This window comes from Apus apus, chromosome 27, assembly GCF_020740795.1.
Source record: "Apus apus isolate bApuApu2 chromosome 27, bApuApu2.pri.cur, whole genome shotgun sequence".
NCBI lineage: Eukaryota > Metazoa > Chordata > Aves > Apodiformes > Apodidae > Apus > Apus apus.
The window spans coordinates 825,115-894,848 of NC_067308.1; the positions used below are offsets into that span (position 1 = coordinate 825,115).

At 46.5% G+C, this 69,734-nt stretch overlaps 8 protein-coding genes across 8 annotated transcripts; 4 read left to right on the plus strand and 4 right to left on the minus strand.

Moving 5' to 3' along the window:
- The first annotated feature begins 16,545 nt into the window (after nt 1-16,545).
- On the plus strand, nt 16,546-16,989 carry LOC127394849 (scale keratin-like). The gene has a single exon (XM_051641135.1). The coding sequence runs from the start codon at nt 16,546-16,548 to the stop codon at nt 16,987-16,989; it is 444 nt and encodes a 147-aa protein (XP_051497095.1).
- A 2,048-nt stretch (nt 16,990-19,037) lies between these two features.
- Nucleotides 19,038-19,394, minus strand: LOC127394917 (feather keratin Cos1-1/Cos1-3/Cos2-1-like). The gene has a single exon (XM_051641225.1). It carries the CDS (start codon nt 19,392-19,394, stop codon nt 19,038-19,040), a length of 357 nt encoding a protein of 118 aa, XP_051497185.1.
- A 4,876-nt stretch (nt 19,395-24,270) lies between these two features.
- LOC127394918 (feather beta keratin-like) lies at nt 24,271-24,627 on the plus strand. Its single transcript, XM_051641226.1, has one exon. The coding sequence runs from the start codon at nt 24,271-24,273 to the stop codon at nt 24,625-24,627; it is 357 nt and encodes a 118-aa protein (XP_051497186.1).
- Nucleotides 24,628-43,763: 19,136 nt separating this feature from the next.
- Nucleotides 43,764-44,114, plus strand: LOC127394865 (scale keratin-like). The gene has a single exon (XM_051641152.1). It carries the CDS (start codon nt 43,764-43,766, stop codon nt 44,112-44,114), a length of 351 nt encoding a protein of 116 aa, XP_051497112.1.
- A 5,180-nt stretch (nt 44,115-49,294) lies between these two features.
- On the minus strand, nt 49,295-49,714 carry LOC127394895 (scale keratin-like). Its single transcript, XM_051641206.1, has one exon. The coding sequence runs from the start codon at nt 49,709-49,711 to the stop codon at nt 49,295-49,297; it is 417 nt and encodes a 138-aa protein (XP_051497166.1). The 5' UTR covers nt 49,712-49,714.
- Nucleotides 49,715-56,711: 6,997 nt separating this feature from the next.
- LOC127394848 (scale keratin-like) lies at nt 56,712-57,173 on the minus strand. Its single transcript, XM_051641134.1, has one exon. The coding sequence runs from the start codon at nt 57,171-57,173 to the stop codon at nt 56,712-56,714; it is 462 nt and encodes a 153-aa protein (XP_051497094.1).
- A 6,162-nt stretch (nt 57,174-63,335) lies between these two features.
- On the plus strand, nt 63,336-64,881 carry LOC127394847 (scale keratin-like). Its single transcript, XM_051641132.1, has 2 exons — nt 63,336-63,418; nt 64,254-64,881. Exon 2 carries the CDS (start codon nt 64,287-64,289, stop codon nt 64,752-64,754), a length of 468 nt encoding a protein of 155 aa, XP_051497092.1. The 5' UTR covers nt 63,336-63,418; nt 64,254-64,286; the 3' UTR covers nt 64,755-64,881.
- Nucleotides 64,882-67,073: 2,192 nt separating this feature from the next.
- LOC127394846 (scale keratin-like) lies at nt 67,074-67,544 on the minus strand. The gene has a single exon (XM_051641131.1). The coding sequence runs from the start codon at nt 67,542-67,544 to the stop codon at nt 67,074-67,076; it is 471 nt and encodes a 156-aa protein (XP_051497091.1).
- Nucleotides 67,545-69,734: the final 2,190 nt, after the last annotated feature.

The following is a 69,734-nucleotide window of genomic DNA, read 5'->3' on the forward strand; positions in this document are numbered from 1 at the left end:
CTTCAAACCCAAACCACTCCATGATTCTTGAAATCTCTGAGTGTCCTGCAGGAGAATCAGGGTTCTCTCTGATGGGGGAACATAAATCTCTCACCACATCCTTTAGGATTTGCTGGTAATGTCACCTGGCACGGAACCAAATGGGGAAATCAGCTGATGCCTTCCTAGAAATATGGCCTGGGGACAAACAAGCTCCTCCTGAGAACAGGATCATGCAGTATCAGTGTTAATTAATTGCAAGGTAATAATTCATTCACATGAAGGGCTTTGGGTTTTAGATTTTTCTTAAAGAAACACTGAGTATTTAGATTTGTGGGCACTGATTCCCTTCAGCTCTCTCCTGACTTCATGTTCCCTCCTCCTAATTGGTCTGAAGACACTTTCCCATAACATGACTCATCCTTCTGGATCTGGTTGGACTGCTCTGCTGACTCACCTGAGGCACATGGAGGTGCCTGTGTCAGACTTCAACATGAAAAGACTTTAACAATAAGAAAAAAGGCAAAACCAGGGATATCAAAGCAATAAGTAGGATGTGCAGCTGCCTCTCCCATGACTCTGGAGGTCTGGTAAGATAATGGAGAGAAAAGCAAGGAGAAGCAATGAATCGTCCAGAGAAAGCAGGAAGGTGACTCACAGATCTCTACCCACATATTAAGATCATGGGAAGAAACTCTTTCAATGCCAAAACAGCTACACCAGGTAACTTGGAGCAAGTCCACTGTGTTTATATGGACTTCAGCCACCATTTCATGTCAGTACAGACATAACTGTACAGTTTAGTCCAGAATTATCCAGCCTTCCATTATATTCTTATTTTAAATTCAACCAGAAGTCTTCCAATACCTTCTTCTTTCCTGCCATGTGTGCACACAAGGTTTCCTTTCTTTGCTGGTTTTGCTCTTCTACCAATTGGAATGAAATCATGGAGGTGACAAGTTGGGGACTAGATGCTGGTGCCACATTGGACCTTCATCCACAACACGTATTTCATACATCTTTACACATATTTTTTTGGGCCAGGAGGGACCTTCTGGACAAGTTGAACCAGAAAATACTACCCAGTACTTCTTCTTTATCTGATTTATCTTTAAACTGTCTCATACCTTTTGACTGAACACCCATTTTTGATGTAAAGTCAGCAAGAATTGCTCTTCTCTGCCAAATTATTCCAATATGGTTAATTAGAGTTATAATTAAATGCTTGCACATTCTTCCTTCATTAATTACTGTGTTGCTTAACTAGAGAAATCTCCCCCCTGCTGTCATTTGCATTTCTTTAAGTCTCTTCTTGGTCTTATTTTACAGAAACTACCCAGCATTTTGATTTATTTTAAAGAGGCTGATAAGAAGGGATATAAAATAGCAAATTATTACTTGAAGGAGAAAGGCAATAAAATCCCTTTTATTCAGTGGGGGGAAAAGAGGCAATGAAGTAATCACCTTATGTTGCAACAAAGAAGACTGAGATTAGTTTCAGGGGATAAAAAAAATACCACATTCTAATTGCAGGAGCAACCAGGTACTGACAGATTTGCAAGTGAATGGGATCCCAGTAGAGAAACACTTTTAAGAAGAGCTTAGATAAATCTTTTCCAGGAATAATTCAGGGAAGCTTATAAATGGGGCAACCTCACCAGTTATCTCACATTATTCTTTCTTATACTTGTGTTTTTCCTCAAATGGTGGGTTTTTTGGAGGCCTTGGCATTGCTCAGCATCATTATTTAAGTGTTCACCTGGGGGGGTTAATTTTCATTTGTTGGTTCCCCAGTTTGAAGGCTGAAATCCTTCACCAACCGTAGTTGTACAAGGACTTCCTCATCACTGGAAATAAATAAATACCTGTAAGAGAATAAATGCATATATAGCTTATAAATATCTTCAGGGAGTGTCAGGAGGATGGAAATAGGCTCTTCTCAGCAGTGCCCAGTGACAGGACAAGGGCCAATGGGCACAAGCTGGAACACTGGAAGTTCCATCTAAACGTGAGGAGGAACTTCTTTACTGTGAGAGTGACAGAGCCCTGGGACAGGCTGCTCAGAGAGGTGATGGAGTCTCTTTCTCTGGAGACATTCCAAACCCATCTACACATGTTCCTGTGGGATCTACCATAGGTGATCCTGCTCTAGCAGGAAGCTGGACTAGATGATCTCCAGAGGTCCCTTCCAACCCTGAAAACTCTTTGACTCTGTGACTCTCTGTGAAGGTTGAGTGAGCTCCAAAGCTCCCTCTGGAGCTGCTCTGGGGAACTGAGCTCAGGCTCCTCCTGCAAGCCCTGCTCCTGCCATGGGGCCTCTGAATGAGAAACATGGCCCAGTATGACCAAGCTGGAGCTGGAAGCTGCTATTCGACAGCCAAAGTCAAAGCAAAAGCAAAAGGAGGAGTCATGGCAAACTGCCTGGCAGGGCTGGCACTGCTGGAAGGAGCCGGGTGTGGGTGCCACCACCCCACCCTTCTCCAAAGCTGCCATAGGTTGATGTGTGGGGCTCTGCCTGACTGATACCATCCAAATCCTTTCTCAGTGTCATGTCTCATCTTCCCTGCATTGCTCCAGAAGAGCAGGGAGATGTTAGGTGAATAGCGTGGGCTGGGTAACAGTTCGGGTTGTCACCACGGTGTAGGGACCTGCCAGCCCAAACCAAGTTTACATTAACACCTCAAGCATCTTCAGGGTCCATTTCCCTTCCCTTTTTTCCAAAAATACACAACATTTTCCATACATACACGACCTTTTCCTTACATATACAACAGAAGCTGTGGCTGCCCCATCCCTGGAAGAGTTCAAGGGCAGGTTGGATGGGGTTTGGAGCAACCTGGGCTGGTGGGAGGTGTCCCTGCCCATGCAGGGTTTTGGATCTAGATGATCTTAAAGGTCCCTTCCAACCCAAACCATCCCATCACCCTATGGCTCTATGACAATTTCTTAATATTGTTGCAACTTCTATGTTAATGTTCTCTTGGAAGCAGAGCGATTTTGGTGGATCCTCTAGGCAAGAAGACTTACTGGAAGTGTTCTGAGGAAATGCTCTCGGGTAGTTTTGCAAACACCCACTAATGTTTTATACATGCAAAATTCTGTGGGGTTACAATGTTAATAACAGGCTGCCAGTGCTGAACTCCCCAGTATTGAATCATAGCGTCACTTTAAAATATATATGTCAGGGCCACCCCTATGATTTTCTGAATCAGGCAATGAGAAACACCTTGGGAATTTGGATCCCTTTGGGTTTGGGTTTTTTTTTTTAATTAAAAGTCATTTCTACATTTGCCATCCTAAGCAGACTATTTCAAATAAGTTGGTTAAATATTCACCTTTCCAAATCGGGGCATATTCGCTAATTTAAATGGTGTCAGATCACCCAGGGGGACTGGGCTTCAAATGTGGCATGAAACTCAGATTTTCACCTCAGCAGGTCAAGGTGGGCACAGATTGGTGCTGTAACAGTTAGTCCTCTGTATCATGGAATGATGGAATGGTTTGGGTTGGAAGGGACCTGAAAGATCATCTGGATCCCACCCCCTGGATGGACAGGGACACCTCCCACCAGCCCCAAAACCCTCCTGAGCAATCCTAAATAAACCTGTCGCTCCTCATTTCCCTGCCTCCCCCCAGTGTGGGGAATGACCAGCTTTGCCAGAGCATTGCTCACTTCCCCACTTTCCTGCTCACTCTTCTCCACTCTTCTAAGCATTTTTCTCATGGAACCGTGACCATAACCACCAGGAAAGGGACTGGAGGTAAAGTGGTTTATTCCAAACCAGACAGAGCAATTCCCAGCTCTCTCTCACCCTCCCACTTGAACCAAAATGAACTTTCTCCCCTCGTGTTTCTTCCTGGGCTTGACCAGGAATGTTGTTGCAGAGGAGGAGACATTTCATGCTCAGCTGGGGCTACAGCTGCCACGTCAACTCTTGCACTGGGTTAGATTTTTACCTTGGAAGAGCCTTGGCCATGAAATGAGGAGCCAGGCCCCCCAGGCCATGCTGAGCTCTGCAAGGAGTGGCCCTCCTGCCACGCAGTGACTACCAATCCTGTAAACACATCCTAACGAGCTTTCAACTAACGAGCACACTTACAACTAATGCCAGGTTGGGTTCTTATGCATTCTTGGAGGTCATGACGTCAAGCAAAGAAAACAAACCCCAGTTTTCTAAGGAACTGCAGGGATGAGTCCTGCAGAACCTCCAACCGGCCGCAGAGCCCACGGGCTCCCACGGGAGCCCCATCCCACCAGCTGCAGGAGCATCGTGGAGGCCACAAGAACAGGTTTGGTGCTTAAAACTGTGAAATGAGAAGAATTTGGGGATGGGACTGTGCTGGTCACGTGCTGGTGAGAACAGGGTAATCAACACAAAGAGGAAGCAAAACAATTAGTGTAATTACACGTCGAATTTTGTTTGGGGAGTAATGGAAGGGAATGTACAAATATGACGTTACTTTCTTGCATCAGCCTGGTGGTCCAGGAAGGTATATAAGACCATTCATGATTCAGAAAGCTTCCAGCAGGTTCCCCTGACTTCTCCTCGGTGAACTGAGTAAGTTGGATTCTGATACTACTCTTTCTTCTTAAAAAGAATAAAAAAAAAAAAGAAAAAGAAAAAGTGTTGTTTTAAAAATATTTCTATTTGCTTCAAGCCTGATATTTTTATTAATATTCTGTGCTTCTGTGCAGTGTTCAGCTGCTGATTTTCAAGAGTCATTTGTTAATAATCTGCACATCAGCTGTACTGATGGATTGAAGTTTAAAAATACATTTGAAATCTGGATATTAGCAAAGATGTAGAATATTTATACCTTGTTATAGATATAGATATAAATATATATACCTTTATAAGGTGTATAGATGTATAGTAGCCTTAAAATTGCTTAGTAAATACCTGGCAGTGTTGTTCTGACTTTGTGGCTTCTAAGTTTTATTGTGTTTTGGTATCATGTGTCAATCTTGAGATAATCCATATATAGATGTGAGATGGTGAGATCGCTGCAGTCACCTCTGGGAGCAGAGCCAGCCATTAGGACACAGCACCTCTGTGGATGTGGTTCTCCAGGGTTCCCAGACTTTGGGAGGTCCCCTCCTGGGACCCTGTTGGTCACTTGCTGTCAGTCTGAATGGCCAAAGCTTTGCTAAATTATCTGTAGGAGAAATGGGAACCCAGAAAATGTCTGCTGAGGGTGTATGATCCTTGGGAAGTTGCTTTGGGTGGTTTTGTTCTGGTGATGCAAAGCAGTGGTATTATACAAAGTGTCCAACAGGCTGGGTGAGAATATATTATCCACTAGAAATGTTTTGTACTGGGTTTTGTACTGGATGTTGTGTGTTTGGGGCTAGTTTTCAGCTGCCCATTTGCTCTGCCTTGCTTTCTGCTGAGGGGTTTGCAGGTCCAGTCAATGTAGCCTTAAGGGAAGTAGTAGAATGAAAGGCTGGGAATCTAAGATAGTGTCTGGATTGAAGGTCAGGAGAAGTTTAGGTGAATAATGGGTATTTTAACACTGTGTTTAAAATGAAACTGGGTAAAATTGCTTGAATCAAACTCATCTCACCCAGGCTGTTCTAGATATAGCTCAGTTAGACAAAAAAAAATTAGCAATTGCCTTGGCTGAAATAAAAATATTAGATTAAGTAGCTCCTCTGTTTGGTGTTTTATTTGGAACTTGGATAAATTTGAATGACATTTTGAAATGTACTTCTATGATATTTTCCAAGCTACCTTCCTACCCTTCAATTTATTTCAAAAGGAAAAAAGAAGGTGTAAAATCTAGTCCAGGTTTGTAAACAGTTTTGCTCCCAGTGAAATTTAAATTCAGGAGACCTAATTTCAGGTTTTTGCTGAGCTTCAGCTTTTTCCTTGTGATCTTGAAAAAAGCTCTTATTTGCTTAATTTTCCATGTGAGTGTGACACTAAATATGCTGGATTAAAGCTGCCTCTTATAAACTAACTGCACTGAAAACATAATACTTGGTATCCTTGTGGGCTTGACTCCCTCACATATAACACAGATTAAATGTCTCCTTCTGCCTCTGGTCTGCTGAGCCCAGATGACATGTAAATTTGGTACAGTAAAACCTCCCCTGGGATTTCCTTCTCTTTAATGCTTGATGCTGTGTTACCCTCATTTTGCTGAACTCCACCTCTGGAGTCCAAATTACATAGAAGAAAGCAGACGTTGATTAAGGAGCAGCCCCAAAGAGGTGGTTTGGTGTCTGCAGGAAGGAATCAGGCTCTGAAAGGCCACAGAGGAGAATCATAGAATCATAGAATGATTTAGGTTGGAAGACCTCTGAAAGATCATCTAGCTCCAACCCCCTGCGTGGGAAGGGACACCTCCCACCAGCCCAGGCTGCTCCAAGCCCCATCCAACCTGCCCTTCAACACTGCCAGGGATGGGGCAGCCACAGCTTCCCTGGGCAACCTGGGCCAGGGTCTCACCACTCTCATGGTGAAGAATTTCCTCCTCATGTCTCATCTAAATCTCCCCTCTTCCAGTTTTAACCCGTTCCCCCTTGTCATCTCACTACTTGCCCTTGGAAGAGAAGAGCAAAGCAAAGCAGACCAGATGGTTATCAACCTGTCTTCCCCTTTGTGTCTCTTCAGGCCTCCCATTAGCTTAGCTCAACCGTTGATCCCATCCTACCACCTCCTTTGATTTTATATTTGCTCCTTCCCACACCTTGCAGGTCTCCAGCATAGCTCAAAGATGTCCTGTGAGAAAACCCTCTGCAAGGAGCCCTGCTCTGTCCCCTGTGACCTGAAGTGCCCCGAGCCCCGCGCCGCAGCCTGCAACGAGCCCTGTGTCATCGCCTGCCCCGACTCCCGTGTCATCATCTTCCCACCTCCCGTGGTTGTGACCTTCCCAGGCCCCATCCTCACCACCTACCCACAGGAAACTGTGGTGGGCTCCACAGAGTCAGCCGAGCTGGCTGGAGCCTTGGAGTCAGGGGTGCCCATCACGTCAGGCCAGAAGGGTGTGGGGTGCCTGGAGCCCTGCATCATCCCTCAGCTCACCAAGTGTGAGACCCAGTGTCTCCCCAGCTGTGCCACCACGTGTGTTGCACAGTGTGCTCCTTCCTGTCCCCCCCCATGCCCTGCTCCATGCCCTGCTCCATGCTCTGCTCCATGTCCTGCTCCCTGCCCTGCTCCATGTCCTGCTCCCTGCCCTGCTCCATGTCCTGCTCCCTGCCCTGCTCCCTGTGCCACCAAGTGTGCCCCACAGTGTGCTCCCCAGTGTCCTGCCCCATGTCCTGCCCCATGTCCTGCCCTGTGTCCTGCCCCGTGTGCCACCAAGTGTGCCTCAGAGTGCTCCTACACCTATTCCACCCGCTGGAAGCATCCTTGCCAGAGGGGCTTCTGTAAGATCTAATCACCTTCAAACCAAAGAATAATCCCAAGGAAAAGAAGAGGCAAAGAAATGAAAGGATATGGCAAGTGACTGACAGGAGTGGCAACCGGAGAGGAGAGCTCAGCTGGAAACCAGGACCCTCCGTGGAATTCTGATCAAATGCTTTAGCTTAGATTAATGCTTTCTGTCTTCTTGGGGCTTTGCATCTTCCATCTGCACTCTTAGCTTTCTCTACCCAGTTTGACATTGAGGGTGGTTTGAAAACAAAGCGTAGAAGGGGATTTGAATGTCAGGTTCAGCAAGGATAAAGGAAGTGAGCAGCTCAATGGAACATGTCACACTGGGATAGGCAACTGGTTTTAGGGTTTTTTTGTCTCTAGAAATAGGCTCTTTCTAGTCTGCATTACTCTTTCTGCAAATGTTTTACTCTGCATTTACATTAAAATGCTTCTGCATCCAACCATTGGCCTTCTGAATCTCCTTTTTCCTCTGCTACTTATTTGCAAAGCTCTCTTGGTGACACTCAGCCTTGTATGGAGGAACAGAAGGTGTCCTGAAGGCTCTTCCTACACCACTTGAAACTAGATGGTCAGGTAAAATGTAGGATTTGGTTCTGCTCTCCAGGCCTCTGGGTGAAAATGGGGTATCAGTAGAATAAAGCAGGTTGTAGCCTGGAAACCAGTGAGCAGAATTCCTAGAGAAACAAGGTTCTGTATTTTCTAGGTTTACACCTGTAGGTTACAGCTAAATGTGTGGGTTTTGAATGTCCTGTTCTATCTCACAACCAGTCCTACCTGGAGCCCTTCTTTTCTATAAATCAACCAGACTGAGCCAGATTCATTATATTCTTCCTATTTCTGCATCAAAACTTTCCCAGCTTGTTTTTTTCAAAGAACTTTTTCCCATGGAAGTGTTGAAAGCCACGTGTGGACCTGGAGCACCAGTTTCTTACTCGCTCCTGGATGTCCTGCTCAAAGCCTACGTCTGCCCAGCTGGTGCCAGCAGTGGATCCCTCTAGGCAGAAGGACATCAGGTGTGTCCTGCTAAAGCCAAGCAATTTCAGATGCTGTTTTTATAGTAAATATTATGTTAATGTCATTCTTCCATAATGGCCATGTATGTGTGTTTGCTTATTTCAGTCCCAGCCTTCTGGTGCCTAGGAAATCTCACGTCATTCTTGTAATTATACCCACCCAGAAATATCTGGAGACTTCCTCAGAACAAAGGGAGTCAGGTTGCCTCACAAACATGCACTGATGTATTACACATGTAAATTGGTATGTTAATCTCATGTTAATAATACATTGCTTGGGTTACATTCCCCAAGACTCTGTAATAACTGAATTGGGAAAAAAAAAAAAGAGGTCCTGGTTTCCCACCCTTTTATCTCCATATCTTCTCAGGGTATTTTTTTTCCTAGTAAACTGGTGATTTTCACTCTAAAGTTGCTTTTCTTTGTATGATGATACTTTTCATGTCAATGATCAAGACATAGGGCTGTTTCCAACCAGCCCAAATTTGAGGGGCTGTGTTTGAACTCAGCCCAGTAGTTCCAGAAGTGCAAGTTCACTCTCCAGGTGACCACATTTTAAGACAAGCTGTTTTTTTAAACATTAAAAAAAAAAAAGGAGGGGTGGGCTGAGGGTGCAAAAAGCAGTTTTTATCTCTCTATTGAGTAGAGTTTCATAGTTCAAAGGGCTAAAAACCCAGCAGCCTGAGTGGTTTTATTAGGGAAACCACTCAATACAACCCTGTCAAACCCCAGGCAATCAGGCTAGAAGAACTTAATGCTGGGCAGTCACAACTACCAACATTGTCCCCCCCAGCTCCTCACCACAAGCCCAACCAGTCCTAGAGGTTAATGAATTGGATATTTGAGGAGAGAGCTAAACACAGAAAAAGAGGAAAATCTGAGCATTAAATCAGCTCTGGAAGTGCTGCCTAAGCTAGAAATACAAAGGTGTTTGGTGTCAACCAGGGACCTTTATTCCCATGGCTGGGCAGGTCAAATGGGGCAATCCATGTCTCCAGCAGAGGACTTGGAGGTTTCTCTTCATTTCCAGCACCTTTCCCAGCCTGGGGGATGTGCTCTGGGGCAGGCTGATCTCCCCTATGGGGACAGAAAGATGTCGGTGGGGCTGCAGAACCCAGCTGGGATGCAAGTCTGGTCACCCAGCATCACACTGGGGCTACTGCCCTCCTGTGGAATCAGCTCGGGCTGACTTAGACTCCAAGGAGAAGGCAAATCAGCAGGAACTAGAAAACCTATCTGCATATCCAGACCTGTTCTCCAGGCAAGTCTAGGTCTGTGCTCCAGGCAAGTCTAGGTCTGTGCTCCAGGCAAGTCTAGGTTTGTGCTCCAGGCAAGTCTAGGTGCAAGTTCCCAGCCAGGGTGATCATGAAACAGCCATGAAGTGACCTGGGTTGGTGTCCAGAGCCCTTGCTGCCACTCACATGCCCAGGAGAGCTGCTGGTGTGACACAGCCTCTGCAAAGTCTTTGTCAGTGTCTACTCCTGAAGATCAGCCCAGTGATAAGTCTGTGCCAGTCCCTCCCTTAATATGTTTTCTCTGTTTACACCACACAACAGCTCCAAGTCTCCTGCCAGTCACTTTCCCAGTTGTTTTGGTCTTCACCACTCTTTCCATCTCTGATATTTCATGGCAAGCAAGTAGCTATTATGTCACTTTTTATAGGAAAGATAATTGCTGCCTTCAAGCTAAATGACTTGCTTCCATGGAGGAGCTTGGATTAGACTGAGCTGTTGGTATCTTTTAAAATCTCTAATATAAATCATGGTATTGCCTAAACACCACAGCTAAATGTTAATATTTGGCTGCCCTGGTAGAAATGACATAACAGACAGTTCTGGGCTGGCAGCAAAACAAAACTAAACAAGGAAATACAAAACAAGGTCAGTGGCAGGAGAACTGATTCATATTTACAGCCGAGGCAGGGACATTGCCACAGTTTGACCAGCTCAAACCACGACAGACACTCAGTAAGTGGCACTTTCAAAACAACTATTAAATATTAAATATTTGGAAATGCTTGGCCCTGTGAGCCTGTCTGAGGCCCCACAAAAGCCCCATGGGTGAGTGCAGGAGCCTTCACCTTTCTGTCACTCCTCTTCGGGGTTACCTGGCCCCAGGCAAGGCCCCTCGTGCCCATGTTATTATCATAGAATCATGGAATGGTTCGGGTTGGAAGGACCTTCAAAATCATCTAGATCTAACACCCTGCATGGGCAGGGACACCTCCCACCAGCCCAGGCTGCTCCAAGCCCCATCCAACCTGCCCTTCAACACTGCCAGGGATGGGGCAGCCACAGCTTCCCTGGGCAACCTGGCCCAGGCTCTCCCCACCCTCACCCTCCACAATTCCCTCCTCATCTCCAACCTCCAGCTCCCTCTCCCAGTTTTCATCCCTCCCCCTCATCCCATCCCTCCCTGCCCTTGTCCCAAGCCCCTCCCCAGCTTTCCTGGAGCCCCTTCAGGCACTGGAAGCTGCTCTAAGGTCTCCCTGGAGCCTTCTCCTCTCCAGGCTCAACACCCCAACTCTCCCAGCCTGGCTCCAGAGCTGCTCCAGCCCTCAGATAATCTCTATGGCCTCCTCTGAATTATCTCCAGAAATCTCCACATATCTCAGCAGAATGGTTATATTGATAACCGCAGTTCTTCCAGTTTTAAACCATCACCCCTTTTCATCTGACTACAAGCCCCAGTAAAAATGTCCCTCCCTTCTTCTCTTCCTCAGACCAGCTGTGCCAAATACAACACAAAGGTCAACACTTTGAATGCACTCAAAGGATTGACAGGTTTCAACAATTATTCTGTCCTTAGCAAGCACCATTTTCAAAGCAGTGAGGAGTGTTTCACCACAGGCACCCTGCTCACAATGCCCAGATGCCTCATTAAGATTTAATCTTTGCATATGAATCAGTCCTGCAAATCTTCAAGGCAATACTCTTGAGTTTCCAAAACTTGAGTCAGTAAGACATGCTAATGAACCAAAAGATATTATTTTGCCACGGTCGTGCATGAGAGGTGGATCCTCCCATGATTCAAGTTACTCTTCCCTCCCTGTTACAACTCTCTGCCAGCTTAGCAGCAGCCAGGCTCTGAAGGGACATGAGCAAGAGATGTTGGCCAAACAAGAAAGGTAGAGAGACTAAACCTGAAAATATTCTTTCAAACATGCACATCTGGAGCTGAACACCATCCAAAATCACATCAACTATGTGTAAATCAAAGACCTGTTTGAGAACGGAGAAAATTAACCTGGAGAAGCCAGGATGGTGACAAAGTTCATGATGGTGGTGGCTGCACTTCATCCAAAAAGGTCAGGATGGAGCTCTGTGCCCTCATCACTCCTTGCCATCAAGAATATTTGTGTTTCTGCCCTTCACCTGCTCATCTTTTGTTTTGTTGACCAGTTTGCAGTCAGTGTGTCAAAACAATCTCTGGATTTTGGTGAGTCACTAAGGAGATCCCTGAAGCAACAGCCTGGGAAGATCTTGGGCTTGCTCAGAACAGGAATTGCAGGAGCTGTAACAATGCTGGTCCCTGGTGGTGTGTGAGGTTGGTGGGATCCTGGGAATGGCTGGAGTAGGATGCCCAAGTGTTGACTAATCATTTCTCTCTCTAACATCACACTGAGGATGTTTCCCCAGGGAGATGATGGCTGAAAGCCTCAGAAATGATGGTCACATTGTTAATTAAACCAAAACTGTTTGGTTTGAGGGCTTTTTTTCAGCTCTACAGGCCAAGCCCCCGCCTGGGCACATAGCTGAGAGCGTGGCCGGGGCCAGGAGGCAGCAGCAGGGTGCAAGATCTTGCATTGTAGAGAGAGGATAAGGGGGATAGATTAAAACTGGAAGGGGGAGATTTAGGTTGGACATAAAGAAGAAATTGTTTGCTGTGAAGGTGGTGAGACCCTGGGCCAGGTTGCCCAGGGAAGCTGTGGCTGCCCCATCCCTGGCAGTGTTGAAGGGCAGGTTGGATGGGGCTTGGAGCAGCCTGGGCTGGTGGGAGGTGTCCCTGCCCATGCAGGGGGTTGGATCTAGGTGATATTTCAGGTATCTTCCAACCCAACCCATTCTATGATTCTATGATTACGTGGAGCTGCTCCCACATTGCCCTGGTGAGAGGGCTGTGCCAGCGTGTTTGCTGCTCTGACAATGTGGTGTTCCCACAGCTGAGCTTGGAAGCCCATTTAGCTTGCTGGGAATGGGATGAGGAATGGGAAAGAGCTGTGAGGCAGACAGAGGCTGAAGGCTTCCCATAATGCCAGCTTGGGATCCATACCAGTGGTGACTCCAGTCAGTTCTAGTTGACGAGTGTTTGGAAGACAAAAACTGTGGTAATACAGCTCATCAGTTCTGGCTTTTAGGTTTTCTTGAAAGCTTTTGATGGGACACACAATTACAGCACCTATCCTGAGCTGTGGCTGTGTGCCAGGACACTCCTGGGGTCCTGAGCCAGGGGCTGTGCACCAGTGTGCCCCTCCTGTTCTTTCCAAGGCATGCAGGGTGACAGGGAGGAGGATCCAGCTTGGTCTGAGCTGGAAGAACAACCACATGTTCCCCAGGATAAAACCAACTTCAGTTTCCTCTGGCAGCAGTCAGCAAACCATCAAAGCTGCTGGAAACTCATCCCTGAAGTTGCATTTTCATGGTATAAATTATTCATTTGTTACTGCTGCTGACTCATAAGTGCTGGAGAGCAAAGCACTGATCAGGGGAAGCAGGACTGCAGAAGGTGAGTGTCAGGAAAGCATCTGCTAATGCTGCTAAAGTCAGCTTGAAAAGGATTAGCATGAGCACCGTTTCCTCACAGGCACTGCTGGTCTTGCACCTATTAATTGTCACATGTAACCATCACTGCTAGTTGTAGAAATCTGTCTCCTGCAATTTTGCATCCAATTATTTGGTGCTTATACAGTAAATCCCTCAGGAAATGCAATGTCTCCTGACCTGGGTTTGTGCAGTAACCATCCCTCTAGGGTGTCCAGTATAACTGGAGCACTTAACACTGACAGGAATTTACAGGCTCTGTAATAAGCTAACAAGTTCAGAAGTGCTAATCTGAATTTCCTGCTGGCTCCCCTGAAGGGCACCAACCATGTCAAAGAGTGGTCAGGAATCCACTCACTTCTGCCCAACATTTTTACTCATTTATCATTGCAGCTTCTTACTGCTCTGAAACAAGACCCAACTTTCCATCCCCAAAAAAGTATTTCTATGCAACTTGAGACAAAATGTAGAAGGAGGGGGAAAGGAACCTAACTTAGGGCTAAGCCAGAAAGCTGGACTCATGTAGTCCACAGAAAAGGAGGTTTTGGGATCTCAAACCTCTGGCTGCTCTTCTGAGCTACTGGAAGAATGTCCCACTCTCTCCTCTGGCTGCAATGGCCAGTTTTTAACCAGTCTGGCAAGTTTTAGATCAACATGTCACAGCCCCTACAAGCTTCTGCCTTTGCCAAGATCTCTCAGCCTGGTGTGATGGATGATTTGGATACTTCTCTTTTAATTTCTCAGGTGACCACCACAGGAATGAGGCCAGGGCAGTAGCTGATCCACTGAGGTGTTTGTAATTGGGGATGTTAACAGACTCCTGGCACAGCACATGGTGCCTCACCATCCTGCTCTATTTTGGGGCTGGCTGAAGGCAGCATCCCCATGAGATAAGGAGGAAGGGTTGAAGGGTGATAACAAACCCACAGTTGTCTTGGTCTGCAAAAATGACAGACGCTCACAGAGGCTTTGGTTGTGATAACCATGGTTAGGAAGGTCTTGGTAGAGACCTTTCATTCTCCAGACACAAACTCTCCTGTGTTTTTCTCCTGGACTTTGGACAAGGTCCATCTCCATGGTGGTTGCACTGTTGACCCTGACAGGTGGGATAAGACAGCTGAGGTGGCATTTTGCTGGTTGGTTTGTTGGGAGGAAACATAGCACCTTGTGTCCAGGCTGGGCAGCAGAAACGTGCCTTGCTGCAATTCATTCCTCTCTCCTGCTTGTTTACACCCTTGACAATTTAAGCCCAACCTTCAAGGCACAGATTATGCTGAAATGATGTGGGATGATTATGAGGAAGCTCCAGACAACACTTATCTGGGTTGTTCTAATTTTTCCACAGAATGAAGGGCTTCAAAGTACCTCTGTGTGATTAACATGTTGTAGATACACAGTTCTACTATAATAAAGCTAATGACATGTTTTTGCAGAGCTAGGTCTTGTTAATGAGTATTAGTTTCACTTCAAAACATGATCTTATCATCCTCTTAAGCAGACCCTTCCTAGCTCTGCAGGTCAAGGTCGTTTTCTTTGTTATGCTAAAATAAAAGCCTTAAGTTTCTGAATCTCCTGGTCTTTGCATGGTGTAAATCTGCTCTAACCATTGAAAAGATACCTGAGATCATTACCCTGCCTAAAATCTGGGCTTAGGTTGTCTAAAATAAGATTGAAAATAACCTTATAATGTGATAAATCAAACTTTCCTAATTAAACATGTATAATACCAATTATAAAAGCCCTTCTTCCCCAGTGATAACTTTGCTTGTGAAAATAAATTGTAAATACCCTCAGAAGTGGAGAGTCCACAGATTTATTTAATCTCTAGCTCTGCTTCCACCTGCAGGATTTGGAGTCCTTCACCACCTCGAACAAAGAATTCCAGCCAAAGTTTTCAAAGCCCAGTGAGGAATTTTGCCCTTTCTTTCAAAAGAAACATTCTGTGTTTTCAGCTCCGAGCAGGGCTCATGAAGAAGCCCAAGTCAGATGGGTCTGATGCTGCCTGGGGCTCAGAACAACTAACCCGAAGGACGATAATTACAGCAGTTGAAGGAGCCATCCAAGCAACAACATCTGATTTGCAAGTAGATGGATGAGATAATCACCAACAAATCGGTCCTCTGGCCTCGGGGCAGTTGAAGGAATTGTATAAAAGCTCTTGCAGGTCAAGGCTCTTTTCCTGCTTCTCCTGAACTTTCTCCTGAGGATCAAGTAAGTCTGATTTGCCTTTTGATTGCTGCTGCTTTAATTTTAGTGTGAAGCTTTGTAACTCTCAGAATTGCTATAAACAAACAGGCAATTGTGGGTCTGAGAGAGGAGGATTTGCGGAGGAAAAGTGGGATTTGTTAGGGATTTAGAGACCCACACGGTTTTTAGACACTTTCTATTGAGTATATGGGGGTCTAAATTTTCTGCTTTCCACAGTCTCACTATAGAAACACTTTGCTACTGGAGTTTAATTCTTTAGGATGGTTATTTAACCAGCTTCTCATCCAATCAAATATTCACTCTTTCACACACAGCCAGTGAAGTTTAACACTTTAATCCTTTTCCTCCTTCTGTGCAAACATAGATTGATGTTTCCTCTGCAGGTCTAAGGTCTGGGCAGGTGGGAACACAAAGCCTCAGTTTTCAGGATAGGGCACAATTTTGTGGCAGAAAAATAACTCCCTAGTTGAGAGCTCCAGCACCAAAGCTTATCAGTATCTCCAGGGGGTGTCAGGAGGGGGGGACCAGGCTCTTCTCAGCAGTGCCCAGTGACAGGATGAGGGGCAATGGGCACAAACTGGAGCACAGAAGGTTAAAGATAAGGAAAAGCTTCTTTGCTGTGAGGGTGACAGAGCCCTGGGACAGGATGCCCAGGGAGGCTGTGGAGTCTCCTTCTCCAGAGACATTCCCAACCCATCTGGACGTGTTCCTGTGGGATCTGCTGTAGGTGACCCTGCTCTGGCAGGGGGTTGGACTAGATGATCTCCAGAGATCCTTCCAACCCCCACTACCCTATGACCCCCTCTTCTGAAGGGAGGAACCTTCCTGTTTGCTGGATCTTCAGAGGGATTCTGTCTTTAGTGGGACTTCTCTGTGGTTGGATGTAGAGCTGTTAAAGAGCTGCTGTCAATTGTTAGAGTCTAAAACCAGGCTGAAACACCTGGGGTGCTGCTTTTTGTGCCACTGAGGTTCTGCCTCTGCCAGAGCTGGTCTGAGACATCCAGAGAACCCCAGGTGTGTTTTGACAGTGGTGCCTGGCATTCCCAACCTGTTCCTGTAGATGACCCAGCTCTAGCAGGGAGTTGGACTAGATGATGCTCCGTTCTGACCCTGACCACTCTATGACCTGTGCACCAATTGCAAGGGACCTGGTGTTCCTCTCATCTCCTCCCTTTGTTTCAGACTCGCCCACTGCCCGGAGCCATGTCTTACTGCGGGGAGCTGTGCTTGCCCTACAGCAACCAGTGTGAGGTGTCCTGCCCCCAGCCCTTTGCCAACGCCTGCAACGAGCCATGTGTGACATCCTGCGATGACTCCAGAGCTGTCATCTACCCACCACCCGTTGTCCTGACATTCCCAGGACCTGTTCTCAGCTCTTGCCCCCAGGAGAGCATTGTGGGCAGCTGTGGACCACTCGGTGTTGGCCGCTCATTTGGTTCTGGGGGCTGTCTTGGTTATGGAGGCTATGGAAATGGTGTTGGCTTGAGGGGCTCCATCCTTTTTGGAGGCTCAAATGGTTATGGGTGTGGGTTCAATTACAGTAGGTCTTATAATTTGGGATACTCCTCCCTGGGAAGGGGAAGTTGTAGCCCATACTCCTACCGCCGCTACAGGACCTACAGCCGAGGAAGCTGTGGGCCATGCTAAGTCCTTCACTGCAAAGAGCAACCAGGGTGTGCAAAACACAGGAGGGGAAAAAAAATGAAGGAGGAAAACGATTTTTCAAGGAAGAAGGGGGAGAAAAAAAATCTATCTGGAAAAAAATTGCTTCTTAAATCTCAACTTTAAAATGTTACAGCAAAGAGTAAAAGCCATTTTTCTGAGAGGAATATTAAAGCTGAGCAGCTCAGAATGCTTTTAACCACTCTTTTCCTTTTCATAATTCTTATTTTCTCTCCATCTACATTAGCTGCACATTTGAATTGCCCTAAAGCTTCACCTTGGAGCTATTGATTAGAAAAATACCACCAGCTCAACCTATAAGAATATTTTCCTTTTGACACTTGAGGCTTTTGACATCGTCTGTATCAACCTTTCTGCCTATTGTGCTGTTCCTGGGGATGGGCTGCAGGTTCAGTTACCAAAAAAAAACATCTGTGCAAGAACTAATGTGTTCTCAATACCCTGGAGGTTAAATAATATTCAGTTTAATGTCTTGTAGGAATTTGGACATCATTTTGTGACCTTCCACCAGTACCAGAGGAACAGAAGCCTCCTCTGCCTTAGTGTGTCTGCTTTAAAATGAATATATTGGAAAGGGGTAAATGTAGGACATTATACCTCAAATTATGGAGCTGTGATAGGGAAAGCAGAAATTGTTGTACCAAATGCATGGCTTGAGATCACAAACTTTGTGATAAATGGTCCTGAAGTGTCTTTATCCCCTGTGTTATTGCAACTGTCAGCTCTGCTTCTCATGCCCATTAAAAGCCACATTGCACAGCACTGACCTGGTGTTTGCTCCACCTCAGTTTTCCACCCACCTCTGTTTCACTGAAGGACTTCTCTTCCTTCTAGGCCTTCCTATAACTTCTCCAGATGATGCAGCGGTTCCCAGCAGTCACCAAAAGGCAGTTTTATTCCAGTTATGATTACTCAGTCACTCTAGAAATAAAAAAAATTGGCCCTTTAGTTTAAGCAAATGGAGACAGAGCCAGAGAAAGTCATGGCAGATCCATACCCATGGCACAAAGCCCACCGCTGACTCTATGCTGAAGCTCAAGCCCAGACTTTTCCAGGATAGACCTGGAAATCTATTTCTAGCACTGACATTTACAACTAGCAGAAGACTTTAAGCAGAAAATGTCCTTTTGAAAAGCAGCGAAGATACTGAGGGCAACTGCTTTCCATTTGTGAGCTACTGGGAGGACCAAGAGAACCTCTGATCCAACAATCCCACCCCTTTCACCACTGAACCTTAACGAAAGACTGTAGGGTTGTCCACCTCTGGAGGCTACATGCGCAATGCACACAACACCCAGGGTACCCCCAGAAGAGCCTGGGTTTCAAGTGAAGAATGTTTTTTGCATCATTGTCCAATGGTTTTAAGCTGAGGTGAAAAGGAAACCAGAAGGCAAATGTTGTGATGCAATGTAAACTTTAATTAAAACAGGACAAGGACTTCATGGCAGCAGAACATAATGATCCAGAGAGCACAGAATACATTTGCAGGGTTTGCTGGGGATGGATGTGGTTGTCTTCTTTGGGGGATGCAGTTTGTAAGATGATCTTCTGTCTTGGTTGGTTTGCAGCGCTTGAGAGTCAAGTTTGGTTTTCACCTGCCTGTACTTGTTGGGTTTTTAAATCTCAAGCTATGTAAACCAGGGTAGCTTCCAGAATCAAACTGGAACTTCCAAGCCACAAAACATTACAATGAAAGGCCAGAATCTACAGGATCTAACTGGCACTGATGTTAACTCATCTATAAACCACTTGAATTTAAACTGAGGTCTGTCTTTCTCAAGTAAACAACCCCTCAAACACAGAGTTGGGATCTGATTAGTAGGTACCTAATCCAGCAAGAAGGGAAATCCAGTGTCTGGGCTTCTCAGAGTGGCTGAGCACCTCCAGATCCCAAGGAACCCACTACAACCCCACACCGCCCTTCTGGAAGCCATGTCCTTCTGCTCAGTCCCCAGCTGGGACTTTATTCTGGTCCCTGCTGGGTCCTGCTCCCCAGGGAATCCCTGTGGGGCTTAGCAGGGCCCACAGCTCCCACCACGGTAGGTGGTGTATCTGCGGGAATAGCAGGGGTAGGAGAACCTGCCACCCAGGGAGCTGCTGGAGCCAAAGCAGCTCTGGGCAGAGCTCCCATAGGCAGAGGAGCTGCCGATCTCCAGGGGGGCTGAGGTGCCCACAAAGCTCTCCTGAGGGCAGGTGCTGAGGATGGGACCTGGGAAGGTGATGGCCACGGGGGGTGGGTAGACCACGGCGTGGGAGTCCCCGCAGGAGGTGACACAGGGCTGGTTCCAGGCGTTGGCGTAGGGCTGGGGACAGGTCACCTCGCAGGGTGAGCAGCTGCTGAAGTTGCAGACCTGTCTGTAGGAAGACATCTCTGGGGCTGGAGCTGAGCCTGGAACACATGGGATGGGAGAGCACAGGTCAAGGGGGGACAATGAGGGTTCCTCTGCAAAGGGGAGCCCTCATTTATTCAAACCAGTGATCAGGAAGGAACACACTCGGAGGGTGAGCACCAGGGGTAAACCTGCTTAAAATTAGAGGTAAGGAAGACAACTGCATTTTGCTCTAGTTCCTCTAGTTCCTCTGAGTCTGTTTCACAGCACAATATTCAGAAAGTTAGTCTTCCATAGCTAAGTATGGAGTGTGGTTGCAATTCATACACAGAAATAATGAAGGTGAGATCACCTCTTAGAAGTCAGCAAAGCTTCAGTTTAATCTTCACCAAAAGGTGAGGATTAATCTAGCAATATTTTTTAAAGCTGTTCCTAAAACCATTGTATTCATTTGCAAAGCTCTCCCAGGCACAGATGAAACCAATAAGCATTTTTTTTTTTAAAACTGCAGGAGCTCTTAAAGCTCCATGTTCTCCATATCCAACCCAAAGCTGTCAAGCTGAAAGAAGTATTTTTTAATGAAAATAACATTATCCCAGTAACAGGCAAAGATATATTAAGTGCTCAGATATAAGTATATTAAAACTCTTATTCAAATAGCTTTTAAACTCATAGGATAGTTTTAACAGAAGTCAGACTTACTCAGTTCACCACCAAGGAGAAGCCAAGAAGAATGGTTTGAAGAGCTCTGTCCTACAAGGTCTTTTATAGGGTTCTCTCAGCTCAGCTCCAGGGTCTGAGCCACTCTTGGGGCATGCAGCCCTTCCTAGTTACAAAACAAACTTTCTTGCATTTGTCATGTCAAGGGGTGGAGGGATCTTTGCAGGTTGTTTGTTGTTGGGCAATTATCAGTTGAATGGTGTTTCATCCACATTGCAGCCTACGGAAACCTTTCATCTCAAAATCAGGACAGTCTTCACCCTGAGTTTCTTTCTACTCATTGCAGAAATCCATTTCCTTCTTCCGCTTGTCCAAGCTTCAGGACACACAACTCAGATCAGTAAAAGAGAGGATTGCTGATTAGACAAAACAGACCTTTTTGTGTTTTTAAAAGGTTTGATTTAGTCATGCTTGGTGGAAAGGTTTTCAAACATCTTAGTTGCAAAGTGAGATGAAACATGTCCCCTCCCTGGCAGTGTCCAAGGGCAGGTTGGATGGGGCTTGGAGCAACCTGGGCTGGTGGGAGGTGTCCCTGCCCATGCAGGGGGTTGGAACTAGAGGATCTTTAAGGTCCCTTCAACCCAAACCATTCCATGATTCTATGAAACATGGAGACCTTCATACCAGCCTTGGCAAGACACCATCCTGCTCCCTTTTATCTCCACTCTTAATGCTGGAAAAGGGAACCCAGCTCCTCACCTGATGGACCAGATCAAAGTGAGGGGTGAAATTCTGGGGTCGTCCTGCATCTATGTTTAAATTTGATGGAGTTAAATGTTTTACATGTCAAAAATATTGCTTGGAGTGTTAAGTAATTGGAGACCTGGATTAGGTTCCACATGATGGTTCCCTCCCTTTGATTTAAGGAATCATACAACCGTGATCTGCACTCCTGGGGGTTGAGCAGGTGGGATGGTGTCCTGGTTTGAGCCAGGATGAAGCCAGGACAGATGGAAATGTTGTTTTCATTCCTATTTATTATAATTATCATTACCCTGGTCTTGCTCCTGAACCTACTAGAGAAACTACAACATAAAAAATAGAAAATAACACCAAGTCTAGATCCAGAGCAAGGTAAAGATGTTACAGTGGTCTGGAGCAGATTTCCAGTGTAACCTTTTGCCAAGAATTTGGGGAGAGGTTTTTAGATGTTTTCGTGGTCCTTTGTGCATTGAGGAGAGGACAACCCACCCTCTGTGCTCACTGGAGCAGGAGGTTCCCTCCAGCAGGGACAGTAATCCCTCCTTTCACCATCCCTAAAACTAATTGGTTTCGTTGATTGGCTCCTGACAGCAGCAACTGTCTGAGCTCTCTGTTTTCATGGTATCTGGGCGCCAACCTCATTTACATAAGCTAAGAGAGAATAGAATTTTAATTATAAATAATAACACTAACAAGTACAAGACATGCCCGAGATCTCCTCCCAGAGGCTCACTTAATTGCCAAGAGATGTTTGGTAAATTGTTTGGCCTCTGTCTTAATCATCTCATCTAGAAATCATCAGTTGTGATTCTCCGTTTCACGTGGGTGTCGCACAGGCTGGGACAGAGTAGCCTTGTAGCTGCCGGGAAAAATACTTAATATAGCACAAAACTGCAAGAGGGAAAAGGTGAAGTTGGAGGCAGAAGAAATCAGATGAAAATCTGGCTATGGCGTGCACCCAAAGTATGCAGTGATCCATGAGATCAGTTTAAAGAAGTTCCCTGGACAAAATCCCAAACCCCCAGGATCTGCCAGACCTGGAAGGCAGTAGTGGGAGGTCTTCACACTGGACCCTCCAAGTCTGGCAACACCTCCTTATTCCAGTGAACAACCTCTTCTATTAAGTCCTTTAAAAGGCAGACGGATGATAGTCAAGGTTGCTGATCCAACACTTATTGTCATCTGGGTTAGGTTGTACTCTCAAAGGTGATAGAACAATGAGGGATGCTGAAGGATGTCGACAATCAGGGCAGCTACAGTTTCTTTCTGTGTTTGCAAGGTGGACACTACGCTATGGAAACCACTGGGAAAAGTGGCCAGCTGTAGGTCTTTAAGACACTACATACCCATGTTGTCCTCACACCTGAAGGTCTGAGGAACATTCAGGGCCAAGAGGCAGCTCCTGCTGCCAGAGGAAGCATGGAAAAGTGGAAGAGCAGTGGGGTATGGAAAACAAACCCCTATATTTTCTGGATTCCAGGACCAGCCTTGTGGGGTCAGCATCCTTAGGAGGGCAGGTCTAGACTAGGCAGAGGTCCCCTGAGTTAGGAGTTGCTCTTCTAAAAGGAAATCAATGATAGGATGGTTCCTGGCACTTCTGAATCATTCTCTTCTTCATCATCACCCAATAATCATCATCTTCCTCAGACTGGAAATGCTCTCAGTCCATGGAGCCCTTTTTAATCACTTCCCTGGAAATCACATTTCTTTTGTGCTCATGCCAGATCAGCTGCTGCTCATTTTAATCCTCCCATCCTTATTTCTCAACCTTAATCTTTTCAGGTCTCAAGAGAATACAAAATCCTTGTTTTTTTAATGTGTTATACACAAGCACTCATTTGTACAACACCCAAATGAATTGGGTAATTTTTATTGTTGATTTCTTGATGGGACTGAGCCTAAATAATCCACTCAGCCACACTTGTTGGTTCAGGGGGAAAGCTGGGAGGAGCACTCAGCACACCAAGGCCTCACTCTTTTATCTCCTGTTCTCTGTGACAGTGACTCAAGGACCATTGTTTGGAGAACTATAAGAAACCCATTAGGAAGTTCTCTGGCTCCAAGGCACCGACAACCTAAATACACATCTCCAAGACATAATGGAAAGAAAAACTCCTCTGTGCCACAACACAGAAAAGCTCATTTACAGGAAATGAAGGCTGTGGAACCAGTCCCCACGAACATAACTGACAGACATTCTGGCATGTCTCAGTCCAGAAGAATGATTGGCCAAGGACAAGGTGCCTAACCCAGGCTGCTGAGATTTATTCATATGATTTCTGCACTTCTGTTTCCAAACACAATAAACAATGCATGTTGGTGTATGAAATCTTTAGGAAGAGTGATGGACATTCCCTAAGTCCAGGCTGATCATCATGAAAACGTTTCTGCCTTGGTCCTGAGCCCAGTCCCATTAACTGAGAGCTGGGTATGAATTTCCATGACTCATCGATAAAATTAAGACCTGTCATTAAACAGGGTACAACCTAATACCCTGTTTTGCAGGCTCAGCCCTGGGCATTGCAAAAGCATTTCCTGATTTGTAACTAACAGTCCAATGCTGAAGGTGGACTCTGAATTTAAAAAGGATTTACAGTTACTGCTTCCAAACCTCAGATTTTCTCTCTGTAGATTAATTGCTTGAAAAAGGCCAAAAAAGTTAAATTGAACTAGTAATACAATAATATAGAAGTACCAAACAGACTACCATGTCTTTGGAAAAAAGTCTGAAACCTCAACCACCAGCTCTTAGTATTTTTACTAGTATGAGAAAGAAGCAGACATCAATATATGGCCACAAGATATTGGTTAGGTTATAAAACTGCAACATACCCTGAAAATTTAATTTTCAGGTTCATAGCAAAATAAATCTTGATCTCCCTCTAGAATTAAGTCAACAGTTATAACAAAGGCAGAAACATGCCCCTCAGTTTGACATGCAAGAAGCCTGAGGTCTATGATGTGGGTATAAAACCATCCGAGGTGGAGTTTCTTACATCAAAACAATTTCCTCGATTGAGTGACACATGCAAAAGAGGGTATGTGAAGCACAATGAGTACAAAGGAGGACGAGAATGGGTCACTTCCCTCAAGAACCTGTATAAAAGCACCCTCAGCCCAGAGCCTTCAAACCACTTCTCTTCGACTCTCACTTCTCTTCTGCTCTTGGACCAAGTAAGTCATGTTCTTTGTGGGGCAGGGGAGGGTTTGAGTTCGTGTCAGTCCTATTTATTGCTAGGAAATTTGTGTAAGGACTGTTGTAAAAACTATCTTATAATGTGAAACAGAGTAACAAGAAATAGAGGAAACAGTGTAAAATGCAGTTTGTCCTTCTCACCTTTAATTTGAAGCAGGTTTACCCATGTGAACGTGTACCTTCACAGTCACTGCTTTGAGTAAATGAGGGCTCCCCTTTGCAGAGGAACCCTCATTGTCCCCCCTTGACCTGTGCTCCCCCATCCCATGTGTTCCAGGCTCAGCTCCAGCCCCAGAGATGTCTTCCTACAGACAGGTCTGCAACTTCAGCAGCTGCTCACCCTGCGAGGTGACCTGTCCCCAGCCCTACGCCAACGCCTGGAACCAGCCCTGTGTCACCTCCTGCGGGGACTCCCGTGCCGTGGTCTACCCACCCCCCGTGGCCATCACCTTCCCGGGTCCCATCCTCAGCACCTGCCCTCAGGAGAGCTTTGTGGGCACCTCAGCCCCCCTGGAGATCGGCAGCTCCTCTGCCTATGGGAGCTCTGTCCAGAGCTCCTTTGGCTCCAGCAGCTCCCTGGGTGGCAGGTTCTCCTACCCCTGCTATTCCCGCAGATACACCACGTACCGTGGTGGGAGCTGTGGGCCCTGCTAAGCCCCACAGGGATTCCCTGGGGAGCAGGACCCAGCAGGGACCAGAATAAAGTCCCAGCTGGGGACTGAGAAGGATGACATGGCTTCCAGAAGGGTAGCAAGAGTCCTCAGGAGCTGGACATACTCATCCATCCTGAGGAACAGCCCAGACACTGCATTTCCCATTTGCATTAGATTTGTGCTCAAGCCCTTTTTACTTTGCTGTTGTTCCCTGCAGTGTTGCTATAATCTGAGAAATCCCATTTTTCTGTTCCAATAAAATCTTTTCTGCATCACAATTTCATGTTTTCAGCCTTTATTTGTATGGTTTCCAAAACTGTAGCCCACAGATGCTGAAATACTACTCGATGACTAATCTCTGCCATTAATTCAAGTGTCAAAAGGAAATCCCAGACCTTGATATAGATCCTAAATGCTTCACAGCTACACAGTTACTCAGGTGCTCTCTTTTTGCTGTGTTTGATAGCCTTGAGACCCAAAAGAAAATCTGATGTGGGCACATACATTATGAACATGAGTTTAAGCTCCTATTTCCTGCATTCTGATGGTGAAAATCCACCTGTGGAATCCTTCCCTAGCCCTCCTGGCAACAGTTTTGTCCAGGCCACCGTATCATTTCTCACAGCATCTTGCAGAAAGACATTGGAAAGAGAAGAAAGGACGGTCAGGCACAGCTACTAAAAAAACCCAAACAACAAAGAACAAAGAAGGGGAGCCTGGAAGACAGGGGCAAACTTCAGGATTCAATGCACAGCAAAAGGGTCACTAGTCACTCCTTGTCACAACAAGCTCCCAGAGGTGTTTTTCCTTGAACAGTAAATAAAAACGTCCAGAGCCATAAGCCTGGTGAGCGTGACTGACTTCTTCCTCACCCACAATGACAGTCAAAGTCTCTGAGTGTCTGACTTGTGCAGCCTTGGAAATGCTCAGTTTTCCACAAGAAAACTGCACAAACTCCTGGCATAGCTGGGCTTCCCTGACCTCAGTGCTTCTATGCTCATCAAGACAGTAACACCAGGCTGCAGCCTTGTTTGGAGGGGTCAGCACTCACCATGGCCTTGGAGCCCCAAGCAAAAACGCTGAGAGCAGCACACTGCACTGACCATAGAATCACAGAATTCACTGGAAAAGATCTTTAAGGTCACCGAGTCTGACCACTAATCCAACTCTACCAAGTCCACTGATAAATCATGTCCCTCAGCACCACATCTACATGACTTTTAAACATAGTGACTCTCCCCCTGCGCTGGGCAGCCTGGGCCAGGGCCTGACAACACTTTCTGTGAAGAAATTTTTCCTAATATCCAGCCTAACTCCCCTGGTTCATCTTGAGGCGACTTCCTCTTGTTACTTGTGGGAAGAAACCAGCACCTGCCTCTCTACGACTTCATTCGAGGCAGTTCTAGAGAACAATAAGGTCTCCCCTCAGCCTCCTTTGCTCCAGACCAAACAGCCCCAGCTCCCTCAGACTCCTCAGAGCTCCCTCACACCAGCTGCTCCCTCCACATCCCACCCCACAGTTTCCTCCACCTTCTAAAAATCCTGGTGCAGCCAGGGCGGGATCCTGGGTCACACGTGTCGTTGTGGTGGGTGACAAAGCACAGGCAGAGCGGGACACAGGTCTGTGTGGGGCTGGAGCCCCGCGTGGAGCCGAGCCCACGGGGCGGGAGCGGGTGCGGTTCCCGCAGCCCCAGCCCGGAATGCGACTCTCGCTTTAAACCCAGGGGTGTTTCCACAACATCCCTTGTGGTCTGTCTGGGTGTTACAGGAAAGACAATTGAGACATCGGGGCTAAGTGTTTCTGATTCAGAGCTGGAAGAGGAAAACCCAGGTGTGCCTGTTCCTGCCGTGGTTACAGTTAGAATTTTGGGTGGGTTTTGCCTTCGGCAGCAAGGCCCTGCCCTGTCAGGCCAGGGAGAAGGTAGAAAACCTGTCTGCATGAAGAAGAATAAGAAACAAAAAAAACCCCACAACAACAAACGAGGAAGGAAAAATAGCCAGCCATCCAGTTTTACAGAAGGGTCACAAAGGGCAAGGAGATGCTCCTGATGCAGCCAAGCATCACCCATAGATGTGAAGCATCTATGAAGTCATGAAGCACCAGACCTCACTCATAGATGATCATAGAATGGCTTGGGTTGGAAGGGACCTTAAAGATCATCTAGTTCCAACCCCCCTGCATGGGCAGGGACACCTCCCACCAGACCAGGTGGCTCCAAGCCCCATCCAACCTGCCCTTGAATACCTTCAGGGATGAGGCTTCCACAACTTCCACAATCCCTGGGCAACCAGTTCCAGTTCCTCACCACCCTCATAGTGAAGAATTTCTTCATAATGTCTAATCTACATTTCCCCTCATCCTGTCTTCATGGGAGAGGTGCCCATGAAGCCCACAAGGATCACTTAGAAGAGCAAGGAATCATTTCAGGATGAAGCCAGCAATGAAAGAGCAAAGCAGACCATTTGAAACCTGCATCTTCATCAGCTTCCTGCCTTGTGACAATTCTGGTTTGGTTTTGTTCTTCACTGTTATTTTTCTAGCCTATGTTTATTTCAAATAGTTTGATGAAATCAATGAAAGAGAGAACACACTGAGATCAAGAAAGTAAGCAGAGAACATGGAGGGTTTTTGCAGGGTTATCTGGTTTATCTCCTGCCAGTCCACAAACCTGCAGCTCAGGGGAGGGCAGGGGCAGGACTGCAGCCACTGACTCTCCCTTAGATTTACTCAGTGCAGCTGAACCACTTTGGAGATGTAAATAATATTTCCCACTGTGTAATCTTTAGCCATCCAGGAAATCTCTGGGGAAATAGCATTTAGATGCAAATTTTGATACAGTTTTCCTTGTTCCTCTCTGTGGCAGCTCAAGGTCTGCAAGGGGAGCTGCTCCAGGCCTATGTCATGTGTCAGACACCTCATCTCTGATTTATTTTATTCCCCCAGACAGACCCTAAAAGGTTACAAACCACCTACTCCTACCTAACACCCATGAATTGCCTCCGATTCTTCCGACCAGCCTGTGGATTTTAAGTAAAAGGTTAAACAAAAAGTTACACTTCAAAGTGTGTGTTTAGAAATCCTTCCTTCCCTACACACAGAAAACTCAGGGGTTGTGTGAGTTGGTAAAATCTGCTGAGGATCCTCAAAACCTCACACCAAAACTGAACAGACAAAAGTCACTTACAGCAAAATGTTTTCAGGTTTAGGTACTATGAAACTAGATAAAGATTATGCATAAAAAATAACCCATGTGAAAATCAGAGCACCGGGGTATTCTAAGATCTCATAAAGTCCCTGCCTAAGAATTTATAAACACATTTTCACAGGCAGTTTCAAGTGGGAGAGACAGAAAAGACTTCCCTGGAGACAGGCTCATGTCAAACTCTTACAAGAATCACTGTTTTAGCAGCACATACAGTTAATTAAAACTGCTCTTCTATCTGCATTTCAGTGATGAGACGATCCTGCCTGAAAGGGTAGAATCAGACATCAAGAAAGAAAGCTAACCCTTTCCAGGCAAGCCTTCTTTCTTGATGTCTGATTCTACCCTTTCAGGCAGGATCGTCTCATCATTTCAGTACTTGGGAAGATCTGGAATAAATTTGATCTTGACCAATTTAGCACAGATCATATAGCAAAAGGAGTGGCCAGAAAAGGTTTTACAATCAAACATTATTTTCCACATTCTTCAACTCCTTGTGTACACAAACCAGTCTTGCTCACGAGGATCTGCTACTTCACCAACTGATACTTATTGCATATTCAGCTGCTCTTATTGATGCAAATTTTTCCCTGACTTATCCCACTTACAGTGGTGTTTCCCTGCTTCATCATGTTGTCACACAAGGTTACATCTCATGGTTCATTCCCTTTCCAAACTTCAATGACCACGTTCTTCCTGGTATCAGTCCACTCCCTTAATTGGTTTTGAGTGGGAATGAATCAAACTCATTTTTTGGTGATTGGTTTTTTTTTTTTGGCTATCACATCCTTCTCTATCCTAAGTGGCACTCAACACCTTCAGGGTCCCTGATGCCACAATATTGGGTGGGATATATACACCACAATAAATATAATATTCTATTCATATATTAATAGAATGGTATTTTATTATTTGAGAAATATTTACTATTTTAAAATTATGTCACATTTTAATAATAATTTGATATAATAACACATTCATATTATATATACACCACAATATATATACTATACCACAATACTCATTGTCACAACACTCCTGTGGAATTTATTGCTGTCATTTGTTACTTGCTGAGTGTCTATGAGCTCAATTGCCCAAATTTGCTGCCTTGTCTAACTGAGCATCAGGGAGTTGAAGAGGGAAAAACAAACAGATTTGCACCCTGGAGCTCCAAGGTTAATATTTACAGTCTGCCCCCCTCTTTGAGTGGATTTTAAAAGACAAAGTTATAAAATATAACACAGTTGTCAACCAGGTGGTTTTATCATGACTGGGCTCTCATTGCTGCAGAAGGGTGAAGCTGGGGATTGTTTCAGAGAGGCTGGAATCTGCTGAGTCTGAACCTGATCAAAACACTGATGAGGGATGAGGTATCGAAGTGTCAAGGGAAACTGGGAATTGCCCAATAACTGCAAACAGTGAGCAAAGGATGACATGCTGGGAGGTGCTGGATGTAATTGGCTCAGTTTTGAATTTATCAAACCTCATGTGCAAAGGATGGCTCAGCTCCTCCGGGCTACCTGAGCAGCACTATAAAAGCACACACTGCTCACATCTCCCTCAACAGCTTCTCCCAACTTCTCCTCTGAGACTCAAGTAAGTTTTTTATTCTTATGGTTTTTTAAAAAATTCACTAATGCTAACTCTAATGGAATCCTGCAGAAATATCTGCCAGGGCACTACCAGGGCTTTTCTTTCTGTAAAAGCAGCTTCACTGGCCCTGCAGAGAGCTTATCCACCTTCTGGAGGGAATGCTGCAGTCCTCACCAAGTGCTTCAAGGATACGTGGCTTTTAGTTCCTGAAGTTGGTATAGAAATGAGCTGCAGCCTTATCTTGGTTTTAGTAGAAGGTGAAGCTCAGTTTTGAAGCCCTGTGTAGTCCTAGAAATCCAGTCCTACAGGTTAACTGCTGAGAAGAAGGGGCTGGGTGAGATCATGGAGCCATTTAGGTTGGAAAAGACCTTTAAGGTTGTCAAATCCAATCAGAAATGGTTGTGCTCCAGGAGAACCCAACTGAAGCAAGCACTGCTCACCAGGTAGCCCTGTGGGGAATGCTCTGACACACTATGTATAGATATACCTAAAGTGTAGGCTGGTTGATGTACACAGGAATGTTAGGAAGACCTGAGTCTCTGGCAAGGGCAGAAGATAAACGTAAGTGAAGTAACATCACTAAAAGGTAGAATAGAGAGCCAGGAACTATGAAGCCACATCATCTCTGTTGAGGAGGCCTCTCCAGTGGGTAGTTTCCTCACTTGAGTGCCTGAACACAAACCTCTGACCTTCCACTGAATTGCTTTACAGAGCCTTCTATCTTGGTTTCAGCCCCACCTCCAGCCCAGAGAAATGTCCTCCTACAGGCAGCTGTGCAACTACCAGTGCTCCACACCCTGTGAGGTGACCTGTCCTCAGCCCTTGGCCAACGCCTGGAACCAGCCCTGTGTCACCTCATGTGGTGACTCCAGGGCAGTGGTCTACCCACCCCCTGTTGTCATCACTTTCCCTGGGCCAATTCTCAGCTCCTGCCCTCAGGAAAGCGTGGTGGGATCCTCAGCACCAGCTGCCATTGGAACCTCACTGGGCTATGGGGGATCTTATGGCTACAGAAGATCTTTTGCTTATGGGGGCTCACAGCAAAGCAAGTTCTCATACCCTTATTGCTCTCAGAGGTTCAGTGGTTATAGCTCTAGGAGGTTTGAGCCCTTCCAAACCCAGGAGGAGTACACCTGCACCAAGAGCAGCCAGGATACCGAGTGCAAGATCCAAACTCAAGACTAAAATGAGTATTTAATCTGCTGACATAAAAAGGCTGATTCTTGCTAGCATGTCAATTGTTTGCGCTTGTACCTGCTTATGTATTTCTCCTTCCTTAGCTCTAAATGTGTTCTTCTATTCTTCTCATGGTCCAGATTTTCAAATGCTTGAATTACTTTTACGTTCAACCTAATAACATTGTACAAGAAGCATAATGGAAAAGTTTGTACAGTGGGATTTCTCCCACTTGACACTGTCTGATGTCGATCAGTAGTTATGTTAATGGACAAAAACTGGACTGAAACACCAAACTTAGAGCTACAAAAGAAGAAAAGAACACTGTGCTTGAAACAAAGCTTCCTGAGACAAGAAAACTTCTTTGTAAAAGCCTCAAATGCCTCATTTTCTGTATGTTTTGCCTTTGCAAACTTTCCTCCTCTATCATCCATTAAAAAAAAATACATCTGCATCATAATTTTGAGTTCTGGTTTTGCCTTCAGTCTGTTTTGACAAAATTGAGGGACTTTCTTGTACAGTGTTGGCGCTTCCACCCTAGTTAAGCCTTGGAGCAAGAGGGGAGGGATCAAAACCACCCTAATTGTGTTTGTCCCGGGTGGGGCAAGATAAGAGATAAGATATACATGCACAAAACAAGATTTATTGCAAACAGCACTGGGGTCTGAACGATTGAACTGAAGAGGCACAAAGCAGATTGTCTGAGTGTTGGGATACTGAAATAGCAAAATAGGTGGTTAAAGCAATAATTCAGGGAGGTACCTTAGTAAAATGCACAGCTAACAGTCAGTTGACAACAGTTAAGTACTTGAATACCAGCAACTTATGTATTAGTAGGTCTTATACTAGATATAAAGCAATGACTAAAATACTACCTACACAAGATGATAATACAATAATTGCAATTACATCAAAGATCTTAAGGTCTTAAATTTCTAAAACTTAACAGTGAAAGACTTAATATTTAAAGCCAGCTAGTAAAGACACACAGGGAGCTGATCTCTCTCACCTTTCACAGCCACAGCCCAATGTCCCTTGTCTCTCACCCTCTGAGGAGTGGCCTCCTGAGCAGGTGTCCCCACTGGAGAGGAGAAGGTCCAGCAGCCTCCTGGGGACAGTGTCCAGGAGTGTCCCTGATCAAAGATCACACCAGGCCTTTAGAGAATGAAGTGATTTACTGCTGGCATTACATGACTTCACCAGACCTCCAAAATCTCTCATTGGAGAAGAACATGAAAACACTGGAGAAACCTCAAGCAGGCCCGTTTCTCAGCAAGCAAACTCTTTTGTTTCTCTTTTTTGTTGTTATTTTGTCTCCCTTTTGGGCCTAGTTATGGCCAGGCCAGGCTCCCTGTTCTGCAACACAGGAGAGCAGCTGGAGTTACAGACATCAGCCTGGCCTTCTGTTTGTGCCTTCAAGGTTTTGTTTCCAGCTCAGAGCTTGCTTGGCCCTTTCCTTTGCCATGGGAATCTTTCCACTCCAGGCCAGGGGCTGTGAAACTGAGAGCAATTGGATCACAAAGGGAAACTGAGGCAGGCACACAGAGGTGGAGCATCCTGCTGCAGTCTTCTGCTCAGTAAGGGGTTATCCCACTTTGTACACCCCCTTTAGACCTTATACTGCACCAGTTTACACTGCTGGAGACAGAACACAATACTGGGAATTGAAGGGAGGCTTATTAATAATTTCCTTCCCAGACACACACACACACAGAGCAAAACAAGAGCCCATGGGACACTTAGCTGGAAAGTCACAAGGAGCTGAGCACAGTGTCCAGCACAGGTCGTACCCAGCTGTCCAGGGAAAGAAGCAGTTTGTTTACCTTCATTGCACACCCAGTTTTTTCCCTTTGTCTTCCACTTTAAACACTGTTCAACCCAGCTGGGAAGCTCCAGGGGCTGCTGGGAGCTCAGCTCTGCTAAATTGGGTTGATGGGAGAGGCAGCAACAGCTGAGCTGCTGCTCCTCTGATTCCTGGATGTACCTCCCAGTAATTCTTCATTGCTTCCACCTGGGCCTTGAGCACTGCAGGGTCACTGCTCTCTATTTCTTGTAAACTCTTACTCTTTATATCTACTTTCCTTCATTCCAGTCTTTTTCCAATTTCTCTTTGAAATGTGACTCTGCTGAGCTTCTTTAGGCTCCAATTTTCTGCTTCTCTGTTTCTTAGGGTTCTGCCAGGAGGCTCCTTCAGTTTGCACAGTAACAAGAAGCTAAGCTAGCAAAGGCAATCTGCTCTTGGGCCCTAATGATCCCAGCTGAGGGAGTTTTGTGATCTCAGACAGCTAGATATAAAAGCACAGAGTAGGGATATAGATTTAAGTTTCCTGTATTTCAGACTGGGTTTTCATCACTAGCTAACTTTCTGCCTCTGAGCTGTTCCCCTGTTGCTGTACACTAGTATTCTCTCTTTACTTCTCCATATTATGTAGAGTTACAGCATAATCTAATAGTCCCCTTTTTATTTTTTTAATGGTATATGGAATTACAACAGTAAAAACCCAGGGAAAGGCAGGGGAAGTTAGGATGAGCTACTAAAATATTTTTGGACTGGCTATTTAGTACTCTATACTGATCTGGAAAAATTTATACAAGGGTTGGGCAGTTGTTTCACACCTGATTCCTTGTAAAGATTAAATGGGACACACAGGCAAGCTCTGCATGTTGTAAGCAGTTTCCTAATGAATAAATCCATAGGCATTGTATAAACACAGTCTGTAAGAGCACAACATGCATCTACAGATCTCCAAGATAAGGGGGTGGTTTGTTCCAGTGCTTTGCAGAAGCTGCATTACCCCAAAACACAGCAGAAATCAAACAGAGGGATGTTCTTTGGATGCAACAAGAAGAGTTTATTGGGAGAAAAAGGTGGACATTTGAAGCAAAGCTAAGGAAAAATACAAGATAGTTCTGAAAAGAGCCAACTTAATAATCTGCATCAAAGTGATTTCTTCTTCACACGTTGTTCTGTCTGGCTTCAAGTTTCAACTGGGCTGGGCTGGTCTCAGTGTGAGGTGACATCGTGGATCTTTCCTATTAAACATCCAGTTACCAAAGAAAAAAGTGCAGGGTCCCAAACCACCAAAACCATACACGGAGCAGTTTGCAATGGTACTGGTGCTTTTGTGCTTTAAGAGGGAGAGACAGATCTTGCATAGTCAGTAATTTGGTTTCTAAGAATGGAAAAGACCCTTTTTAAAGAAAACTGCCATGAAAAGCAAATAGAGCATAGGAGGGGAAAGCAGAAGGGCAGTTCCCGTGGGTGCTGAGCAGCACCCAGAGGTTCCTGCTGCTTCAGAGAGCTGTGTTCCTCAGGTCAGCTGTATCTTCAGGTCTTGCCATCAGTTCCCCTGCTGTTCCTCCTGCTCTCCACACCTTCTGCCACGCTCAGCAAGGCCCACAGCCCCCGTGGCGCTGGCTCCAGAGCTGGCTGGAGGAGGAGGAGGAAGACAAGTAGTCCCCGTAGACAAGGGACCCCTGCAGGCCCCTGGGCAGCTGGGGGACTGAGCTGCCCACAAAGCTCTCCTGAGGGCAGGAGCTGAGGATGGGGCCTGGGAAGGTGATGACCACGGGGGGTGGGTGAACCACAGCACAGGAGTCCTGACAGGAGGTGACACAGGGCTGGTTCCAGGCACAAGTCATGGGCCGGGGACAGGTCACCTCGCAGGGGGGGAAGCAGCGGGAGCTGAGCTGCTGGTTGCAGAAGGACATCCTGTGGGCAGGGAGGTGGACCTGCAAGACACGGCAGGGCTGGAGTCAACCCACTGCCCACCAGCCACCACGCAGCCCCCCCAGCTCTGCCTCGCCAGCAGCAGGGAGGGCTCAGGAGGTGCCTCAGGGAGCTGCTCTGCTGAGCTCGGGGGCTTCTTCTCTCTTTTTCTCTCCCCTCTTCCCTACCCTCTTTTCTCCCTCCTTCTCTCCCTCCCTCCTTCTGTGCTCTCCAGGCTCTCTGGGGGCTGAGCTCTGTCCCAGCCAGCTGGGAAGCTGCTTCCAGGTGCACCAGCCTGTTCACCCTCAGCTGAAGAGTCCAAGCACCTGGACCCAACCCCATCTTGGCTGAGCCTCTCCAACCTGGTGCAGCAGCTGCAGCTCAGTTTGGACAGAGCTGCCCACCCCTCCAGGGAGAATAAAAAAGGTTTTCATGCAAAGGTACAGGCTGGCAGACCGTGTGTGCCAGAGTTAGTTAAAAATAAAACAAACCCATAGCACCTAAAGAGGAAAAAGATCATGAAGGAGTCGGACTTACTTGGATCAACGAAGAGGAGAAGTGAGGAGCTGTGGTCTGAGGACTTCTGAGCCAGAAGCCCTTATAAACCATCTCTTGGATTGCCTGGGGGGGTTGAGACATCCTTCATGTTTCACACTTATTTTGTTACAAAATCACTGCACGTCACTCCCCAGGATGCTCTGATTATTTTATTCATCTTTGGACAATTATCAGTTTCTTCCAACACCCTCTTGTTTCCTCCTTAATCCTTGGGAAGCGGTTTCACTTCCTGCAGCATTTTGCTGATTTTACCAACATGGCAAAAATGTTGGAAAACTACTTTATTTACACAAGTGCTCCTCACAATCAGCATTTTTCAAGCCCTCCTCAGTATCTCAAGAAGTGCAACACGCTCTGGGCTGATTTGCTTCTCTAAATCCCTGCTGACTTTGAGCTGAAACACTGTAGGGCTCATCCTTGGAATAAAGATGTTGGATTTACTCCATGTGCCTTGTTCCTCATCCCAGCTACACACCACAGGTCTGATACAGACACACTGAAGCACAGAAGCTGTTTGTTTTGTAAACTCTTTCAGATCATCTATATTTTCTTTTGCCTCAGGACAGAAAACCACATCTCCACATTCCCTCTAGTGTCCCTCTGAAGCCTTTGCAACCTGATTTCTGCTGGCCAGCACATCCTTCTGGCTGGGGTGATGTTGTGACAATGTGATGTGAGGAAAACCCTTCAATAACCATTAAAATAGTGTATGTGGGGGGTGTTTGGTTGGGTTTTTGTTTGGTGTGGGGGTGTTTGTTTTGATGAAACTTGGATATGAGTAGAACAGAGCAAAACAGTCCTTTAAAGCCCCACAGAGGACCAGGATGCTTTATTCCTTGTTACAGACCACCCGAATTTGGGGTCCAGCCCCATGTGCTTCCTTTTGTCTCCAGGGACAGAGCCTGCTGCAAGAGAAGCCCCTGTGGCTGGAAGCAGAAGGAGCTGGACACAGAGTTCTTGACTTCTGCTGGAGATGGTTGCAACTCTGCACCTCACCCAGGTGTTTGCAGTGTCCTCAGTGATTCAAGGTCCCATCACCTACCTGCAGCAGGACAGAAAAGGGATTAAAAGTCTTGCACATTCCTTGACATTCCCAGAGAAAATTTAATAATGGTTCCTAAGAAGGTAACAAAATACTTGGAGTTAAAATACTGCCATGAACATGGATTGTGAAAACAACTTTGTAAACAGAAGCCTCAGTTTATGTAAGATTAAAATAATTAATAGTCATATTGCAAAGCTAAGGAAATCAGCTGGGTGATTTCTAAGGAGGAGTCTGAGAGATCCTGAGGAAAACGTGGGCTGAGCAACACATGTTAACAGTGAGAAAACTATTTGCATGATTGAGGAGACGAGGAGTGTGTAATCTGTGTGTTTGGGAGCTTATTAAGATCTTGTTCATGAGGTGTCACAGCCCAGCAGGAACCCAAGGACCGGTATAAAAAGGGCTCCCAGCACAGGGAGCTCAAACAGCTGCTCCTCACTTCTCCTCTTTGGTGTCTTGAGTAAGTTTGAACTCAACTGCTTTTTCTTTGAACATTGTGCTTGAGTAGGTTTAACTGAATTGCTCAGAAATGCTCTGTCTTGCTGATGTCTCTTTTCCCTTGAAATCACTCCCCTTCTGCAGGCTCTGGGAGGTGGAATGAGTGGGGTTTGCTGCACAACCTGGTGGTGGGTGATGAACAGCTTGTTTGCCGCTTGGGGGTGGTCAGCTTGGGCAGTGCTGGGCATCTGGAGAACCTGGGAGGGAGGGAGGGAAGGAGGGAGAAAAGGGGGGAGAAGAAGTCCCCAAGCTCAGCAGAGCAGCTCCCTGAGGCACCTCCTGAGCCCTCCCTGCTGCTGGCGAGGCAGAGCTGGGGGGGCTGCGTGGTGGCTGGTGGGCAGTGGGTTGACTCCAGCCCTGCCGTGTCTTGCAGGTCCACCTCCCTGCCCACAGGATGTCCTTCTGCAACCAGCAGCTCAGCTCCCGCTGCTTCCCCCCCTGCGAGGTGACCTGTCCCCGGCCCATGACTTGTGCCTGGAACCAGCCCTGTGTCACCTCCTGTCAGGACTCCTGTGCTGTGGTTCACCCACCCCCCGTGGTCATCACCTTCCCAGGCCCCATCCTCAGCTCCTGCCCTCAGGAGAGCTTTGTGGGCAGCTCAGTCCCCCAGCTGCCCAGGGGCCTGCAGGGATCCCTTGTCTATGGGGACTACTTGTCTTCCTCCTCCAGCCAGCTCTGGAGCCAGCGCCACGGGGGCTGTGGGCCTTGCTGAGCGTGGCAGAAGGTGTGGAGAGCAGGAGGAACAGCAGGGGAACTGATGGCAAGACCTGAAGATACAGCTGACCTGAGGAACACAGTTCTCTGAAGCAGCAGGAACCTCTGGGTGCTGCTCAGCACCCACGGGAACTGCCCTTCTGCTTTCCCCTCCTATGCTCTATTTGCTTTTCATGGCAGTTTTCTTTAAAAAGGGTCTTTTCCATTCTTAGAAACCAAATTACTGACTATGCAAGATCTGTCTCTCCCTCTTAAAGCACAAAAGCACCAGTACCATTGCAAACTGCTCCATGTATGGTTTTGGTGGTTTGGGAGCCTGCACTTTTTTCTTTGGTAACTGGATGTTTAATAGGAAAGATCCACGATGTCACCTCACACTGAGACCAGCCCAGCCCAGCTGAAACTTGAAGCCAGACAGAAGAACAACGTGTGAAGAAGAAATCACTTTGATGCAGATTATTAAGTTGGCTCTTTTTCAGAACTATCTTGTATTTTTCCTTAGCTTTGCTTCAAATGTCCACCTTTTTCTCCCAATAAACTCTTCTTGTTGCATCCAAAGAACATCCCTCTGTTTGATTTCTGCTGTGTTTTGGGGTAATGCAGCTTCTGCAAAGCACTGGAACAAACCACCCCCTTATGTTGGAGATCTGTAGATGCATGTTGTGCTTGATGGCAAGACCTGGAGATGCAGCTGAGCTGTGAAGGTCTCCAAAGCCCTTGCTGCCCTCGACTCCCAGCTAATCCATTGGCACTTCTGGGTTCTGCTCAGCACCCACAGGAACTGCTTTTCTGCTCATGCTTCTGATGCTCTTTTTTCTTGTGATGTTACTTTGCACCTGCAGTGGTTTCTCAAAAAATGCTTTTCCCAATCTGACAGTGAGAAATGGGGTCGTTTGTGCTTTAGCCTCTCTGTTAATATTTTCTGTTTAACATTCAACCTAAGAGATGTAACAAAATGTGTATCAAAGAAGTTGCTTTGCCCTCCGACGTGTTGTGCTTTTGTAGTCAACAAAACTTTCCTGGCTGTAAAGCAGAATTTGGTTGGCAAAATCAGGTTTTTTGTGGGGTACAAAGAGAACCTTGTGTGAAACCTTCATTCCCTGTTGAAGAACTGCTTGCAATCAGGTCTGAGAAACTGGAAACATTCCCTCAACTGCACCAGTTTGTTATTAGTGTAAATGCCATTTCTTATTCCTAATAAAAATCTTGCTGCATCCTGATACCAGCATGGCCTTCTGGTTTTATTCCAGCCTTTCTTCACATCTCTCTCCCTTACATACCTTTCTTAGGTGATGATTATAAATGCACCCACATGCATAGGGCTAGGATATGTCCCTTGCAATGAATGACTCCTCCTTCCCAGCAGCTAGAACTGGGAAATATAAATTAAAACAAATATCTTCACTTGATTTATGTCCATTCTTTATAACCATGGGGTTGTGGTGCACATGGAGCTGCCTTGGTGTCTGTGATGGTGATCATAGTATGGTTGGGGTTGGAGGGACCTTCAAGAGCATCTAGATCCCACCCCCTGCATGGGCAGGGACACCTCCCACCAGCCCAGGCTGCGCCAAGCCCCATCCAACCTGCCCTTCAACACTGCCAGGGATGGGGCAGCCACAGCTTCCCTGGGCAACCTGGGCCAGGCTCTCCCCACCCTCAGAGTGAAGAATTTCCTCCCAATGTCTAAGCACAAACAATTCTGGAATTCAAGGAAGATTTATTTCTTTTTGAAAATCAAAACCTCCAAGAAAAAAAGCTGCTGGAAACTGGAGAACCCCTCTGCTCCCAAGAGAGCTGGGGACAGGTTGGTGTCCCCTTGGTAAAAACCAATCAACCCTACAGAAGACACTTTCTTGACAGCAATGCTACCTGAGGAGGTCCCGGACAGGAAGCAGCAATTCTGAGCTGGACATGGCACCACGGGTTTCCAGACCAGCTGAGGGGGTGCCAGCACTTCAGCTCAGAGACAGGAATTCACCTGGTCTGCAGGTGTCTGAGATGACCCGTTTCCTCAGCCTGAGTCTCTCCCAGCCAAGCCACCAGAGCGCAGTGCTGAGTCCAGCTCTGTCCTCTGCCCACTCCAGGGACACAGCTTCAGGTGCTCACATCTCCAACAGCCCCACTTTCTGGCTTGAATTCTAGACATAGCAAAGCATACATACTTTTAAGACCTTAGAAATCCTGGTCCTCAAACAAAAAGTGCTTCCCAGCACCTCCTTGAGGGCAGCTCCTCCTTTCTCACAGCATTTCCTTCTCTGCCACAGCTCATCCACTCCTGTGCTGCTCTTTGATCCCTCCCAGGGAGTAGGAGAGATGCCAGCACCACCTGGGTGTGCTGCTTTCCAGATGAGACAAAACCCACCCGCGCTGGATGAGGAGCACTTGGATGAGTGATCCCAAGGTATCCACCGTGGGCTGGGCAGAATTGTCCAGGAGTAGCTGGGCACCTTGAGCAGAGTTGGATTTCAGTTAGAAACTGAAACAAAAAATGTTCTTGTGCTAGTTCAGTTCTGGAGCCCTGAATATAAGAAGGACATAGAGCTCCTGGAGAGAGTCCAGAGGAGGCCACAGGGATGATCCCAGGGCTGGAGCAGCTCTGGAGCCAGGCTGGGAGAGTTGGGATGTTGAGCCTGGAGAGGAGAAGGCTCCAGGGAGAGCTTAGAGCAGCTTCCAGTGCCTGAAGGGGCTCCAGGAAAGCTGGGGAGGGGCTTGGGACAAGGGCAGGGAGGGATGGGATGAGGGGGGTGGATGAAAACTGGCAGAGGGAGCTGGAGGTTGGAGATAAGGAGGGAATTCTTGAATGTGAGGGTGGGGAGAGCCTGGGCCAGGTTGCCCAGGGAAGCTGTGGCTGCCCCATCCCTGGCAGTGTTGAAGGGCAGGTTGGATGGGGCTTGGAGCAGCCTGGGCTGGTGGGAGGTGTCCCTGCCCATGCAGGGGGGTGGATCTAGATGATCTTGAAGGTCCCTTCCAACCTTCACCATCCTATGATTCTATGATTCTATTCTGGATTGTGATGTTCATCAAGCCAGCCAGGAAGAGTTTTACTCAGGCTTCTAAATAAACAAAGCAAAATCAATTCATGGACATTTTTGCTTGTATGTTTGGATGTCTTTTCTGATGGAGATGCAATAAAATTATGGACTTGACATAGAAATATTTAATGCTGATTTAATAAATGGGTTTAATGATTGTTTGTGTCTCATGGACCCATGTCTGTCACAGCACTGATGTGATTTGTCACACAAGAAATATTAGCAGACAAGGTCCTTATGTCACGTTAACTTGGTTTTTCTGGAGTTATCTCTGAATGTTTTACACCATTATTTGCACTGGCAGAAATGGCTGCGAATGGTTCAAGTCAGTAAAGTGCATGAAACTTCCACTATATTAAGGAAAAAACACCCCACAAAAACAACATTCAGAAGCTTCTTTGTGGGTTTGTAAAATTCTACAAGTAATTCATGTGGTTGCAACCATGAACAACATGAGTCAAAAGAAGCAGTTTGGGGTGTCAGCAGGATTGATAGGAGGATGTATCTTCCTTTGCCCTTCCAGGAGGACAGGATGGTGAGATGAGGGGCGAATCTCCAAGAATTATGTCATGAGTGTGTTGGTACCTGTAGATACATGTCCCCACTGTCATCACCTGCTTTCAGGCAGAGTGAAACCAGGTGTGGTTGGGGCAGGAGAGGCAGAGCAGGTGGGTTGTTTCCCCACAAACTCTTCTTCCCTTTGTTTCTATTCCTGTTGGTGTGAATCATCTACCGTAAACTATCAGCAGATTGCAGGGTGGCTCTGCAGACATTGCTTGGAAGCAACACTGAAAGGAAACCCCAAGGCCACCCTGGAAAAGAGGCTTCTTCCGCCTTCTTGGTGGGTCACCTGTCAGCATTGCACGGCAGTTTTGGGAACAGGTACTCAATGCCCACAGTCAAACTGCAATAAAATGAACATTTTGAAACTAAAAGTCTGGTGGTTCCTCAAAATCAGGCACTCAGCCTCCAGTTCCCTTGGAGGGGATGGGTTTTAGAAGGGAAGAACTCATCTTCTGGAGGTTGCAGACAAGTTCCTAAGTGATGTCAGCTTGGATACACCAAAGGGATAGACTTTGTTGGAAACAGTTTTATCAGCAAGTATTTGAAGAACTGAAGGCTGGATCTGAGGAAGACATCTGCTGAGTGAGCAGCCAATCTCCTGCATCAGCTGAATCTGCACTTTAAGATTCCAGCCCAAGTTTGTCCTAGGGTGATGCATGGCTTCTCTCCCTGACCTTTTCATTCCAAACCATGAATCGTTCATCACTCAGGAGCCCTGAGATCTTCAGCAATGATCCAACGGAGTCTCTGACTGTGAAAGCCTGACATGAACCTCTCATTGAGGGACTTTTTACAAGGGCATGTAGCAAGAGGACAATGGAGAATTGATTAAAACTAGCAGAGAGGAGATTGAGGTTGGATATTAGGAAGAAATTCTAGAGTGTGAGGGTGGGAGACTCTGGGCCAGGTTGCCCAGGGAAGCTGTGGCTGCCCCATCCCTGGCAGTGTTGAAGGGCAGGTTGGATGGGGCTTGGAGCAGCCTGGGCTGGTGGGAGGTGTCCCTGCCCATGCAGGGGGTTGAATCTAGATGATTTTTAAGGTCCCTTCCAACCCAAAACATTCCATGATTGTCTGAGCCTCCTGTCCCCCATGTCAGGGCTGGATAAGAGCAGCTCCCTGATTGTGGGTTGCTCCACCTGTACTTTCAAAGCTTGAAGTAGGACATGTGCTTTGTGTTTGTTTCTAGACCAGGAGGATGGAGACATTCCCCATTTCCAAAGCTCTAACTCAAGAGGAAGGTGCCTGTGGAGCCTGATGTGCCTCATATCAGTCTCGTTGGAATGAATGTGCCTGGGGATGATGAGATAAATTGCACAAGGCCCCCAAATGGAGCATGACCTGGAAAAGTGGGGCAGCATCTCAAGTGGGTCAGCATAACGTGTTTATGGATCAACTTCTGAGCAATCTTTGCTCCATGAGGCAATCGAGAAGTTGGAAAAAGCAATAAAAGGAAAAATAAAAGAGTAATGAGAAGAATGCAACAGTAATCATCACTGCTGAGCCCAATCATTGCATTAGCTGGGGCAGTTACAGGTGGAGTGAATTTTTGTTTGCTAATGCATCTGGGCATCATACATGAAGAATGTTTCATACCCTCCTGATTGCCTAAGAAAAGCCATAAAAACCCTCACACTTCTGGGCTGCTCTCACCCTTCCTGCCAACTTGCTCCTTGCTGTGCCAAGGTAAGTCTGAGCCTGGTGCTATCAAGGTGTTGCTTTAACACTGCAGGATTTTAGCTGAAACCAAACTGTGATTCTTAGAAATGTTGGATGGTTTGTTTCAGAAAGGGCACATCCAGTAGCAGGTTGTGAAAAGGCAGGAAAGGGGTTTTAGAGCAGTTGAAACTTTGGACTGTGCAAGCTTGTTTATATTGAGATTTGGAATCACAGAATCATGGAATGGTTTGGGTTGGAAGGGACCTTAGAGATCAATTAATTTCAACCCAAGCTTCAGTGAATTGAGTGAATTCCTGGTTCCTGACCATCCTGCCTCTGTGTTCTCATGGACTTGCAGTGGTGGCTGCCAGGAAAGGTTAACTCTGGGTCTCAGGCTGAACTAGGAACCCACCATTTACAATCATGTTTTGTCCTGTTCTTTGCAGTTATTTCTGAATGAATTTGAAGCCTGTCATACTTTCCATTCTGTGCTTGTTATTGTCAGGAATTTATTCCTTTGCTTTATTCCCAGCTTTGCATTTTATGGGTTTTAGTGAGACTGAGAGAGATCAGAAGTTGCTGGAAGTAATTTTTGGGAGTGACCAAGTGGTCTTATGGCTTAAGAAAAGGACTCCTCAAAATTGCACACAGTTCCTGGCTCTGCCAGTCATCTCTCAGGGTTGTCTTTAGCAGGTCATTTGGGACCACATCCACAGGAGTCCCAGTTATCCTGATACTACATTCCCACCCAGGTGTGGGATATTCTGCCAAGCCAACTCTCTTTAGGAGCTCTTCATGGTGGCTGCTGCTTGTTTTGTCCGTGCACAGAGCAGGCAGGGGATCCCCAGTGCCAGCTGCAGTATCTGAACCACCAGGGCCAACCAGGCCTGAATTTTAACTCCTGTTGCCTCACCAAATGGCTCTGGGCATTCACTTCTCAGCCTCAGTTACCTCTTCCCCAAAGCTGGAATAACCAGGACCTGACTCATCCAGCTGTGATGATGCCAGGGTGCAGAAGATGGTGTTGCCATGAGCCAGTGTTCCTGGCTTCAAACAGGGATGATGGAAAGGAGAAATGGTAAAGGAGAGAGGGATAGCTTGAGTTCAAATACACAATTTCATTGATTGCTAATGATGTATCAAATTGATTGCCTAATTAGGAGTCAAAAGAAATGGAGATTCTTCTGAGGGAAAGGAGGAGGGCTTGAGGAGATGAAAAAAGGGACATGGCTGCTCAGACAAACTGAAATCTTCATCCTCTGTCTGGTCTTTCTGCTCTCTTATTCTTACCCTTCCAAGCACAATCTCCAGTATACTGGTACCTGAGTCTTCAGCCTTGTGTGGTCTGGGTGTTGTGTGTTTCAGACCTGTCTCCACTCCCAGAAGATGTCCTCCTACAGGCAGAAGATCAGCTCCCTCTGCTTCCCCCCCTGTGAGGTGACCTGCCCACAGCCCATTGCAAGTGCCTGGAACCAGCCCTGTGTTACCTCCTGTGGAGACTCCAGAGCTGTGATTTACCCACCACCCGTGGTCATGACCTTCCCAGGACCCATTCTCAGCTCCTGCCCTCAGGAGAGCTTCGTGGGCAGCTCAGCACCATCCAGAAGTGGGAGCTTATTTGGATCCATGAGCTCTCAGGGTGGCTTTTTTGGCTCTAGGAGCTTGTACAATTATGGGAGGTCATATTCTTCCTATGGATCCCTTGGTTATGGTTTTGAGAGCTGCAGACCATGTTAAATGAGCAATGAATAAGGAGCAAGGATCACCCACCCCAGAGGAAGATGTGCCACCACAAACCCTGACACTGACCTTCCCTTTCTGGAGCATCACTGAAAATAACACTTGCAGTTTTCAAACCAGAGATTTAATTTAGTTTCTTCACTATTCTTTCCAGTGGCTTCTGACAATAATGGCCCCAAAATCATTATATCAATGTTCTTTTCCTGGTTGAATGTGGGATGAGATTGTGTAAGTCTTCCCCATGGCATGAAAAGAGTGATGGATGTTGAGTGTGTAGCTCTGGGGCAATTCTTTGCTTGCAGCCTTTAATGAGACCCTGGCAATACTTTCCCCCCATTTTCCACTCTTAAGAAGATCTTTTACTTCTTTCTTTCTCATTAAATTATTGTGCATCAAAGTTCTGAGCTTGCTTGTTGTGGTTTGGTTTTTTTCCCCACCGTTTTTTGTTTACGTAGCATTTCAGGTGAGCACCCATCTCTCTTGTGGAACATGACAGTCCTTGCTTTCTCTCCCCACCTCGGCTTGGAAGGTGATCAGGTCCTCTCTGCAGGAGCAAGCACCGTGTTTGTCCTCTGCACAAAAGCAATTTCATGCTGGATAAACATGTTTTGTAACCTTTACAACCACATTTTGGAATTGCCCCCAGGGTGGGTGTGGTCACAATGTGTTTTTGCTACATGCTTGCAAAGAAAGTTAAACACCCCAGTAACTTTTGGAGCTCTTCCCTGTGTCTCTACTTGCCCGAGGCTCCAATTTGAAGACATTCCCCATCCAGGAGTTTTCTGATATATTTCATTGTTTAAAAATAGCATGGAACCATCTGTGGGTAGAACTTCCCTCTAAATCCCCGACAGGAATTTTGAATCGAACTGCAAATCTTTGCTGAAACTCTTTGAGTCCTTTCAATTTACCTTCTAAATCCTTGGCAACCCCAGTTAAAATCAATAAAAGAACAATTCTTCTGTCTTCCCTGCAGGGCAACACATCCAGGCCAAATGATAAGTTCCATCTCAGGAACTTCACAGCTAAATTCCAGGCTACAGGTGACCACGGATACTGGGCATGCTGGGCCCTGCTCTGTGTTCCAGGCTGCCCAGAGTGACCTGTAGGGCTGTTTTTCTAATGAAGCAATTTGCATATCATTAGCATAGCTGTTAAGAGGCGTTCACCCCGTGATGGACCTAACTAAAGACACTGCTCAACACTTCTGCTCTTCCCTGTGTGAAGCTGCTCTTCTTAGGAGTAGCAGCAGTGCACCCACAAGCTTCCCGGTACTTGAGCAAGATAATTCCAGGAAAACCCCAGTCTTGGGCTGGAGAAATTTGTTGGGACAGGAGAAAGGATGTGGCAATGGCTTCAGAGGGTTTGTTGGAGGTGTGACTTGGCTTGTAAAACCAACTGAAATGAGATGAGGCTACAACAAGGCAGCCAGGCAACACCTCTGTCTTGTTAGGATGTGTCTGGAGGCTTTGGGTTGTTCTCCTGCTCCCTCTGTCTCCAGTGCACTGCAGGATTCTTCTTGGAGTCACCAGGATGCTGTCAAAACCCCCCAGTCCTTATTTGTGAGGCATCAGAGCCCTAAAGCAACCAGAGCAGGTATTTTCACTTCCATGTGAAAAGGTTCAAGTGGACGTGAAGGTTTTATGTGAAGAGGGTGAAGCTGAACATGAGGAAAAACATCTTTGCTGTGAGGGTACCAGAACACTGGGACAGGCTGCCCAGAGAGGTGGTGGAGTCTCCTTCTCTGGAAACATTCTTAACCCATCTGGATGTGTTCCTCTGGGATCTGCTGTGGAGGACCCTGCTCTGGCAGGGAGCTGGACTAGATGATCTCCAGAGGTGCCTTCCAACCCTGATGACTCTGTGACTTGATGTAAGTGTAATCATAGAATAGAGTAACAGAATCATAGAATGCTAAAGGTTGAGAGGGACCTTAAAGATCATCAGGATCCAGCCACCCTGCATGGGCAGGGACACCTCCCACCAGCCCAGGATGCACAAGCCTCATCCAAACTGACCTTGAACACCTCCAGGGATGGGGCAGCCACAACCTCCCTGGGCAACCTGTCCCAGTGCCTTCCTACCCTCACAGTGAAGAATTTCTTCCTGATGTCCAAACTAAATCTCCCCTTTCACTTTAAAACCATTACCCCTTGTCCTACCATTGCCTTCTCTGATGAAAAGCCCCTCCCCAGCTTTCCTGGAGCCCCTTCAGGCACTGGAAGGTGCTCTAAGGTCTCCCTGGAGCCTTCTCTTCTCTAGGCTGAACACCCCAACTCTCCCAGCCTGTCTCCAAAGAAGAGCTGCCCCAGCCCTTGGATCATACTCGTTGCCTCCTCTCGACCCTTCCCAACAGGTCCAGATGAACAGACAATCATCATAGAAGAGAATTAATTTTCATGGCAGACCAGTTCACACCTCATGCAGACACGAGATGGGAGGGACACCAGCTCCTGGTTATCACAATAATCTGGAAGCAGTGCTGAGATCTTGACAGTCTGGTGGCCCCATGAAGGCCACATCTGACTGTGAGCTCTCCCACGGTTCTTGGGCAGCCATGGGCAGTCCAGGCTGTTGCAAGCACCAGCAACTCAGGCTCCTGTTCCTCCTGTCAGTGGGACAAATAATTATCAAGAAAGGGAAGCACCAAGAAATGAAACCACACTGTCTCATCTTGAACTATAGAGGTCACTACACCCTCGTCTCTCCTCTCTAGGTGTGCTCTGAGGATGTGCTCACATCCTGGCACAAGGAAACGTTGCTGGTGAATGAGATGCAATCAGAAGTTGATTCATAAAGGTGTTGTAAACAGAGCCTGAAGTGCATGTCCTCCCCACGCACTAAACTGCCATCCCAGAAGGTATCTGCAGGAGTTAAGCCCTTCGTGTTTGATTTGAATAAGTGGATTCACTAACTGTTTAGTCACTACTAGAGCCTAATGGTTTTTACCCTGTTCAGACTCACATAAATAGCCTGGAGGCACAATGGCTTAACAGAACAGAACCCAAAGTATTCCCTGCTGAACACCAGCTCCTGCCAGGGTTTGGTTCTGGAGGAATGAGCACAGAGATTCCTTGTAGTCTGTCTTTCCTCTCTTCTGCAATCAGAGGGTCTGAACTGGAATGTTTCAGGTGTTTAAACAAAATGCACTGCCAGAGGAACTTGAAGAAAGGAATCCTTTTTTAGCTCATTCTTCCCTTTTACTTAAAAATCAAATGGTAAGAAGCCATGGCTTGAATCCTCAGGTCACTCTTTTTTTGGAAGTGTTCAAGGTCAGGTTGGATGTGGCTTTTGGCAACCTGATCTAGGTAGAGATGTCCCTGCCCATGGCAGGGGGGCTTAGATTAGATGATCTTTAGAAGTTCTTTCCAACCCAAACCATTCCATAACTCCATCATTCCATGACCTGTTAAATTCCCTACATCCTACACACTGGAAACAGAGACTGGATGTCAGTACTTAAATGAGGATACTGGAGAGAGGAATTAATTTCTGGGCTTGGCCAAGTGATTCTTTTGTCACCTGGGGAAAAAACTTACTAATGTTTTTATCAGTGTGGAGAATGTAGCCTTTAATCTCTGTGTAAAACATGCCTACCTGCCAAAAAGGGAAAAGAGTAACTGAGGCTGATGCTTTGTTTGTCTTCTCCATTTACTCTGAGAGCACCTGAGGGCAGGGATTGGCTTTATTCCTTGTTTGCACAGCACTGAACATGCTCCCTTGGCAGCTTGGTTACCATTTCAATTGGCAATACGAGCAGAAGCTGAGAAGCTGAGTCTCTGCTGCTACTGGGACTTGCTCTGTTACAGTTATTTCTAAGAGGGAACAGGGATTATTCCTCATTTTACTGGGCTGGAAAGGCTGAGGACTTACAAGGTGATGTAAGAGCAATGGATTAGCTGCTTGGGATGTCAGGAGTTTAAATACTGCTGAGCAATGTCAGTGCTGGAGATGGAGCATTGGACCTGTGAATTTATAGGTACAAATTTACATTTGGAAAGTCCTCTGGTCGTCATCACCTTTTTAATATTAGAATCATGAGATGGTTTGGGTTGGAAGGGACCTTAAAGACCGTCTAGATCCAACCCCCTGCATGGGCAGGGACACCTCCCACCAGCCCAGGCTGCGCCAAGCCCCATCCAACCTGCCTTTCAACACTGCCAGGGATGGGGCAGCCACAGCTTCCCTGGGCAACCTGGCCCAGGCTCTCCCCACCCTCACCCTCCACAATTCCCTCCTCATCTCCAACCTCCAGCTCCCTCTCCCAGTTTTCATCCACCCCCTCATCCCATCCCTCCCTGCCTTTGTCCCAAGCCCCTCCCCAGCTTTCCTGGAGCCCCTTCAGGCACTGGAAGCTGCTCTAAGGTCTCCCTGGAGCCTTCACTTCTCCAGGCTGAACAACCCAACTCTCAGCCTGTCTTCATAGAAGAAGTATCCAGCCCTTGGACCATCTTCATGGCCTTTTTTGGTCATGCTGAGCTCAAACAGCTGCATGAAAGCCTACAATTCTCTGCTTGGATGCTCATGGAAAGGCCCCACTGAAATAATGTTGAAATAACAATATTATGTCATATTCAACTCGTTTCTTCAGAGGGTGGAAAACTGCTGCTCAGGAGTATCATTGTAGAAATGTGTGACACTGTAAATTCAGCCTGTGCTACAATGTTCTGCAGGGCTACTGCTTAGTTAGCAGCTTGGTCCTGCCCACAGGAAGATGTGGCCCAGGGCAGGTGTGGAGGAAGGGAAACCAGAAGGTTGCTGAGTGATGCAACAAAATTTTAATGAGCAAGAAATGCCTGTGTTTGCAAAGCGAGATATCGCAGAGGATGAAATATCTGTTTCCACACAACTTCAGAGAATGTTCAACAAAATGTCCTGCTCAGAGATACTGCTGTTCTCAGCTGCCTCTCTTCTGTCTGTAGTGAAGCTACTGGTGAAGAAAAGTGATGTCCATGTGGAACAGGCTGCCTCTCCACGGTTGAAAAACATACAACGGGAAAGCCGAAACAGGCAACAGCAGCAACCAACAAACTAGAAACTGACGGGCAAGCAAAAAGCAGCAGAAAGATCAGAAATGCTCAGTGGCAGGAGCTCCATTGAGGGGCTGCAGGAATGCTGGACCTGGTTGCTCTGGGTTTGGGCCTTCAGGTGTGGCTCTTCTGAGGCCTCTGCTGCCCTTAGCAGGGCCCACAGCTGCCACGGAAGAGTCGGCTGGAGCGGCGGGAGGAGAAGGGGCCGCAGGGGCCACTGCCCAGTGAGGGCAGGACTGAGCCCCCGTATCCAAACTGGGCCCCATAGCCCAGGGAGCTCCCAGCAACGTAGGGGTTCCCAGCGCCGTAGAGGCTCCCAGCGCCGTAGAGGCCCCCCAGGCCCAGGGAGCCCCCAAAGGCGGGTGCTCCGGAGGAGCCCACCACGGCTTGCTGGGGGAAGGAGCTGAGGATGGGGCCGGGGAAGGTGACCACGACCGGAGGAGGCTGGATGAGGGCTGTGGAGTCGGGGCACTGGCGCACACAGGGCTCGTTGCAGCTGTTGGCGAGAGGCTGGGGGCAGGCGATGCCGCTGGTGGTGGTGGGGCACAGGTCGTAGCAAGACATTTCTTGGCAGGGGTGGAGTTGATCCTAAAGGACAAAGCCGAGAGCTGAGTGAAAATGAAGGCAAAGATCTACAGGAGCAACAGGTCAAGGTTTGGTGCAGGGTTGTTGGTGAACAGGCAGAAGGGTGACCAGGTGCATGAGCAAACCTGGGGACGGCATTCGTGCATTGTCCTGTCCATGGCTCTGATCTGCCTTGTCCTGTAATCCCTGCACTTGTCATATCATAGAATCATGGAATCATGGAATGGTTTGAGTTGGAATGGACCTGAAAGATCATCTAGTTCCAACCCCCTGCATGGACAGGGACACCTCCCAGCAGCCCAGGCTGCTCCAAGCCCCATCCAACCTGCCCTTCAACACTGCCAGGGATGGGGCAGCCACAGCTTCCCTGGGCAACCTGGCCCAGGGTCTCAACACCCTCACACACCAGAATTTCCTCCTCATCTCCAACCTCCAGCTCCCCTAACTTCACAGCATGTTAAAAAAAAAACAACAAGAAAAAGACAGAAAATTTAAAACTAGTCCTCACAACTCTAATGTAAGTTTAGCAATCAGTATTCTGAGCTCCACTGCAAAGACATTCTGGCATTTAGAAAGAGAAGAAATGGCATCAGACTTACCTGATGTAGAGGAGAATGTGCAGCAGAGGGAGATGGAGCAGGTCTGTGGACCTGCTCCTTTTATCCAGTTCCCCAGATTGCCTGGGGGGGGCTGAGGCAGCTGCACCCATGAAGTCATAATCACCAACCAGCCCAAATCTGAAGCACCCAGAACTTCCCAAAGTGATGAAACTCTTCGCTTGCTGTTTGCAAAATCGCCCTAAATCTCTGAAGAGCAAGATATGCACATTCCAGCTCCCAGTTCTCTTTCATCTTGAAGCCTAATTGACCAGCTTCATTGCTGGTATCATCCCACCCTGCTCCCTGGCATTGCAGGAGGAATTAAACTGGTTTTATTTATTTAGCACTTCCTTCATTAACGTCCCCTAATGATTTTAATCAGAGCTCTAACTTGCTGTCATGTACATGTTTGTGTTTAAGTGCTTTAGGTCTCAGCTGTAATCTCATCTACTCACCCTTTTTGCAATGAAATGGTCACTGAGGTGGAAGCCACCCCTGATCCATGTCTCACCCACAGCCACAAAACCTGAGAAAGGTCCTGTATCCACAGAGATCGTGGGCACTGTCTAATGTTCTTTGATTTAGAAATTCTGAGTTTTCTTTGGCAAGACACACAGAGGAAGAACATGGAGCTCCTGGAGAAAGTCCAGAGGAGGCCACAGAGATGATCCAAGGCTGGAGCTGCTCTGGAGCCAGGCTGGGATAGTTGGGGTGTTCAGCCTGGAGAGGAGAAGGCTCCAGGGAGCAGCTTCCAGTGCCTGAAGGGGCTCCAGGAAAGCTGGGGAGGGGCTTGGGACAAGGGCAGGGAGGGATGGGATGAGGGGGGGTGGATGAAAACTGGAAGAGGGAGCTGGAGGTTGGACATGAGGAAGAAACTCTGGAGTGTGAGGGTGGGGAGAGCCTGGGCCAGGTTGCCCAGGGAAGCTGTGGCTGCCCCATCCCTGGCAGTGTTGAAGGGCAGGTTGGATGGGGCTTGGAGCAGCCTGGGCTGGTGGGAGGTGTCCCTGTCCATGCAGGGGGTGGCACTGGATGGCCTTTAAAGTCCCACTCTATCCCAAAGACTCAGGTATCAACTGAAACAGTGTGTAAACCAAAGGCTGAAGTTTTCTCTGAAGAGATATCAGGATTTTTTCCCTCATTTTTCACCTGGGATCTGCAAGAGGACACTGAGATTGTCTGGCAGGTCCAGCAATGTCAGCTGCCTACAATTGCAAAGAGATTCCCAGTTCCTGGCTTCTCTTCACTAACCCTGCACAGCTCTGAAGGACAGAGCAGGAGTCAGTGGTGAAGCAGCTGGAAATTCCCCAGTTCCTTTGTGTAATTCTGTGGTTTTGTCCCTCACTGCATCAGTTCAGTGTCTATCTTCTCTTTCTTTTTGTCCACATGATGGGATGAACTTTGCTCCTGCACCTTACAGAGGAATTGAAGCAAAGTTCCACAGGACAATGGCACAAAAACTATTTTTGAGTCTTCCTCCCCAAACTCACATGCTAAGTGGTAGGAAAAGCAATGGAATTACCTGAGGAAAACTTATTCCAACAATGGCTTCTAGATCATTTTTCCTCTTCTTTCATTCCTGACTATCAGGGCATCACCTGCAGCGTCCACATTTTTGCAGAGCCCAGATGTGACTGCCAAGATTTCAAGTGACTTGTCACCTGGAATTACTCAGGCTTCCCCAATACTTAGTGGGGAGGGACAAGAATTTCTTCAAGACAATTCATCCCATCTCAGATGCTGACCTGACCAGAATTGGTATCGCCCTGAAAACATAACAATTTTGTTTTCATTGACTATGGAGACAGACAAGAAGCTCAACTGAAACACCCAGCTTTAAAACAAGGAAGTTTTGATGAGATATGTCCCACCCATCCTACCAGAGCCTGAAATTTTCTGTCACAAACTGCCTGGTCCAGCCTCAGAAACCCTCATTTCCCACCGGGTGGGTTGTTTAGCAAACAACAAACCCTGCAACATTTGGACCAGAAGTTATACTTAAATGAGGAGGTTCTTGGAGGTGGCCCTAGGGGATGACAAAGCAACAGTACTCACAAAGGTTGTGCAAATATTTTTGTGTGTGTGTGTGTTTTTAAGCACTTCCCAAAGCCTCCTTAGGACTTTAGGCATGAGGAGATGTGTCATGATTGTAATTTAAGTGTGTGGTTGGGTTCAAGCATTTTGAAATGTATTTATTAAATTGTCCTGGTCAAGGGCACCCTTCTTGCTCCCAGCTCATGATTCCTACCCGTAGGATTTCAGATCATTTTCTTTTATACTTTAGCCTTTCATTTATTTAAGTTTGTGTAAAAGTTCCTTCAGGGCTGCTGTTCTATTCATTCCCATCCCCTTCGGTGTCTGTAACACAAAGATCTACAACATCTGCCTCTGTCCTCATCTTTTCAAAGCTTTTCCAAGGACTTTCCTGGTCCAACTGTGAGTTGTGCACCTTTCTTTTGTGTTTTAAACACATGCTTAGCTCCTAAATATATATATATTCAACAGGTTGGCTGTAATCTGGCTAAGAAACTGTTTTCTTTTGTTGTGACCAATTTAACTCTAAAATGCAAATAAACCATAGAACTGGGTAGTCTGGGAGGCAAGACATGGGTCTGGATGGTTTAAAAAGTGCTTTGCAATCTATCCTGGGATTTTTTTTCCCCTGGAAAGGGTGGGATGATCTTGTCCAAATGTGAATTCCAACTTCATAAAAGAATTGCTGATTTCATAAGAAAGGCACCAGGGTTTGGATCAATTAGACTTTATCTAGCCTGGGTAAGGAAGGTTGGAGAGAAAACCTGCATATGAAAGCAGATGACAATTATGATTAACATTTGAACCACCATCATTATGTCAACCAACAAAAGAAGAGGTAAATAAGGAGCCAGCATAATTCCTCCTGTCATTCTAATGGCTTTAATGGGACGTTACCAGGAATGAATCGTGCCAATTAAGTGCTGAGATGAAAGAAATATTTGGGCTGCAATTTACATTTCACGCAGTGTGAGAATTGACATCAACTAATAAACATAAATATTGAGCAAAACTGTTTCATCATTTTGAGGTGAACCACGTGTAATAAATGCTGGTTGGTGTTGATGGGAGTCTCAGGTTCCTCAGGCAGTTTGAGGAACTGTATAAAAGTCCCTTCCAAAACTGCCTTCTGTTTATTCCTCCTGCCTTCTTCCTTCCAGAGCCAGCTACTTTCTAGCTATCAAACTGTTCTTTTTCTGTAAATTAAAATCAGTCCTCTCTTGCAATTTCTGAGGAAAAAATGTTGTCTGCAGGTTTTAAGGGCTAAGATGGTATTTTCCACCATGCGCAGGAGCTGGCAGCTCTCCCCCAGTTCAAACCTCAGGGTTACAACCTGCTAAGGAGAAACCAAAGGCCCAGAATGTCATCCTACAAACTTCTCCATACTTCTTCACCACAAAGGTCTCAGTGGCCAGAAAGGAAATTTCTTCTTCATAGTTACTTACCGGGGTTTCCACTTGCTGTTTTAAACCAGTTTGTACAGAAAAACATCAAAGCTTGAAAGAGATGAAAGGAAAAGGTGCCCCAGGTGTCAGGTGAGCCCAGGACAGTTCATAGAATCATAGAATCGTGGAATGGTTTGGGTTGGAGGGACCTTAAAGATCATCTAGATCTAACACCCTGCCTGGGCAGGGACACCTCCCACCAGCCCAGGTTGCTCCAAGCCCCATCCAACCTGCCCTTCAACACTGCCAGGGATGGGGCAGCCACAGCTTCCCTGGGCAACCTGGGCCAGGCTCTCCCCACCCTCACACTCCAGAATTCCCTCCTCATGTCCAAACTCAATCTCCCTCTGCCAGTTTTCATCCACCCCCCTCATCCCATCCCTCCCTGCCCTTGTCCCAAGACCCTCCCCAGCTTTCCTGGAGCCCCTTCAGGCACTGGAAGCTGCTTTAAGTCTCCCTGGACCCTTCTCTTCTCCAGGCTCAACACCCCAACTCTCCCAAACTATCTTGATAGTTCATCCAAGAATAGCAACAGGATTTTTACACTAAACTTCATGTAAGGTGGAACTGACTTTTATGAGTGACAAGGTCATTTGTTGGAGAAACTTGTGACTCTGTCCCACTAAGCAATGATTAGCCAGCATTTAGAAATCACTTTTATTGCAGTGACCATACTAATTTGAGGAATTACATCCACAGCAGCAAGAAGATCTTGATGGGGTCGCTACAGTTAGGTTGGGGGGGTCAGGAACTCAATCAGGGTTGCAGAAGATCCAGACTGATTTGCCTTTCCCATTTCCATGAGATCTAAGCTCTTCTCCCTGTTCCAGGGGAGCTTGGGCTGTCTTGTGCTTACACTTAGTCGTGCTTCCAGTTGGCCAAGTCATGTCCAGCACTAGCACCAAGAGCTTCAAGGAGCTGACCTGGGGGTGCTGGCTCAGCCACCAGCCATTGTCTTCACCTTGCCAGCCCAGATGTTCAGTTCCTTCCTCCAGGACAGCACAGTGGGAACCCTATTTCACCCACATTTAAAGTCTCCTTTTGTCACAGGATTTTTTTTTATGTTATTCTTTACCACAACAGAATTTCTTACAAATTTCCAGGTCCTGGCAGGCAGTAGAACATCCCTTCTGGCTGTGAATTTTTCATACTGGATACCACAGTGGAAGCTGTAGGACTTGCTGGAGGAGCTATTCAATTTATTAAATAAAACCAAATCAAAGGCAGATTTGGAGCTGATTTTTTAGGCAGTGAGTGCTGAGAGGTTGTGCTCTGTGTGTGTCCAGCTACAGAGAGAGGAGCTGGGCATGGGCAGCAGCTCTTGCTTTTTTCTCTTTATACTCTGTCTTCAGTTTGTGGTCAGATGTTCTCTGCACAATCTTACATGATGTTTACCTGTTCTTCTACCTGTAGGAAAATCCATAGCCTAAGATCTTTTGGCAGCTGAACCACATGAAGAGAACTATATTGTGAAATAAACATCTGCTTGAATCAAGAGATGTTATGAGCTTTGCTGATAACCTAAAAAGATATGTCAGCATTCTCATTGGGTTTTAGGCTACCTGAATAATATTTACAGAAATTCTATTCATATTTAACATCAACTGAACCAAAGAAGTCCCAAACCCAGGAACTCAATCAGATCTACTGTGAAATTGTGCACATGGTCCCTATTGTTGTTTTGAAGTGTCATCTGCCCACAGCCAGAATTTTGGAGAGTGAGATAATTTTCTAGCATGGCTCTAGGTTGGTCTGTGCTAGAGAAACCCAGGATCTGAAATTCATTGAAGATCTGTCACCAGCCTTCCATTAAGAGCTGTGGAGGGGTAATTATTTCATAGAATTGTAGACTCATAGTCTCATAGAATCACAGGATCAGGGAATGGTTTGGGTTGGAAGGGACCTTCAAGATCATCCAGATCCAACCCCCTGCACGGGCAGGGACACCTCCCACCAGCCCAGGTTGCTCCAAGCCCCATCCAACCTGCCCTTCAACACTGCCAGGGATGGGGCAGCCACAGCTTCCCTGGGCAACCTGGGCCAGGGTCTCACCACCCTCACACTCCAGAATTTCCTCTTCATGTCTAATCTAAATCTCCTTCTTCCAGTTTCATCCATTATCCCTTGTCCTCTTACTACAAGCCCTTTTCCAAAGTCCCTCCCCAGCTTTCCTGGAGCCCCTTCAGGTACTGGAAGGTGCTTTAAGGTCTCCCCAGAGCCTTCTCTTCTATGATGGATTAGGCGTCTTCAGGGGAAAAAGCAAGAACTGAACTTTCAGAGTGTGAACTGTCACTTGTAGTTCAAGGAATTACCTCCACAAATTCATGAGTAGGGAGTCTCATAAAGCAACACATAGAGAAGGCTCCTGTTCATCTATGGCCAGCATGTTGTGACCGGGTTGATGAAATTCAGTGGTGAAACAGGCCTGGCAAGTGCTCCTGGTGGAGACTTTCACTATGTGGGCAGGGTTTGCACAATGTTATTGCAGCCCAAGAACAACAGGCAGCTTTCCCCAGAGAAGTTGGCAAGGTCAGGATGGATGTTCACAGAACCACAACACACTTCTTTTAAATGATGCAACAGAATTTTAATGAAAAGGAAAAGAAGAAAAATACATTGTAGAATCAAGAATGGATATCCAGAATGTTGGACTCCAATGGAGGTGCAAAGCTGCTGTTAAATGTGCCTCCAAGTTCAGACCCAAGTATGGTAAAGTAGAAGGTAACAAGGAATGGAGTCCATGAGAGTATCAGGAAAGAATTCAAAGGCAAAGAAGGAGATGTAGAAGACAGTCCACTGAGCAGGTTTGGGGAAGGCTTTCACAAGACCACCACTCATCTGCTCACTGGGGAATCTCATTTTGCTTTTCACTTGAACATTATTCAGGGGCTATTCCTGGAGGATCTAGCAGGGCCCACAGCTGCCCCAGTTGCACCTGTTGTAGCCCCAATAGCCAGAGCCATAGGGTCTACCATAGCCCCACAGGCCCCCATAGCCCAGGGAGCCATAGCCTCTATAGCCCCTGTAGCCCCCGTAGCCCCCGTAGCCCCACAGACCCCCGTAGCCCCCATAGCCCCCGTAGCCCCCATGGCCTCCGTAGCCCCACAGACCCCCGTAGCCCAGGGAGCCGTAGCCTCCGTAGCCCCCATAGCCCCCCAGGAAGGGAGCTCCAGAGGATCCCACCACAGCATCCTGAGGGAAGGAGCTGAGGATGGGGCCAGGGAAGGTGACCACGACCGGAGGAGGCTGGATGGCAGTGGTGGAGTCGGGGCACTGGCGCACACAGGGCTCGTTGCAGCTGTTGGCAAGAGGCTGGGGGCAGGCGACGCCGCAGGCAGAGGGGGTGCACAGGTCGTAGCAAGACATCTCCAGGGCTGAGGGAAGCTGCAGCACACACTGCTGAGGAAACCAGAGACACAAAGTCAACGGCAAGAAGAGTCTGCGAGTTGGACACCTGGGCTGGGATCTTGCAGGTCTCAGTTGTCCTTCCTTCTCTGCAGCGTTCTTCCTGAGCCCGCTCTCCCTGCTGCACATCAGCCTTGCTCAGCTTGCACACTGAGCTCTCTGCTCTGCTCTCCATCCTCATTGCTTATGCTTCATTCCCTTTCAGAAGTACTTGTGTTCTGCCTCACTGCCCAACACTGCCAAAACAGTATCCAGGACTTGACAAATTCCCTCCACTGCCCTTTGCAGCCACTCTTACAGTATCTGTGTCTAAAAGGTCACCTCATCTTTGCTTTATACTGGCAAAACCAAAGTGGTGTGAGCTGACAAAACCCAAGAATTCCTCTACTGAGTTCATGGGTACCTGGAAGAATAACTCCAGGATGTTGAGTTGTGCTGTGCCTCCAGGAGCAGCAGCAGCTAAAGTCCTGCTGCCAGTGTGCTGAACCTGCCACAAATATGGATTAAACAAGGGATCCCCTGCCCTGAAATGCCTGCAAAGGAGCTTGAAAAGGTTATTTGTCTGATTTCCCAACTGGCAAACTGCTACACTCAGGTAACTAGAGGTAGGTTTCCACTGCAGATGGGTGTGCTGGGATCTGAGCTCTTCAGAAAGGAAGTCACCGTAAGTTCCTATCCAATCTAAAAGAAAAACCTTGGCTGGACTAGAAATCAGTATTGCCCTTGGACAACTTTTCCCCCACTTGAATCACTAAAATACTGGTTCAGAAGACACTTCTGGAGGCCATCTAGTCCAACTCCCTGCTCAAAGCAAGGACAATGTCAAGGAGAGGTTGAGATTTCATGAAATCATGGAAGCATGGAATGGTTTGGGTTGGAGGGACCTTCAAGATCATCTAGATTCAATCTCTACCATGGGCAGGGACACCTCCTACTAGACCAGGTTGCTCCAAGCCCCATCCAACCTGCCCTTGGACACTTCCAGGGATGGGGCAGCCACAGCTTCTCTGGGCAACCTGTCCCAGGGTCTCATCACCCTGACAGTGAAGAATTTCTTCTTCATGTCCAACCTAAATCTAAACTAAGTTTCCTAGATTCATCTCTCTTTCCCAATACTACCTCAGACAACACTTCTACATTCTTTCTGATCAAGCCTTTCTCCTCAACAACTACATCCAGACACGTATCCGAAGCTTCCATGAAAAATCCTTTAAATATTCCTAGAGGTTGAACAAGCCTGCTGCTGATATTTTGGAAGCTTCTTCTATGGCCCAAATTTATATTAACAACAAACAATATTTTTTGAAAAACCTGCTGTTGTCATTTTAAACCTGAATCCACTGATGCCCAACACCAAATCAGAACAACATATTCATGGTGAAATAATCCAACAGTACCTTAGGATATTTCTGGGTCATTCTGACCTTAATTAAAACTGGCAGAAAAGAGATATTGGAATTTTAGGAAGGAGATCAGATAGAATGAGACTTACCTTTTTCACAGAGGTGAAGAAAGGAAGCAAGGTGGAATGAGGAGCCCTGAGCTCGGAGAGCTTTTATACCATTCCCCAGATGATGGAGATCACCTAAGGTGCAATTTGTGCACGTGCATAATTGGGGCAAACCCATAACTAATATGACACGTAGGTCCTCAAAGTTTTGCTGACTGTTTGTTTATTTGTTGCTTGAAGTCTCGTGAAACCCGTGATAGGTACGTTTCATCACAGAAACCTCTTTCATCTCCACTGGTTACGTGGCACATCCATTCCTGTTATCATTCCACTCCCATCCTTGGTGTTACAACAAGAATTATACCAATGCTCTTCCTCAGCTTCTCCATTATTAATGGCAAAGCCTGCCTGGCTGTGGTCACCTGATGAGTCCCTTAGAGCAGCTTCAGGGTCATCATCTTTAACATTTGAACTCTCAGCTACTTCATGTGAGACCCACACTGCACCCAAAGGAAGCCATGGAAAACATCCTGTGCCTGTAAATGGATTTCTGGTGTTTGACTTTTCATAGAACCATGGGATGGTTTGAGTTGGAAGGGACCTTCAAGATCACCTAGATCCAACCCCCTGCATGGGCAGGGACACCTCCCACCAGCCCAGGTTGCTCCAAGCCCCATCCAACCTGCCCTTCAACACTGCCAGGGATGGGGCAGCCACAGCTTCCCTGGGAAACCTGGGCCAGGCTCTCCCCACCCTCAGTGTGAAGAATTTTCTCCTACATTTAATCTAAAAAATGTGAGTGACAAGTGCCTTATGATCTCGAAAGCAGAAAGATTAGGATTAGTTTGTTCCTAGACTCCAACCTGAGCTGGAATATAGTGAGAGAGAACTCTTAGAAAAATCTGATTAAAATTATGTTCTGTCTCTGTTTTCTGTTTGAAATGGGCCAAAGGACTTGCCAGTGTTTGAGGAAAGGCCAGGAGGGAAGCAAGAGGCTTTTCTCCAAGTCCTTTGTACATGAGATGAGACCAGTCTTGTGTTGTTCAGGGTTGTTTTTTATAAGGCTGTGTAGTGATGGGACAAGGGATAATGGATTAAAACTGGAAGAGGGGAGATTCAGGTTAGACGTTGGGTTGAAAGTCTTGGCTGTGAGAGTGGGAAGACCCTGGAACAGGTTGTCCAGGGAAGCTGTGGCTGCCCCATTCCTGCAAGTGTCCAAGGGCAGGTTGGATGGGGCTTGGAGCAACCCGGTCGGGTGGGAGGTGTCCCTATCCATGGAGGGGGTTGGATCTGGATGATCTTGAAGGTCCCTTCCAACTCAAACCATTCCATTATTCTATGATTCTGTAGTTTTCCAGTCTTCTGTTTCCTGACACAAAACCTTCAGGGATCCATCTTTAGTTCCATCTTCATTTCAGGAAAACCTGAAGACCACTAAGAAAGGAAATAAAATGAAACACACGTGGTGGCAACTTGGTAAAACCATCTGGAGATGCACCATGATCGAGAAATCATTTACATGGACAGAACTGTAAGAAAATCATGAGATCCCCTGTTTCTTTGGTCTGATGTGCAACTGAAAATGATAAAGCTACAGTGATTACACAGGTTATGAAATATCTAAAAAGTTTATATTTCAGTCTATACTGAAAACAACTGAAGATGCACAAATCCCCAATATTCAGCCATGGGCTGATGATACCAAGGACACAAATACCTTGACTTGCCTATTTTAATTTGATGTCATTCCATAATTGTTAGGCACCTAAATCCAGGTCCATGCCTTTAATCTAGTTGGAAGAGTACATTCTCAAACCATTAGTGGATCGTTTGTGGGGTTTGGAAAGATATACTCCCTGGAAGCTTGAAATGTTTTATTGTCCAAAAAAATAAACCCCTTCTAACCACCTCAAAGGCTGAGAAACCCACTTCATAATTTAGAGATAAACTATGGCATGGAGTCAGCAGTATTAAAATAACACATCTATAAAGAAGGGAAGAACCAGCTTTTGTTTTGCATGGTGCATTGCAAGTTCATAATTGTTCCCTGCTCACACAAACTGCCAGCTCAGCCCTCTTCTGGACTTCGGGCTTGCAAAAACAACAGTGATCTTCAGGAGGTCTTGAATTCCTGAGAATCAAAGACAATCTCTTCAATTAGTTCAAAGCACTTCTGCCACATCTCAATTTTTGTGCCATTGGGTCCATTTGTACCGAAAAGTCTGAGTTTTCCTCAGGCCTATTCAATATTCTCAAGGACCATCTTTGTAGTGACAATATCAAACCAACTTGGAAGCAGGTTTTTGGGGATCTCCAGTCCCTTTGTAGCTTTAGTTACCTTCAGAAACTCCTTCCTCATTTATCTCTTAAACAAAAGCAAGTCCCAGAAATCAAAGAATCATAGAATCATGGGACGGGTTGGGTTGGAAGGGACCTTAAAGTTCATCTAGATCCAGCCCCCTGCCTGGGCAGGGACACCTCCCACCAGCCCAGGCTGCTCCAAGCCCCATCCAACCTGCCCTTCAACACTGCCAGGGATGGGGCAGCCACAGCTTCCCTGGGCAACCTGGGCCAGGGTCTCCCCACCCTCACACTCCAGAATTCCCTCCTCATGTCCAACCTTCATCTCCCTCTTCCACTTTTAATCCATTCCCCCTTGTCCTCTCACTACAAGCCCTTGTCCAAAGTCCCTCCCCAGCTTCCCTGTGGCTTCCTAAAGGCTTCTTCCTATATAAAGTCCTGCAGACATAGCCCTACTTATTTGTAAGAGAATATAACTGTTTGAGTGACTGATGGATGGAGAAACTGATTCAGCTCAGATCTGCACGACAGGAGTTCCCAACACTCAAAAATGAAAGATTTCACCAATTTTTTTGCCCGAAGTTAAATTTCAACATCCACACCAACACCTTTTAGAGAGTGAAGGACACGTTGCAGGTCCCTGAAGCTGCTGCTGCTCTTCTGAGCTGAATAGTCCCCATTACAGCCAGTGTCAAATACTCCTGGAAAACACCATCAGCTCCCCAGGGTGCTGTGTCCCCCAGCTGTGGGTGGGGAAGCTAAACACGCTGAAACCACCCCAACCTTCCTGCACATCACATGGACAGTCTTTAATTTCTGTCCTGACAGGTTGTAAACTGAATTACATGTACTGAAACAAAAATCTTGTCCATGACAGCAGTTTGTAATTCTGATAAACTTGTGAGAAACTCTTCAGGTGTTAATACAAGAAGATTAAAAATTAATGGTTTAATAATTTCTGTCGTAATCCTAAGGAAGTTACTGGAATAATTCCAGGTATTAATTTTCCTCAAGTCGTCATAAGATGAAAGAATTGTCTATAATTTAAAGTCATGTTTAGGTCCTTATTACAAACAAATTTGTAAGGACTCATAAACCTCAATAACCAACCCAGTAATTTCATCATCTCAACGAGTTACACGTGTTTGGATTTGGAGCAGGCAATCAATGTTGGTCTGGTACCTCCAGCTGCTCGGGTATAAAAGCTCTTCCCTCTCATCCCTCTTCCAAACACTTCCCTTGTCCTCTTGGCAACTTGGGTAAGTCTGATCCTTCTCTGTTGCTATCAATGTGTCTTTTTATTGCTGCTTTCAACCTGTCTGGATGTTCCCCATCCATAGCTTTGAGTGCACCTACATTGTCTTGGGACAGAGATTCTGATCCTGGCTCTGGGGTGGCAGATCAACCTGGTGTGTGGAGCCCTGTGAAGTTCTCAGTGTGGACTCTGGAGCAACTGGAACATGCTCTTAGTCATTGGGCTTAGTTTTAGGTAGTTCTATGAGAAGCAGGGAGTTGGACTCTATAGGGTTTGGAGCAACCTAGTCTAGTGGAGTTGTCCCTGTCCATGGCAGGGGGGTTGGATCTAGATGATCTTTAAGGTTCATTCTAACCCAAACTATTCCATGATTCTATGACCATTATGGGTCTCTTCCAACTTGAGATATTCTGGGGTTATGATTTTTTATTGCATTTAACTTATTTCACAGTCTCCAAATGAGGTTCAAGGTTCAATGGGGGCATCCCCACTGCAGCCATTCATGCAACCTGAGATGAACTAAGGGTGTATCTGAATAAGTTGTATGTGTTGTCCTAGTACAGCAAAGCTTCAGGTTGTCCTTGGCTTCCTTGCTTTCATACTCTTCCTCAGAACCCTGCTAGGGACTTGTGAGACAGTGAGTGGAGAAGAGGAAAATCCCCCTTGGAGAAACCCATGAAGTTTAGAGGGGAGAATGTAGGTTGAACTCTTGGGTTTACCAATGTTTGTGCTGGGAATAGTAATTTGAAAACAATTTCTTTTGAACCAACATTAGGGACTAAAATGCTATTTCTATTGAAATTGTCCAGACTTTACGCATACAGTGGCTGCATAGGTGGGAACTGGGGTAATAAGACTATCATCTGTCCTTTATTGTCTTGTCAAGTGGCTTTCTGAGCAATCCAGGCAGTGACAATCCTATAATCTGTTGTTCTGACAACTCTCAGCAAAATTGGGATGAGTGGGAAGAAGAAGCTACTATAATTAAGTTACACAGAAACTACATCTCCTGTTAACTAGTTGAACATAAACCCAAATGCTCCTGCTGACTCATCAAATGACCTTGGACAAAGTCACTTTGCTCTCTGGTTTTGGTTCTCAGTTTTCAGTTTAAGGTGTAGACACACATCTTTGCAGCATATCCATGAGGGACAACAGTTCCAGAGCTAGATATGACATTTCCCATATGCTTCTGAATGTGTAGGTACCTTAGAGAGAATTTTGGAATATCTGCATTTTGAGAAAGGAGGATGATTATTGCAAAGTGAGAAATAATTTATTTACTCACAACCCTATACTTGACCTTAATGTAAATTTGTTCAATTTTGAAGCCTTATTTTTTACTTAGTCTGATCACGAGTGTGTGCTGCAGGTTCCTTCCATCCCTGGAGATGTTTTGCCAGGACCTGTGTTGTAGAAACCTGCCTCCAATTACCTGAGTGTAGCAGTTTGCCAGTTGGGAAATCAGACAAATAACATTTCAAGCTCCTTTGCAGGCATTTCAGGGCAGGGGATCCCTTGTTTAATCCATATTTGTGGCAGGTTCAGCACACTGGCAGCAGGACTTTAGCTGCTGCTGCTCCTGGAGGCACAGCACAACTCAACATCCTGGAGTTATTCTTCCATGTACCCATTAACTCAGTAGAGGAATTCTTGGGTTTTGTCAGCTCACACCACTTTGGTTTTGCCAGTATAAAGCAAAGATGAGGTGACCTTTTAGACACAGATACTGTAAGAGTGGCTGCAAAGGGCAGTGGAGGGAATTTGTCAAGTCCTGGATACTGTTTTGGCAGTGTTGGGCAGTGAGGCAGAACACAAGTACTTCTGAAAGGGAATGAAGCATAAGCAATGAGGATGGAGAGCAGAGCAGAGAGCTCAGTGTGCAAGCTGAGCAAGGCTGATGTGCAGCAGGGAGAGCGGGCTCAGGAAGAACGCCGCAGAGAAGGAAGGACAACTGAGACCTGCAAGATCCCAGCCCAGGTGTCCAACTCGCAGACTCTTCTTGCCGTTGACTTTGTGTCTCTGGTTTCCTCAGCAGTGTGTGCTGCAGCTTCCCTCAGCCCTGGAGATGTCTTGCTACGACCTGTGCACCCCCTCTGCCTGCGGCGTCGCCTGCCCCCAGCCTCTTGCCAACAGCTGCAACGAGCCCTGTGTGCGCCAGTGCCCCGACTCCACCACTGCCATCCAGCCTCCTCCGGTCGTGGTCACCTTCCCTGGCCCCATCCTCAGCTCCTTCCCTCAGGATGCTGTGGTGGGATCCTCTGGAGCTCCCTTCCTGGGGGGCTATGGGGGCTACGGGGGCTACGGCTCCCTGGGCTACGGGGGTCTGTGGGGCTACGGAGGCCACGGGGGCTACGGGGGCTACGGCTCCCTGGGCTACGGGGGTCTGTGGGGCTACGGGGGCTACGGGGGCTACAGGGGCTATAGAGGCTATGGCTCCCTGGGCTATGGGGGCCTGTGGGGCTATGGTAGACCCTATGGCTCTGGCTATTGGGGCTACAACAGGTGCAACTGGGGCAGCTGCGGGCCCTGCTAGATCCTCCAGGAATAGCCCCTGAGTAAGGAATACCTGGCAACTGAGAGATACCACCTTGATCCCCAGCACTGATCCCAAAGGAGATGTGAGCCCTGGTCTCTGCTGCCCCACTGCAGGGGAGCTGGGAGCACACAGTATCTTTTTAATTTCTTCACCCTCATAGTTTTAGGGGCTTTTTTTCCTTCTGTGTGTTTAATGGGAAGGATAAAACTACTTTAGATTCTTGTAAAATGGCACTTCCTTGTCCAACCAAAGAAGAACAACTATGGAAGGAGTTGCCTGCCCTCTGATGAATACTCTTGGTATTCTACAATGCTTTTCTGTTAATTTTCATTTCTCATTAAAGTGATTCTGCTCTGCATCAAACCAATCTGCTTTTAGTTTTTGTTTCTGCTGTGGATCCACAACCGTCCTATCTGCACATGGGAAAACTCCCATCCTGACACGGGATGATCCTCAGTCTTAAAACCACAGCTGGAATATCCCAGCTGCCAGGGAGGTCTGTCACCCTTTGCTGGACTCAGTGCACACCCCTGAGAGCAGGAATCCTCCCTTCCCAGCTGACCCAGGTTATAATAATAATACCATGAGCTGGAAGGTCTTTGTTGTTCACAGAATCATCACAATTGGAAAGACCTCTAAGATCACCTAGTCCTACTGTCCACCCAGAGGTGGGAGAACAACATGGCCCACCCAAAGAAACAAACCTCAAATCCCACACCCTACAAATCACACACCACCCCACAACCCACAGAAAACCCCCATGCCCACTAAAGCATGTCCACATCTATACTTTTCTTGAGCATCTCCAAGGATGGTGACTCCACCACCTCCCTGGGCAGCCAGTTCCAGGGTCTGACAGCTCAATCAGTAGAGAAATTCTTCCTAATATCTAGTCTAATAGATCACAGCAGGAGCAGAGCTGGTGGCTCAGCTGAGGCTGGTTTCAAAGCAGAGTAGGGGGAAAAGGGGGCAGCTGAGGCCCTCAGGTGGGAGGAATGGTCTTGAGGCAGAAGGGATTTAGGGAGGTGGGGAAGGAATGCTGAAGGGTGTTGGCATGGAGCTGCTGAGGGAGAGGACTGGAGGAGCTGCAGCAAGAACCTTAAGAGGTGGGGAGATTATTTAATGGACCTTTTGGATGAGGAATCTCCTGGGAGAGGCTGAAGGTTGGAGCTGTTGAAAAGGGAGGTTTCTGTGTGGAGAATTCTCCTGCAGAAGGAAGTGGGAAACACACCAGCAGTGCTGAGGATCTGCACAGAGGGTCCTGACTTTTTCTGCTTGTTAAGCTTTTCAGGTTTTTCCCTGAATCTGTTCTACCTGTTCCAGCTGTTCTTGCTGGCACAGGTGAAGGAACCTTGGGGGCAGCTTTGAAGTAGGTTTTTTTCCATTGAAAAAAAACTGCCACTGAATCAGAAAATCACCTTAGATTTCATGACTGCACAAAAAACCCCTTTTCCACACTTCAGTTTGAAAACTTCTACTGTATGGCCAAAAAAATCTGACTTTCTTTAAGGATTTGACAGAGAATTATTCAATTTTCTGCAGAGACTGAGGACAGAGTGTAAGTATCTGAGTGAGGACCTGAAGTTCAAAGAGATTAATCAAAGGCCTGGAAGAAATTCTTACTAAAGTCTAAGGTTTTTAAGAAAGTGTTTAAAATTAGTATTCTGCTCTTTTGTTTCTCTCCCACTACTAAGCAGTTAGTGTACAACTAAGAAGCTAAATTCTTTAAAATGTCAAGAATCTTTCACTGAAAAATGAGGGCAGGACAGTTCCTTCTGAGCTGAAGGCTTCATGCTGCCTTTGTACATCTGAAATTAATAATTTTCTAGGCAGGGTATTAATCTTTACAGTTTAGACTGTTCTGATGGCTGCACAGGTTGGTCTTCTCCCAAGACATGGGTAAAAACATGAGAAAATAACACCAGAACATGGCAAGTTTGATGCAATGAACTTTTAATGAGAGTGAGAAAAGAAACACAGTTTCAGAGTCTCCAGGAAGTTCACAACTCTTCTCCAACCAGGGATACATTCTTATAGGATTGACTGTTTTTTTTCTTCCTGAGTCCTGGCTGTTGAGTTGGACAAACAGGAACCATTTTGAGCAACTTGGTTACACATTTACCCCAGGCAATATGGAAACACAAAGGGAGCAGAATTAAGGCAGAAACTGAAAGTTAGAATTTTGGAGAAGTTCAAAAGGGGCTGAAACAGCTCCATGGTTTTGGAACAGAGCTGTTGAAGTTCAGACCTCTTTAGCTGTGAAACCAGCACATCTCAGTTGTTGGTTGTACCTCACTTGGGATATTTCCTGGGGATTTAGCAGGGCCCACAGCTGCCACGGCGGTTCCTGCCATATCGGTAGGAGTAAGGGCTGCAAGAGCCAGAGCTGTAAGATCTACCAGAGCCATACAGGCCCCTGTAACCCAGGGAGGAGCCTCCATAGCCCCCCAGACCCCCATAGCCAAGAGAGGAGCCCCCATAGCCCCCCAGGCCCCCATAGCCCAGGGAGGAGCCAGAGCCCCCCACACCCCCATAGCCAAGGGAGGCCCCATAACCCCCAAAACCCCCATAGCCCCCAAGGACGGGCACTCCAGAGGATCCCACCACAGCATCCTGAGGGAAGGAGCTGAGGATGGGGCCAGGGAAGGTGACCACGGCCGGAGGAGGCTGGATGAGGGCTGTGGAGTCGGGGCACTGGCGCACACAGGGCTCGTTGCAGCTGTTGGCAAGAGGCTGGGGGCGGGAGATGCCGCAGGCAGAGATAGGGGACAGGTCATAGCAAGACATCTTGAAGGGTGGGATGGAAGTCAGTCTGTAAAACATGGTCACTCATGTTAACATGAAGGAGATAAGGAACATGAGGTGGTGCTGAAGCAGGAATAGACCTGGGTAGTCAACACAATTTTTAGTACTGTTATTGCCAGCTCTTGAATCTGGAGGTTACTTTTGACTTTAGTGTGATAAAGTCCTTATTTTTCAATTATACCTTTGAGATCCCCTTTCTAGTGGGAGGTACCCCTGCCCATATAGGGGTTTGGAACTAGATGATCTTTAAGATTCCTTTCAACCCAAACCATCCTCTGATTCTCTGTTGTTATTATTCAATTCTATCACTCTATCAATCATTCTATCATTCTATTTCCTGTGGAGTTAATTTTCATAGAAATACATTGCTATTAGTTGATGGTTTGTACTTCCAAAATTTGATCTTCCCTGTTATAAACCCATCAGAACTGTACTAAATGCAGCCATATGTACATGAAAATACCCTTTATTTCCTAAAATATTCAAAGAATGCTTTCAAAAGTTAAAATGTTATAAGTTTGGGATTCAAAACTGCTTCATCTACCCCTCTTCTAGGCCTAGTAACAAATAAGAAACCAAACATTATATCTAACAGCAAATAATCTACAGATTCTTTTCAGTTACAGGCAGTAACTGGAGAGGATTTGGTCCTAAGTTAAAAATCAAGAGCTCTTGACAGCAAGTTGAGTTTAGCAAAGTTCAAGAGAAATCTGACTTACCCAGTTCACGAAGGCAAGTAAAGCGAGAAAAGTGGATAGAGAGCCCAGGTGCAGAGAGCTTTTATAGACCTCCCTTCATTGCCTGGAGGATTTGAGGCATCCTGTGCATGAGTTCATAATTAGGCACCAACCCCAGATTGGAGGACACGTTGTTTCTCAAAGTGCTGAAATGGTTTTTGCTGATTGCTTCAAGCCCACACATGGCGTGACACTCGTGCTCCACCACAGACCTCACCATTATCCCCAGGCTTTGTGCGTGGGATTACTTTTGTTATTCCACTGCTCCCTTTACCATTTGGGGAGGAAGGATGCTGATTTGACTTATTAAAGAGTCCTGGATTATTAGGATGACAGGAGGACAGCCATTTCCTTTGTCCAGCTACAGGTCTTTCAGTGTAATCAACAGAGAAAATGGACTAACAAGGGTAAAAACATTCTGCAAACTTAGCACTTCTACCTCCAGCTACTCAGCACGAGGCAAGCACAGTAATTATCAAACAATCTTTTAATGGGTTTAGGATGGTTCTCTACTAGTTCTCTTTCAGTCTCCTAAACAGAGATCCATCTCAGCTGGCATTCCCAAGTGTATGGAAACATGAGTTGTTTCATAAAGCTTTGCTTTCCTTTATATCTTATTGTGTTTTCTCCTCTTGTTAAGTGTCAGACAGATGTACCTAAGAACACAGGACTAAGTAATTTAAGTAAATCAGGCAATAAGACACAACTAGTGAAGGCATTTCAACCTTGACACAGTGAAGACAGACCCCATTGGATCCTGGGTTTAGGTTTTTTTGGCTGATGGTTCAGTTAACCCCCCTGGCTGCTCCGAGAAACTGTGGCTGCCCCATCCCTGGCAGTGTTGAAGGGCAGGTTGGATGGGGTTTAGAGCAACCTGGGTTGGTGGGAAGTGTCCCTGCCCATGCAGGGGATGGGACTGGATGATCTTGAAGGTCCCTTCAACCCAAACCATCCCATGATTCTATGATTTAACATAAGCAGGTTTCTGTTTCTGGATCACTTTAATAAAAGTGTAGGAAGATTTTATAATTTTATTTTTAAAGGAAAGTCCCAAAAGTGTTATAAACCATGAACTGATTATGGGAAAAACCCAGATGATCATAACTCACTATTTTAAAGTGATAATCCCTCATAATAATGGGGTGTAAGCAACCAGGCACACTTTTTATATCATTATGACACAGTAACTACAAGCCGGTAATAGGTGTTTATGAGGTGTTTGAAAATCCCTTGGAATGTTCTTGTAAAACTTTAGGATGGCTTTTTTTCATTAGTACATCTCAGGAAATCTCCATCTGTCTCTCCAGATTTGGAAAGGCTCATAATTGAGAAATAATATGTGGTCTGAAGATAACGACATTGATGATTATGATAAGTGTGATAATGATAGAGTATTAGATAATGGCATAACCCAAGAAAGAAACCTCAGCAAAAG

Bases quoted from the DNA above. Each gene is read 5' to 3' on its own strand.
- LOC127394849 (XM_051641135.1), top strand. From the start codon at position 16,546: ATGTCTTACTGCGGGGAGCTGTGCTTGCCCTACAGCAACCAGTGTGAG.
- LOC127394917 (XM_051641225.1), bottom strand. From the start codon at position 19,394: ATGTCTTCCTACAGACAGGTCTGCAACTTCAGCAGCTGCTCACCCTGC.
- LOC127394918 (XM_051641226.1), top strand. From the start codon at position 24,271: ATGTCTTCCTACAGACAGGTCTGCAACTTCAGCAGCTGCTCACCCTGC.
- LOC127394865 (XM_051641152.1), top strand. From the start codon at position 43,764: ATGTCCTCCTACAGGCAGAAGATCAGCTCCCTCTGCTTCCCCCCCTGT.
- LOC127394895 (XM_051641206.1), bottom strand. From the start codon at position 49,711: ATGTCTTGCTACGACCTGTGCCCCACCACCACCAGCGGCATCGCCTGC.
- LOC127394848 (XM_051641134.1), bottom strand. From the start codon at position 57,173: ATGTCTTGCTACGACCTGTGCACCCCCTCTGCCTGCGGCGTCGCCTGC.
- LOC127394847 (XM_051641132.1), top strand. From the start codon at position 64,287: ATGTCTTGCTACGACCTGTGCACCCCCTCTGCCTGCGGCGTCGCCTGC.
- LOC127394846 (XM_051641131.1), bottom strand. From the start codon at position 67,544: ATGTCTTGCTATGACCTGTCCCCTATCTCTGCCTGCGGCATCTCCCGC.